Source organism: Ammospiza nelsoni, chromosome Z (assembly GCF_027579445.1).
Source record: "Ammospiza nelsoni isolate bAmmNel1 chromosome Z, bAmmNel1.pri, whole genome shotgun sequence".
Taxonomy (NCBI): domain Eukaryota; kingdom Metazoa; phylum Chordata; class Aves; order Passeriformes; family Passerellidae; genus Ammospiza; species Ammospiza nelsoni.
This window is the reverse complement of record NC_080669.1, coordinates 17,303,166-17,375,254: the sequence shown is the minus strand read 5'-3', so window position 1 is coordinate 17,375,254 and position 72,089 is coordinate 17,303,166. Positions and strand designations below refer to the sequence as shown.

At 40.8% G+C, this 72,089-nt stretch overlaps 1 protein-coding gene across 1 annotated transcript; it reads left to right on the top strand.

Annotated features, from left to right (window-relative positions):
* The first annotated feature begins 19,175 nt into the window (after positions 1-19,175).
* Positions 19,176-55,326, top strand: UGCG (UDP-glucose ceramide glucosyltransferase). The gene is made up of 9 exons (XM_059493125.1): positions 19,176-19,397; positions 43,663-43,804; positions 47,295-47,397; positions 48,311-48,412; positions 48,797-48,909; positions 50,791-50,969; positions 51,420-51,506; positions 51,928-52,117; positions 52,880-55,326. Exons 1-9 carry the CDS (start codon positions 19,300-19,302, stop codon positions 53,048-53,050), a joined length of 1,185 nt encoding a protein of 394 aa, XP_059349108.1. The 5' UTR covers positions 19,176-19,299; the 3' UTR covers positions 53,051-55,326.
* The last annotated feature ends 16,763 nt before the right edge of the window (positions 55,327-72,089 follow it).

Genomic DNA, 72,089 nt, shown 5'->3' with positions numbered 1-72,089 from the left:
GGCTAATATTTGTAATAGGGAAAAGCTTCTGTAAGATGTCAGCAAGTGTGATCTTGGTGATGGAAAACCACTGCCCTGACAACATGAATAGAAACAAAGCTTTACTCGTCTCTGTACTGGCTGCAAATAAGTACAGCATTTTAGTCCTGTCTGTTGTGTGAAAAGGTGGTTTTTCTAGATCTCATGTACTTAAAAATACAGAATAAAAAAATTAAGAAGTCATGTAAGTGGATATAAGTTGGAAGAAAAAGTTGGAAAAACATGTTGAACCTTGGGAAAGGAGGAAGAGGTTTATTTTCTGTCCTGTGTATTGCTGATGGCATGGTTGGCACTGTGTGCATTGTAATCAGAGCCATTAGAGATACACAGGTGTTGCTGTAGATACTCTAAGTAAAGTTCTTAGCTAGTAAAGACTTCTACTAGTGTTTCCCTTTATTACATGTCAGCAGAAAGATATTATTCTGTGGACCAAACATTCCTGTGCATTCCTGTGCCAGCTGGCCACTAATTCATTTCAGTGAGAAATCCAACTTGCAAAACATGATCAGGGTGTCTCTCTTCAGTAAGCTGCACACACAGTGCTTATTGCAAGCTAGACACCCACATGGGCTTTGACAGAGTGCCACAAAACCACACAGCAGATAGGTGTGTTTCCAAACACTCTTGACACCTATTTTTCTGTATTGCATTCTTAGAACATATTCTGGTAACTGTCAAGGTTTATGAAGGCCTGAATGTCTCTGACTTTATCCCCTTTTTCTGTTGCTGACCCAGGCTGAATTATTTCTTTTTTTTTCATTTGGTTGGTCTGGGTTTTTTTCAAATAATAACCTCAGCTTTTTGTTTTACTTTACCACAATACCATTTCATCCTCTTTTTTGTTATGGGGTCCCTCTTCTCAGATATGTGAGATCTCTTCTCCTTTACAACAGATTTAAAGCAAAAGTGATAATAAAAGGAAAACTGCTATATCTATCCAGGAGAGAATTTTTTTTCCATGGAGGCACCTCAGAAGACAGTGTTCTCTGAGCCATAGACCTCCTCAGAAACCTACTTTGTGGGAAACAAAGCTTGGGATGTTGAAGAAGCTGGAACAAACTGCATGTGCTGAGAAGGGTCTAAGCAGATGTGTAACCTGCAGAAACATGCCAGAAGGCTTTCTGGAGTTCTGCTAGTCCTCCAGGACTAAGTATCTGGAGAGCTTACAGCTGCCATGATCTTCTTTTTGCCTGGCCTACATATATGGTAGACAATCTCAAACCTGCATTTTAAGTATGACTTACCATGTACTTCATTTTACTGTCATTTGTATCACTAAGGCTTGAGTGCCATAATAGCTCTTTTTAGAAGTCAAGGGTCTGAATAGACATCTCAAATAGGTAGTAAGAGAGATGAAGTTGGACTGAAATGAAAAAATTACACATAAAACAAAGTTTAGGCAATGTAGGCTCCTAACTATTGAACACACAGAGAGCACAAAGCAAGTGGATGGCTGGAAATTTTAGCATCAACTTACAGTGAGCAGTGAGAGCACAAGAATCTATGTGCTGTGTCAGTAAATGCACATAAAAGGTTCTAAAAGTGAGCATTGGAACAAGGGCAGTGCTCAGGCAGCAGGGTTGCTGAAAAGACATAGGTCTTGAGGTTCTCCAGCCTATGTAGATCAAGATAGCTCTTTGAGTATCTGGCTCTTCATTCCTTTATCACTGTTCCAGGCATTTACATCAAACACAGCAAATGAATTATGCCAAGTCTCTTACAGACTTTTAGAGTACTCATTCTCATATTTTAAAGTATGCCTTACCTTCCCTCTTACTTCAAGCCCATTTCAGCCCATTTCTCCAGGAACAGATCTTCTTCAGCTGTATAATGGGAGTGATCTTCTGAAGGGAGAGAAAGAGGGGCAAATTCAGAGCAGAGTGTCCACTACAGATGTGGGGCAGCACAGCCAGGGTGCAGGACAGAGGAAGGCCCTTTGAATTCAGATGGGCATTCTCCTCTTTCACTCATGTGTGAAAGGATGAGGTTCATAAAAAAGAGAATTACAGGTTCACAGATTCAATTAGAAGAAGTGCAGAGCACACAAAAATGCAGAAAGTATTCAGGAAGCATTTACTTTGCTCAGGGACATCCAGATATTAAGTGTATTGAAGGCAAAATTGAATCCACAGGCAGTAATCTATATATGGCACAGCAAAAAATGTGTGGCATTTGCAGTATCAATGTCACCTCTCATATTACCTTTCTGCTTTGGAGGTGTTCTTATGGAGCCCTTTGCCACCAAATATGAGCCCAGAACTTGGGTGGAAAGGGTTTTTAACATGTTATTTCCTTTGTGGTTCCAAAGAGGATACAACATGTCTCTGAATCTCTGTACAATAGACTGATCTGGTGCTTTACACTGGGAAAATGGATGTTAGAACAGATTCCCATTCAGGAAAAAATGGGTGGATTACAAAAATAAGAGAAGTGCAGCAAGCTTTGGGACTAAACGGGGAAAGTGTTTGAGATATGAATACCAGAAAATAACAGGAGTATTTAGATACTAAATAAAGAAACTAAATAAACTTACTAAATAAAGAAATATACCAGAACAAAATTATTCTTCATAATTTATTTATTCTTCATATTTATTCTTCTTTAATGTCTTGAAAAACAAGCCTTAATTCATTTGAGCTGGCAGATAGGAACCACTCTAATGTTACCAACTCTCTTAGAAAGTATAACAAAGAAAGAAAGATTGTCTTTCAATGAGAACATTTCGCAAAACACTTTGGTAACCTTCAGAATCAGAAAGCCACTCAAGACTGTTGTAACAAGTATTTAGTATTCTTTATGTCCTGAAGCCATTTTTTGCTGTTTACAAAGCTCTGTAAAGTTGCTGAGGATAATTTCACTGTTCTACCAACACATCCACAGAAACTGCCTTTATTTATAAATTGATAACAAATAGAACATCTTGGTAATGTGCCCAATGAAGAGGGACACAGAGGTTACTTTCTTAAGGAGAGCATGGTTTAAAATTAAGCCCTAATTTAGGGGCATCTTACAAAGTGATTTTGTACCTTACATAGAAAAATAATTTGGTAATTTTTGAATCATTTTTATTTCTGGGTACGTGGCAACTACTTGCATTCTTATATGCGAAAATTATCACAGCAAAATTGATTCAGCTACTGCGCTTAAATATGTGCTTTATGCTCTAGTATTTTATATTTGTTCCATTGCTCTAGAGGGACTATGAATTGGATTTCTATATATGAATGAATGTCTTTATACTCCACGGTATTACAATTAATTACAATTAATACAGCTAAATGTTTTAGCTGTAATCTTAATTTCCCTTATTTATTGCTCCATCTTTGTTTATTGCCTTTGTCATGACTAAAATCTGACAAGAAGCTGTCTGAGGAACTCTCTGGTCTCTTTGTAGTACTACAGTACTATGCAACATACTTAGAGGAGAAGTGAAATGATACTAAAAAATCTAGAAGATTTTGCATGTAAGTACCCATGATTTTATCACAGTAAACATTTTTAAATTGCATTAATTGGAAATTGTAGCATTGAGAATGATTTTCCTAGCTCTCAGAAATATGGGTAAAAATTACAAACATATACATAAGAATGTTGGTATTCACTGTGTCAAAGGAAATAATCTGTTAGCAAAAATTCAATTTCATAAGTATAGATAAAGTATGAAAATATAAATATAAATTAATTTGGCATGATCAGATGTGAAACACCATATATTTCAGATACCACAGTGCGATTCAGGAGAGCAAAAATTGGATTTGTTCTGTTTCAATCTTTGCAAAAGTATGGGCACTGAGGTTTCTTTAAAATTTCAGAACATTTCTAGGACAAATAATGAAAATTTCAATAATTTCTTGGACATGCAGCATGGACTTACTTTAATAACTAGAAGTGGGTCTTTTTAATGTTGGGTCAGGCTTTAGGCTGGTATAGGTGAATATAGTTCCCTTGCAGTCAGGGTTAAATACTAGGATACCCAAAAAAGCATTCTGGGCTGCATCATGAAGAGCAGTGCCAGCAGTTGAAGGAGGTGACCCTGCCCCTCTGCTCAGCCCTGGCGAGGCTTCACCTGGAATGCTGTGTCCGGCTCTGGGCTCCTCAGAAAAAGAGAGGCATGGAGCTCTTGGACTGGGTCCGCCAGAGGATATGAAGGTGATTAAGGGACTGGAGCATCTCTCTTATGAGGAACGGCTAAGAGAGTTGGCTGTGTTCAGCTTCAAAAAGAAGTGACTGAGAGGGGCCCCATCAAGTATTTTAAGGGAAGTATTTTAAGCTGGATCCTGGTCCTTCTTAGTGGTGCCACGCAATAGGACAAGGGGCAGTGGGAATAAATGAGGAATATGAAGAAGGACTTCTTTACTGTGTGGGTGATCTTGCACTGCAACATGTTGCCCAGAGAGATTGTGGAGTCTCCCCCACTGGACATTTTCAAGAACCATCTGGATATAATCATACGCCATGTGCTTCATATGACCCAGCTCGAGCAGGGAGCTTGGAACAAATGACCCACTGTGGTCCCTTCCAACCTGACACATTCTGTGATTGTGTGAACTGTCAGTGCCTTGCATCAGTGTGGAGTCAGCTTTGGGACACCAATTAGGACAGTTGCTGACATGTTGCTTACTCTTTTGCTTTAGCAATACTTTGTCATGGGCTACATATTTAATGCATAATAGAATGTATGAACATACATTACCAACCTATCCACCCCTTAACCCAAGTGCTGATATCTGCCCTTTAAATAAGAGGGTATTTACTAATGTGGTAAAACATAGTGAAGTAATTTATTTTGCATTTCCCAGAATAAGACAAATGCTATGGAAGTAGTCACAATCATAATTTAACATTCCTTAATTAATTGGCTTTGTCTGTCACATCATTGTCACATTTCCTTGATATTTAACTGTCTCCATACAACGTAGAATACATATGGGTGAAGGTACAGAAGAATATTTGGGAGTACTTTTGCTGGAGCCTTAACTCTAATGCAGCTACAACCTTTAAGTACCTAAGTGTAGACTTGTACCACTGTGCCAAACTCTGCCATAGGACTCCAGTGGTCTGTGCTCTCACCCCTTTAAGTTTCCATAAAGTTTCCTAAAGAGGTTGCGTTCAGACCCCGTGTGATATGCTTGCTCCCCATGAAAGGTCTGACACCTGCTCCTTATTCCTTAGGGATGAAGAGAAGGACTGCAGTCAATAAATCCCAATTTCTTTGGGCACACAGCCCTCTAACCAAAGAGTAATTTGCCATGTAAATGTCTGGATCAGCCAGAGGAATTTTTTCCTAGCATTTGGAAAAGCTGATTACTTCATGCCAAGCATAGCTGTATTGCCCAATGAGAGTTTGTTTATCAGCCCCACTCTCACAAGTAGCTAACTGTGAAAAGACTCAGTGGTGAATAAGTTCCTGCTGGAAATAGTCTGGAGTTTCTTTCAAAGCCACACCTGTTCATGTGATACAAGCCTCTTCGCTGAGCTGCTTGCTCTCTCATGGCATTGAGAAACAGAATGTCACAGCCCAATGAAAAGCAAATGCATATTGAGCATACAAACACATATGCAAGCAAGGAAATGGCTTTAGCCTGCAGAGAAATATTGCCTATTTAACCATATCTAATGTTTGCACTCTCTCTCACACACAAAACGTTTGGTGCCTGAGTATTATTTCTACTTGCTTGAGAGGGAAAGAATGAAAGGACAGAGGACAGGTTACTAGGAGGGGGTGCATAAAATATTTCTGATTCAACTGTGATGAAGTCAGCTGAAAACAAAACGCCTACTGGTTTTCACAATTGACCAGGACCTTACAGTTGTGACACACAGAAACAGAATATAGACTTTCCATATTCAAACTTACAAAAATTACACGCCTGAAAAGAACCTTTAACTGTAATAAAAACCAGAACAAGTCACAAAGAAATGGATGAGAATATATATTCTTGTAATAGTCCCTTGGAGTCCATGGAGGATGCAGTAATTTGTAGACTCTTTCTTCCTACTTAACAAAATCAACTGTCACACCCTGCACTGACACCATGGGTTTGGAATACACGATGCAATGCAACAATGGCTCATGATGACGAGCATGCAGAATTAACCTGTTCCCTGTATTACAGCTGATCCACCCAGTTATGACTCACTGGTAAAGGACTGAACTTTTTGTCCTGAGGCAAAAGGGCACAGCAGCTGTGTCTCCCAGACACAGTGCCAATGCTTTCATGACTTCGTCAAGTGCACTCAAGATAAGACTGATCCAAGAGCAGGTTTTTTGTACCACAGGGATTTTTGGCACAACAGACAAGTAGAAGGCTTGCAGACAAACAAGACAGATCAAAAACCCCATGGCTTTTGCTTTCGCTCTCTGGGCTGAGGTCTCAAACTTAAATGAAACTGGGGCAAATTACCCAATCACTTGTTTGTTCACGTTTGTCAGTATCTGAAACAGATCATGCTCCTGAACAAGGTTGTCCTGGTATAGGGCAAAATTGGGAGGAAATTTGGGGTGAAATTTTGATGCAGCTGTTCCCACTGTTTCATCCTTGATGTCCAGATTGATATCACTAACCTTAACACAAAAACAACCAACTGCTTATACTTCTGTTCCTGGCAAGACTCTACTCTTACAAATATACGCAAGGCTGAAGACAGACACCAGTGGTTACAAAGACCACTTGATTCCAGAAGTCGGCGAGTCGATATTCGATTTCAGGGGCATCCTTTTGGAGAGCATTCTACCATTTATCCGCACCAAATCACATTAATTCCAATCCCTACATCTTTATATAACAGTCACTCTCTGGGTCAACATGAAAACCAAACTGAAGAGAACTGCTGAGTAAAACAGAAGTCACTCCCTGAAAAGACCATGATGCTAAGAGCTCTAGTAAGCCTCTGACTCTTCTACTGCTGAGCAGTCCCCAGCATGAAACTAGTTCACACAACACCTAGCAACTCAGTATTTGCAAAAAACTAAATGGGTTCTGCTTAGAGAAAGGAAAATGTACATAGAATTTGTTAATTCACTATTTAAAAAATAGAGTTCTGTTTTCAGAGCTGACTCCATTGTAAAAAATCAAAATTCAGCCTTCTCTCTCACCTGTTTTTCACCTGATTATAAGAATATTCTTTGCAAAGAAATTTAGAAGAACATTAAACTGTAGTGCTTTTGTAATGGGCTTAAATAGTAAATGAAACTTGAAAATTTCCTCAGCAGTTTTCCTCACATTTTCAAGGTTTAGATTTTCTGTTTAGGAACAGAAATTCAGATAGCATCGTTTATATTGGTTATCTAGAGAGAAGCTGAAAACTCAGGTTTCAAACTGTGCCTGTGTAGACTCAATGTATATTAGTCTTCTGAGCCACTTAACAGCTGCTTCACTGTGAAAGTGGTAATTAAATAACCACAGCAAAAATACAAATGACCGACAACAGAGGAAACTTGGCAGATCAGACATCTCAGGTCACCCTGATTGCTTCTAACTGGATGCAAATCCCTGTGCAAGAGTCTGTAACTGCTGTGGAAAATGGGCAAAGGTCAGAATAGATGATCCCTGTGAGCTGGGTAAGGAACATCCAAAGCACCAATTGCAAACACTCTGCATGAAGGACTGCACTGTTTCAGCTAGTCTCGGCTCACCACACCCTGTGCACTTCCCAGACATGCAGGTGTACCCACTGAAGTTGCGACCTCTCAGCCCAGTTCAGCACACAACTGGGAAAACGGCTCTGTTACTGCAAGTCCTGAGCAAAACAGTTCTTTTATTCTGGAAAAAAGCACTTCTCTGTTTGAAATAGCAGGTCTGGGTTATGCTATAAACACATAACACAATTTGGAGCAGTGGAGCTTCTCAGGTCCAGGGGTCTGTTACTTGCAACTCTTTTAAAGAAATGCAAGTACAGCTTTTGCAGGATGTATACCTGTATTAGACATGGTAAATGAGAGATGTTCCCAAAAAAGAGTTGGGAAAACTTGCTTTTACAAGTGGCTTTTATCATGTTCCTCTGGCCTCTATTATTGAGCTTAGTTTCACAAAATAAAGGAACTGGAATATCAGAAAGCATTGTGGTAAGATGGAGGAGCAGCAATAAGAGCTAAATGAGCAACTCTGAAATCATTCATATCTGATTAAAATATTGTGTTAACAACTATTTAGAAACAACTGTTTATAAATCACTTCAGGAATAGCATTTAAAATAGCTTTATAAAACAATGTTTTTAAAGTGCCAGATAAACTTTCCTCTTAACAATTTTAACTGTGTATTTTTGTCTTTAGTCCTCAAGTTTTTTTCAGCAGCCGCCAGGCAGAAATTGAAGAAGATGTCCCTTTCAAACAGTGCTATGAAACTGTGAGTCTTTGTGATGAGAACCAAGTACATGGCTAGAACAGATGTCTCAGTGCACTCTGTCTCCTTACACATAACCTTTCTGTCCATCTTCAGTCTGTACCTCCACTCATATTGTGGGAAACTGCATGCAAATACTCACAGATATCAGAAAGCAGATCCCAGCACTCCATAAATGAGTGCAGAGTGATTCCTGGATGCTTGACAATTCTGTAGTGGTTGGGAAAGATTCAAATACAAATCATATCTTCGCAGCCATTTGGGAAAGAGGCATTCCTTAGGGATGCCTCTGACGAAGCTAATGGTGTATGCTGTAATTCCAGCCCTTGAGACATGAGTAGGAAACCGTGTGAGATATCTTGGACTGTATTCAATCACAAGTTATCTTGTCGTCAGTGTGTTAATCTCGACTTGAGAAATTGCCGGGCGCTCAGCTTCAAGGCAGGGCTGATCCTGATTTCTAAGACAAATATATTTCTAAACCAGTTACTACCTCCACCCTCTAAGCTTTGATAAGTAATGACCAAAACATCTTTACAATTTTGCTCACCTGTCTCGTCAAGGCAGTTTTGCTTCCAGGCTGTCATGGCTGTAGTAGTGAGAAAGGACTATGAGCTTTTCAGCTGCTCCTGGATCTGCTTTGACTGAGCTCAGGAACCAGCTCAGTCATTAGCCACCATTTTTGTACCGTGGTGCTAGTGTTGGGGCCCAGGAGTTTCTAAGGACTAATCTCAGTGTCAGTATCCATAGCTACATTTAAATGTATTATTTGTGCCTATATGTATTCTTGGAGTATCAAATATTTGTTCTTGGAAGCAACAAACATTACATTTAGATACAGGGTCCCATTTAGTCATGAAACATCACTATTTAGCTCACTTCTGTGCTAGATTCTGTTCCCTGGATTTCACCCTTTTTGGCTTTTACTCTTGGCCTACAAAAACACTCATGTTTTTGATCCCCCAGGGGGCTCTCTGATCACAATTTCTGTTGTCTTGCTCCCTGACCAAATTCTTTCCCCCAGTTCAGGCCCTGATGCATGTCTTTGGTTCTTAAGCCCTGAAACAACCTGCCCTTCCTTGAATCCACTAAAACTTGGGAGTAGCTCTGGGTTATCCTTGCTTGGGTTAACAAGAATGCAACATTTTTGCAGTAAAAAGAGTTGAGAGATGCAAAGAACCCTGAGTGTCTGCTTGGGTCTAGCAGGTGGAAAAAGAAACTTGATTACTTGTTCCTAATAGTAGTAGTAGTATACCTTTAACTTGAACTCAGCATTTTTAATTTCCAAGAAGGTTTACACTGATGAAACTCAGAAACTCTTCTGTAGAATGAATGCTTACTCTTCTGAAAATCATGAAATATGTAGCTAGCTAATAAATTTGTAATTTTGCTTGATTTTTTCCCTTATCTTTATGAAACTGAGATATCCATAGAAGATATTGGCCATTATGAGGAGATGTCAATGGCCAGTTGAGTTCCATGAATAAAACCATGAATTACTTATAGTCCGAGTGAAAAGTCCATGCATAGTGGGTATCCAACTGGACAATTAACAGTAAGAAATTTTTTAAGATACTTGTGAAAAAACCCAATTTTATTCTCAAAACTATTAATGAAAAATGTAAATTTAAAATATTACCCAAATAGATAATTACCTTCTTAATTACAGTAAATTACCTTCTCTCTCTGTGCTTGTACTCAGTATTTCTCTAACATGTTTCTTGGTTAAAAACAACAATTATATTTTGATATATATTCTGCTCAGCATGTGAAATTCCATGTACATACTGTTTCAGATGAAGAATTATTTGCTCAGCTGGTGGGAAAATACAACGGTTATGCTGCAAAACCAGCAGCCAATGGAACCAATAAGCCAATGCATATTCTTCAGGATCATGTTAAATGCTAACCAAGAAGCGCTGCAAAATAATGAAGTTACTTCCATGTTTGGGTAGTAACACCAGTTGATACAGCAGTCAGCTGTAACTTAAAGGTTTATGACCACCAGAGGAAACCGCGGGACATAAAAACACATGTGCCAAGGGGAGGGAACATTTAATAATAATAATTTCAGGGAAATAATTGTCACATCTATGTTTATTCCAGGAAAATCAATTCATATTATGTAAAATTCAGTATAAAAGCAAGAGCTTTTCTATACTCAGCTCAACTGGTGGAGATATCCCATGTGCATCCAGTGCCACAATAAAGAATGCCTGCTTCTTAATGCCACATTGGTAATAAGGAGCTTTATTTTACTGATTTTTTTGGTAATAATATCTGCAACAAATTTTGTTCTTAAAAGAAACCTGTTTGCTTAACATTCCTTAGAGATATGACTTTTAAAACACTGGAGCTGGTGGAGTCACTGTGTCATGGTTTGACGCTGGCACAATGCCAGTGCCCCCCTGAGAATACCCTCTCCCTGGGGTCTGCTGTGAGATGTGACCAGGAATAAGCAAAGCAGGCCCCCACTTAGAAATAAAGAAAATAAAACTTTATTTACTAAACTACAACTCTAAGTAAAAAGAAACAGGGAAAATGAAAACCTTCCAAAAACATTTCCTCCTCCCCCCACCAAATTTCCAATACATCCATCCCCCAAGTCACCAACTCTCGGTCCATCACCACCCTTTAGATAATCAACTCTCAGTTCATCAAGAGGAGAGGAGTCCCTCTTGTGCCATAGGCTTCCCCAGCAAACACCGTTGAAACCTCGTGTGTTTCCATGTCGCTCGTGGCACTGCCCAGAGAACATCTGCCATCATGACCTCTTCCTTCCATGCCCAGTGCTCTCACCACTGCACATGGACCAGAGCTGCTTCTAGGGTCCTTTTAAGGGTGCTTTGTCCAGTTCCAAAAAGAGCACAGTCTCACCTTTGGGACACCTGTCCCCCCCAGATTTCACCCCCTGGGGCCGAGGGGTGAACCCTGAACACTGAACCCTCTTGGCTCTGAGCCATTGCCTCCCCCTGGATGCAGTCTCTGTGTCCTAGGAAAAATGGTTCTGTCCATGGCTATACAAGAAAAGTCCAGCTAAGGCCACTCCATCATCTCTTCCTACCTAAATTCTTCTCTACTCTTCTGCATCTTTCACTTGCCCAGACCTTCACACTTGCACATTTCCTTCTTCTATTTCATCTCTGTCTCTCTTCTAGGAAGGTTAATGTTCTCCAAAGTTTTCATTGTCCAAAAAAACTGTTAAAAGCTCGGGCTCTGCCTGCCCAAAGCTCCCACAGCGGCCGGACACCTTCTCACTGCACCCCCCGTCGCCCCTTCTCCGCCGGCCGGGCTGTGCTGCCAGCCCATGATATCAAATTTCAAGGTGGCACAGGCTCTCTCTCTCTCTCTCTGTCTCCTGGGGGGGCTGCCCGATGCCTCTCGCTGCTCTTCCACTCTTTCCCCCTTCCATCCTCGGGCCCGGCCTACCTCCCCTCTCGGTCCAAGGCCCGGCCTGCCTCACCCGGCCGCATGGCTGCCCCTCCCCTGCCCGGCCAGCAGCTGGGACAGGGCAGGTCTGACCTGGTTCCCGCCCGAACCCAAGAGGGCTTCCCGTGGGAATGCTCTGCTTTTAACCCCTGTTTTCTCAGAGGCGTATCCAATGTCCCCAGTGGCCACACCAGGTGCCAATATTCAAATCTGAACACCTATTGGTGACCACAGCATATCACAGAAAATTTACTTCCTCTCAAACCACGACACACTGTCCCTGGAAGTGTTTAATGAAACACTGGATGTGGCACTCAGTGCCATGGTCTAATTGACAAGATGGTGTTAGGTCAGAGGTTGGACTCGATAACGTCAAAGATCTTTTCCAACCAAGCTAATTCTGTGATTCTGTGGAATATACAGAGATATAGATAGATTTACTATTTCATTTTGTACTTCAGATATGAAAAATATCATAACTATCACACTTTTTCAATCAGATGCTCTCATCCCTGGTCACCACCCTCTTTTTCTCATACATCCTCACAGGGAAAGATTCCTGGCCATCCTCCTTCAAAATACTGTGGCCAGATGGTTTTGTTTTCCAGGAGGTAAGGATAGTATAATATGCCTAACAAGGAGCATGTAATTTGTTTATAAGACTTAAAAAAAAAAATACACTGGTGTGTAGATATGACAATTTTGTGACAATCTGTATATTGAAAATAATGTCTTTTCATCTCAGAGGGATAATGCTTGCTCTGAAAATTTCAAAATAAAAATGGAGAAAAGACGAGGTAAAGGAATAAAAAGGGAGCAGATAAAAAATGAAAAAATTACCTGTTAACACTTACTTATAATAAAGCCCCATTGTTCTTGTTCATTGATAATTGTAAATTAAAAGGAGAGACTCTGGAGCATGTAACACAGGACAAGCCAGAGCAAACATTTGGAGGTGGGTCTTGAAGAACAAACCCTTACAAAATGTGGCTGCTGAAGTGAAGAATAAGAACTCTGAAGAAAAGACGGGAAAGAGCAGTAAAGAAATGGAAGATATTCAGAGCATATTAAAAAAAAAGGTTGAAATTATCTGTATGAATAAGCAAGGTCTCCTCATCAAAATCAAGTATAAAATGGAATCTTAGAAGCAGTGGGACCAGTAGCTCTGGAGGAATACTGACACCCTTTCTGAGCACAGACGGAAATCCACAGTCCATCTGATAAGAATGTGAAGGACAGTGAAGTACCCTGTAGCAAAAGAAAGATCATAGAAAATTTATGACCACTGCTTAAGCAGGGAGGATACATGGTGACAAAGGACGTGGATATCACTGAACTGCTCAGTGCCTACCTTCAGTGGAGGAAGATCAGGAGACCATTCCACCTCACAGATGCACATGAGTGCTGAAGCAGCATGCCTCTTCTGATTGTCTTTGACACATCAGCAGAACATGGGAGGTTGCTGAGCACTAGGAGAAAGCAAATGTCCCTCCTGTTTTCCAGCAGGGCCACAAGCTACAGCCATGAAACTACAGTCTGATTGGCCTCACCTCAATTGCTGGGAAAGTGATGGATCGACTATCCTGGAAACCATTTCTAAACAAACAAAGAACAACAAAGCGATTTGGAGTAGTTGGCATGGACTTATGCAGTGGGAATCAACCTTCTATGTAGCTTTCTCTGACCAGATTACTAGTTTTGTGAATAAGGGGTTGTTACTGGAAGTTGTGAATCTGAACTTCAGGAAGGCTTTTACCACTTTCTCCCACAATATATTCCTAGACAAAATGACAAGGAATAAACCAGATAAGGGAAGTAAACTGAAAGCTGCCTTGGGCAGCCAGGCTCCAAGCCTTGTGATCAGTGGCAAGAACTCCAGCTGGTGGCTAGTCCCTATTGGAATGCACCAAGGGTCAGTAGGGGGGCCAGTGCTGTTTGAACCCTCAGAAAGTTTGTAAATGATACAAAACTGGGAGATGTGGCTGATAACATACATGGGTAGATTGAAATTCAGAGGGATTTTGACAGTCTGGATGGATGGGATGACAAGAATGACATGGAATTCATGTAGAACTCAAGGAAGAACATTACAAATGCTGCATCTGGGGAGGAAAAACACAAGGCAGGAGTACACACTGAGGGATAACTGTCTGGAAGGCAGCTTTGCAGAGAAGGACCTGGGGTGCTGGTGGACACAAAGTTGACCATAAGCAGCAATGCACCTTTTGGAAAAGAAGGCCAACATCGTTGTGGCTTTCATTGTTTTGTGCATTGCCACTGCATGTAGCAGCATGGAAATAGAGCAGCTGAGGGTCACAAAGATGACAGATACTGAAGCATCTGACATATGAGCAGTGACAGAAGAGTCAGGATTGTTCAACTTGCAGAAGGCCCTGGGGGAATGTTACCAATGCACACAAATACCTGGTTGGGTGGAGTAATGAAGATGGAGATTGACTCCAAACTCAGCAAATTACTCTCAATGACCCTGCTCAAGCAGTAAGCTGGAACAGATGATCTCCAGAGGTCTATTCCAAATCCAACTATTCTATAATTTTGCAGGTGACTCTGGAAAATTATTTACCTTGGTTATCTAAATGTAACTATTCTCCAGGTATTCCACAATTTAATGCTGAGTGCATAAGCCTAGTTATTTCCAACAGCAATACATGGGAGGTTTATACGCTAATCAGCTTGGATCAACTTGTCAAGAAAAATACATATACCTGAAACATTGTTTGATATTTTTTTTTAAAAACTGCTTTCATGTTCTATTACAAAATTATTTCTGAAGATCAAAAGTACTGAGGCTTTATTCCTTTCAGACTTCTACTTTGAGGTTTCACTGCAACCTGTAGCTTTAACTTTTTCAACCCTTGGGCATAAGAGCTCTGGTCTCTGTTTTTTCTGGTGTTTAATTTTTTGCGACAGTAACAAACAAGACAAAGACTGTATTATGGGCGCGCCTAGAACTACATTTGTTAAACCTCACAAGCCACTTCACATATGCAGATCAGATTGCTTGTTACTGCCAAACAAAGAGGATGCTGGCAAAACTGTCTCTTTTTGGTCTCTCTTTCTTGCCCCTACTAGACAGGCTTTTATATACACAAGTGCTCTAGGACTTGAAAATAAGTTCTAAACTCACTTAGGCATGGAGGCTAACAAGCAGGAAGCAATTGCATAGATTTCTGTTTCAAATCCAACTAATAACTGCAAACTTCATTCTTAATCTAAACATGTAAGAGGAAGATGCAAGGCAGAGTATTCATATAGTAAAAAACATGCAGAGCTGTAAAACGCACATTTCTTTGATTTAATTAAAAGGAACAAAAGTGGATTTTTAATAAAAGAAGACAGACCTCTCAGAGTTTAAATTACTAGAACCAAGTTTCAAAGACACACAATCCTTACCAATGCATGTTCCCTTTACAATAAGGTATTTTACAAAGCAGTTTCAGAGTGCAGATGCATAAATGGATCAAATCATTAAGCAAAGAGAAAACTTCCACTGTCTGTCCCCTTATTTTATATTTTCATAAGGAGATGACACATAAGCAAGAGAAAGCTAATTTATTCTTGCCTTCTATTACCCAGAACCTCAGTGTACCATTCTAAATGGAAACAGTAATAGTAAAGTGAACAGGAGAAAGTGTACTTGAAACACTAATAAAAATTCTGAAATAGCATTTCAGCAGATTTTAAATACAATTTTAACTGAAATCCAGATGACAAGCTGTCTTGCCATCTGAGGATGGAGACTCAGATCAATTTTCTTTCTCCAAAGCTTATGGTTTTTTTTGCATGTAAGCAATGGTTTTCAACAGAAACTGATGGTTGAGAAGACAATTGGGAGGTCTGTATAGGGTTAAAATCTTTCATAGGTATACCAGTAAGAAAAACTTTAGTGGTTTTGGTTTCCACAGCCTTCTCAGCATTAATACCAGTATCACTACAGGTTAATCCACTATTGTTCCTTTGTTAACTAATTATATTTATCCCTTTTTATCAGTTCAAGATTACATGTTTCTATTGCATCATTTTTGTTGTGGGAACAAGTCTCATATCTAGGCCATCTAAGATTTTTATTATGAAGATTTGTATTAAATTAATCTCAATCTGCAAAAAACTACACTCAAATGCTGTTAAAATCAATCAATATGTTGGCAAAATGATGAATGAACCAAGAACAGCAGCTTTATAGGATATGGGAGGGCTAATTTTTGTTTTTATTTTAAACATAGTACACATTTGCATTAAGTCCCAAGCACTTGATTAAGCACCAGGGTGTATCATGCCCCAAGGAATAATGAGGCACCTCTGAGTAGGCAGATTTGTCCTGCTTGAAGAACACTGCTCTCTGTGAATTGCTGCCTTCCATGCTTACAGCGGGGAGACCAAGTACATGTCCCTTACTACTGAACCGTCACAACTCCAGGTGGCCCCATGCTTCAGGAAATCTTTACTCTTTGCTCCCCCACTAATCTTAATTTACCTGCCGAAAGAATCCATGTGGCAGCAAATTTTACTAGAGAAATTGCTCAGGTTGAAGGCTTTACTATAACTGATTTTCCTCCATTACAATTCTGAAAGTATGCTGAAGATTCTGCTTTTAAACCTTACATCAACTTGAACATTGCGTGCTGCAGCTTTTTACCTTAAACACCTCATGAGAGAGTTCTTTCTCCCCATACAACCAGAGGGCAGAATGACATCCCAGAAAGGATGACAGAAAGGTGGATCCTTGTCTAGACAAAATTATTTGTACTACCTTGGTGTTTCCTCATGGAACACTGCTTGAGGACTGCTCATTCATCAGTATGGCCAGCTGAAGTACAGGAGTCAGTACCTCTACTCATTTTATTTATGAAGAATCCTCAGCAAAGTTTGTTTGCATGGAGTCATTGATCCTACCTGTTGCACAATAAGCAGCCACTCAATCTAATCTCCCAGGCAAACACTTTCTAGGACAAAAAAAAAATAAGCTTTACTGCTTCAGTTTAGTAAACTCTGGTTATTTGCTTTACTGATTACTGGAGACAGGCCCTCAATCTTCTTCAATTCCCTGTACTGTCATATTTTAAGCCAAGAGAACCTTGTGCACAGGCTGTTTCTGCCTTAGAAGAGAGATGCAAGCCAACCAGGTAAGGGTTATATGAGCTATATTCCAACAATTATCTGACTCAGCTAGTTTTGTGACTGTGCCAACATTGAGCATGGTAATTCAAATCATGGCTAAAAATTGCCTATAAAGCTCATTGAGGCAATCTTAAATTAATATAAATGTGATCATTAGACTCTAAATGAAGGAACAAATAGGAAAAAACCTGCCACTTGCAGTTACAAATGACACACAAACACAATAGGGGAATTTGAAAATTAAGGTAATTTGTTTTATTTGAAAAGCTATTTTTAAGGAAGTTACAATAAGAAATCACTGAAGCCAGTGAAAAGGCATGTTGCTGGCCCCATGATTTATTTATGTGGAAACTAGCATTAACCAGGAACTACAGACTATACAGGCAGTGTTCACACTAGAATGGACTGATACCTCACCTGTTCTTACCAGTTACTAGTAGCTTTTCACTTTTAGTTTTAAATTATAATTTGGTCAATTCCACACCAGATGAGATGCCTTTTTAAGTTGCCTTTAAATTACTATATCTTAACTTCTCTCATACAACTAGAGCTAACTTGAAACCAAATTCTTTCTACAGTTATTGTGGTGGCTATAATACTTTTCAAAACCACAAGTGAGTTCTTAGCAGAGTTTATGAACACTCCTGAACCTACATTAATAAGAGAGAGCTGTGGAGGAAAAAAAAAATAGAGAACATACATACATTGCAATGTTCAGCTTGTGTTAGTGGTGAAGACTCCTGAGAAAAAGTATACTTTCTCATGCACAGGTAAACATAGTGTCTTATGTAAGGCTATGCTTATTCTGGCAAGCTCAGTATAGTCAAGGAACAGCCAGTCAAGTCATTTTATCTTCCCACAGCATACCCCAGATTAATGGAGTTAAATTTAAAACAGTTAATGCAATGCATGTTTGCCTATTACACAATAAGCAAAAAAAGGAAAAAAAAAGAAAAAAAAGGATAATTTTATATTTCTGACCCCAGATCAAAAATGCTGAACTGTAAAAGTAAGCAGAAGTGTTGGGAGGTTTCTGCATATGAACCCCCTCAGAAATGGAGCCACATCATAGTAATAGTAATTGCCACTAACACAGTAATGAAATAAAGGCAAGAATAGCTGGCTCAGAGGATTAGGAGTGAGCAACTGACTCTTTCATTAACTGGATGCTAACTCAAACGTAGCCAAGGCTGGTAGTCACCAGGTTGTATTAGCACTGCTTGGGCTCCACAGATGGCAGTATGACTGATGAATTGCCCCAGTCCTTGGAGCAGCTGCTCTGACTCACAGAGCTCAGCGCTGCCAGCCACTCACAGGTGCACACCTATGCTAGAAATAGCAATCCCGTCCTGCAGCATTCAACATCACCAAAGTGTTTGGACTCAAAAGCAATAAAGAAAAACAACAAAGGCCATGCAGCCCTGTATCAGCCCCGCTGTACTAGATCTCAGAATCAGAGAACAGTTTGTGTTGGAAAACACCTCTGGAGATCATCCCATCCAACACTTCTGCCAAGTCACCAAGGGTCACCTAGAACAGGTGAACCAGGAACAAGTGGAGGTGGGTTTAGAATGTCTTGGGACAAGGAGACTCCATGACCTCCTTGCATAGCCTGTTCCAGTGCTCTACCTGTGTAAAGAAGTTCTTTCTCACGTTGAGATGAATTTCTTGGTGAAACTTCTGATTTAGTTTATGGCCACTGTTCCCTGTCCTGTCACTGGGCCTCGCTGAAAAGACTCTGGCACCTTGGTGTCGGCACTCCCTTTTAAGATACTTATATCCATTAATGAGATTCCCTCTCAGTCTTGTCTTTTCCAGACTGAACAGCTCCAGCTCCCACAGCCTCTGCTCAGAGACGCTCGGCAACACCGACAATATCCGTCTGCCCCCGATCCCCGGCTCTGTGCACAAAGGGCTACCGTCTCCTCAGCGGCCAACACCAAAGTTGGACGATACGGAACCAGCGCCTCCGCCGCGCCCGCACCCCTCCCCGGCGGCCGGAGCGGGCGGGGCGAGGCACCGCCGCCCTTCGCCTGCGGCCGCGGCCCCGCACCTCCCTCGGCGGCCCGAGGGGGACGGACCCAAGGTCAGGCGGCGGCGGCGGGCGGGGGCCGGGCCGGTAACGGATGTGCCCGCCCGCCCCGCCTCCTGCGCTGACAGAAAGGCGGCGGCGGCGGCTCTCGGTGCGCTAGTGGCTGCCGCGCGCAGGCCGGTGCGGAGCAGCAGCGGCGCCCCCGGAGCCGCCCCAGAGCCCGCCCGCAGCAACCGCCGCCCCCAGGCCGCCCGCGCCCCCGCCTCGTTCCGCTCCGCCGCCGGCTCCTGCCTGGGCCGCCGCCGCGCCCCCCGGGGATGGCGGTGCTGGCCCTAGCCTCGGAGGGACTCGCCATCTTCGGGCTCATCCTCTTCGTCGTGCTCTGGCTCATGCACTTCATGTCCATCATCTACACGTAAGCGCTGGGGTGCGGGGGATGGCGCTGGCGTTGTTCCGTCACCCACCGGCCATCGCGCCCGGGGAGCGGGCCCCGTCCGCCGCGCCGCCTCCGCCCCGGGCTGGCGGCTCCCCTGCCCCGGGTGTCAGCCGGGCACCCGCCTGCCTGCCTGCGGTGTGGTCCCCGCAGACCTCGCCGAGACACCCAGGGCTCAGGCTGGCCGTGCTTAGGGCACGGCTGTGTCCCGGCCGTCGGTCTTCGGCTAGAAACCGTCCTCTGATTTTCTGCCTCTTGGTCTGTGCGGTGATCTTTGCTCCGTAGCCCTCAGTGCTGCTGGGGAAGGCTTAGTGTTTGTTGTGTTCTGGTATACACTTGTAAAGTGTCCTTTCCCTGTGGTAGTGGGTGACCAGGGTACACAGGACTTACAAAATGTATGATGTTTGACTGCAAAGGCTGTACGGTGGAACAACTGAAAGAGCACAGTACTCTGTGCCAGCCATAAGCACACTTCTTTTTTGTATTGAGAAATAACGATAGTGCTAGTAAAACAAGTATATGTAGTGAGTCAGATCCTTCTTGGATAATCCAACTGAAAATGCCTTTAGAGTTTGTGAGCAGTGTTTGCATTTTAGGGACTGACAAAGCAGATAGAACCTGGCAGAGGAATTTTCTATAGGTATGTAGGGAAAGGATTAAGAATGCATCTCTTTGTAGATAGTTGTTTTGCTCTCTTAAGTAAAAGGCCATTCTTGCATCACTACTAGGATTAGAAAATACCTGAATTTCTGTTTGCTTTCTTTGTGCTTATCTGTTCTCCTTTCTTGATGCTCTACTGCATCTGATAGGTACCTGTGATAAGCTTCAGCCCGTACTGAAAGCAAAGCTCACAGAATGGGTCAGGTTGGAAAAGACCACAGTGGATAATCTGTTAATCCTAAAGCACATAGGACAGGACTCTGTCCAGATGATTCTTGAATATCTCCAGTGGGGGAGAATCCACAAACTCTCTGGGCAGCCTGTTCCAGTGCTCAGTCACCTGCACAATAAAGAAGCCCTTTCTAATAGGTGGAACTTCCTGTGCACGATTTCTGCCTCTTGTCCTATTGCTTGGTACCACTGAGAAGGGCCTGGCTCCATCCTCTTGGCACGCTCTCTTCAGATACTCATAGACACTGATTGGGTCCCCTTTCAGTCATCTATTTTCAACATTGAACAGCCCCAGCTCCCTCAGCCTTTCCTTATATGAGGGATGCTCCAGTCCCTTAATCATCTTCAGCGTTCTCTGCTGGACACTCTCTGTTGTCTCTTGTACTGAGGAGCCCAGCATTCCAGGTGAGGCTGCACCAGGGCTGAGTAGAGGGGCAGGGTCACCTGCCTCAGCCTGCTGGCACTGCTCTTCATGATGCAGCCCAGGATGTCACCGGCCTTCCTGGCCACCAGGGCACTGCTGCCTCATGGAGAGCTTGCTGTCCACCAGGACCCCCAGCTCCTTCTCCACAGAGCTGCTTCCCAGCAGGTCACCCCCAGGCTGTGCTGGTGCCTGGGGTTGTTCCTCCCCAGCTGCAGGACCCTGCACTTGCCTTGGCTGAATTTCAGACGGTTCCTCTGTGCCCATCTCTCCAGGCTGCTGAGGTCCCTCTGAAGGGCTGCACAGCCCTCTGGGCTATCGGCCACTGCTCCCAGCTCTGTGTTGTCAGTGAAATTGCTGAGGAGGCCTCTGCCCTTCATCCAAGTCATTGATGGATAAATTAAGCAAGACTGGGCCCACTATTGGACCTTGGGGGTCATCATGTCTCCAACAGAGACACAAGTCTCCAACCAGAGCCTGTGCCACTGATTGTGACTCTGGGATTTGCTGTTCAGCCAGTTCTCAATCCACTTCACTCTTTACTCATGCAATCCACACTTTCTGAATTGAACTTATGGATACCAAAGATTTGCTTCTGCTTCTTTTTTTTTTTTTCCTTTTGTGGTTTTGTTGTTGGTTTTTTGTTAGGTTTTTTTTGGGGGGGGGTGTTTGTTTTTTTAAATGTGAAGTCACTAATAAGCTCTAATTAGTTTTATTTTCTTCTACTGATGTTCAGTTATCCTTAGATCTTATATTCACTTGGATAATTAATTTCTTTCTTGAAAAATACCTGTATGGTGTATATATATGGTATATAACCAAATGGCAGGGTTTCACTGGGGAGCAGAAAGGGTGCTTAGTGGGCGAAGAGACTGCTTTGGGCATGGCTGATTGCTCTGCTTTAAAGATGATAAAACGGTCCATTACATGCTTAAATCTCAACTGTCAAGTGGGCATGTGTGGTGCTACTGCTCAGAACTCTTTTACAAATAAGTGACAACTGAAATGGGCAGGAGACATAAATGGGGAAGATGTGCAAGAGGATGAACAAGAGGCAGAAGGATGAGACATGCTAAGAGATGTGAGAAGAAAGAATAGGGAAGAGCTAGAGGGAAGAGTACACTTTTGGGCAGACAAAAATGTACATAGCCACAGGAGCTATGCCCTCAATGGGACTGCCTCCTGTGGAGGCAGTACTGGAGCAGGGACACTTCTGAGTGCACTGTGGGCTGCAGGTAAGGCAGTCATGAAGGGACTGTAACCTGTGGGGGCAACCCATGCTGCTGTAGAGATGCCTTGAGGGGCTGCAGCCCCATGGTTGACTCTCCCCTGCGGAGATTGGAGCCTGTGGCAGGCCCAGATTGGGGCACAGACTCCGCCAAAGGGATTGCAACCTGTACTGCAGTCACTCGTGAGCAGTCACACCTGCTAGAGCAGAGTAACAGTTTAAGAAAAACCTGCAGTGGAAGAAAATGAGTAAGAAGTAAGGCATGGAAGAAAAACCATTATGTGCTGACCCTTGCCTGCTATGTCATCTTGCTGAAGGTCTGGGGAGGGACTGAGAGTAAGGAACCATGCAAATGAGCAGTTCAGATAGAAGAGTGAGGGGGAAGTGTTTCTTACTGAAGCAGAGCCTGGGGAAGGAGGACAAAAGGTACTTCCCTAAAAGTTAGGTTGTCTTTTTTTCCTCAATACCCAAATTGATAATTAGTTGCCTGATGATTGCCAGTAGTTTAAATTGAATTGTCTGAGTTGAGGCAGTTTTGCCTGTGGCAGTAATTGGTGGGGAATGCAAGCAGCAGCTGGACCTGGTATGGCCTGCATCTAGAGTATTTGCAGTGGTGTGAAATCTGAAAGGAGTTGTGTTTTTTGCTAATGGGAATTACAAGTGCATGTATAAATTGTATGTTAACAGGTGGAAAACTTGTCAGTTGTGGATGGAGTGGGTAAGAACTGGGGTGATCCAGTCTCAGCCTCTGAGGCCTCTGGTCTGCTTCCCACAGGGCTCTGGAATTGCCATCTCAGTAGGGCCAGAGTCAGGAGCTGTCTTTGACAGAGTAATGGGCTGATGGCAGTGGGGATATTTAGAGTTCAGTTCAGCAAAACAGTGTCCCGTGTTTGGAAGTGAGCAGCTGGTAGCACTGAGGTGACCAAATTGCAGACTGTTCTGGGTTCACAGGCAGTTGTGGAGGAGCTGCCCTGGTTACAGTGATTTGGCAGGTGTGAGGAAAAAGGACCACAGCTTCCCATAGTGTGACCACACAGCTGCCCTCTGAAGTGAAAACAAAGAAGTGGGGGACACCATCCCAAGCAGTTGTCCTTGCAGCATCTCTGGTGGTGCTGGGAAACAGTAGGTGATGGGATGTAGCCGATGGCTGGAGAGGGCACTGTGCTTTTGGAGCCTGTGCCACTTGTTAGCATTGCCCTGTGTGAGGGAGGATGGCTGGGAGGTTGTCTGACGGAGCTGCACATGGAGGAATGGCCTGCTCCTGCAAGCAAGGTAGTCCTGTGAAGGGAAGGTGAAAGAGGTGATCAGTGGTATTTGCTTTGAATGCTGGAGAGTGTTTAGGGGGAAAGGGCTCCAGATAAATGATGATTGCTGGTGTTATGGCTGAAAATGCTGGTGGCTGGGCACTGTTACTGGTGCCCTCCGTCTTATAGAAAGGATCTTCACTTATGGACAGAAACTGCTTTTTATGTTGGAAGATGCAGTATTAAAATAGAATTAGATTATATTTGACATAGTGGATAACACATTTTTCCTATTACAGGCAGTAAAGAAGAAGAATGAAAGTAATTAGTCTTCCTGTTTTCTCCTTACAGACAGGATTGTTGATTTAATTTTTTGAAGTCATTGAGGTACTGCTTGTACTCAGTCTGCACTGTGTGTAGCCATGCTCTATTGGTGAGTTGGAAGGTCCCATATGTGCTACTGGAGTATTAAGATAATGTTGTAACATGTCAGTAAAGCTGTTATGGACTAGACAGTCATCCTTCTGTGGTTTCCCATTGGTATTTAGGAAGTTTGATTTAGTAAAGCATTTAGAATGTGTTACTTAAGCAGGTAAATGGAGTTATTCAAGAAAGTAATTTTTTGTATTGAAATGCTTTCAGCAGTTGTTGAGATTAAAATCAAGACAATATTTATTCTGCATTGGTTTATACTGTACTTGCATTCAAAGCTGTAGGCTCTGAATATCTAAGGAATATTCTTCCATTCTGTATTTGCGAAATCTGGTTCTTGCCACCTCTTTCCTCTACTTTGAATGGGTTTGAAACGCAGAAACATCTGGGTTAGAAAAGACCTTCAAGATCATTGATTCCAATTTTTGACTGATCACCATCTCATCAATTAAGTCTTCACATCAAGTGCTATGTCCATTTCTTGAATATCCCTGGGAAAGGTGACTCTGCAACCTCCCTGGGCAGTCCATTCCAATGCTTGACAGCCCTTTCTGTGAAGAAATTCTTCCTGATATCCAACCTGAACTCCCTCTGACAAAGCCTAAGGCCATGTCCACCTGTCCTGTCAGTAGTTGCCTAGAAGACATCAACCCCCACCTGGCTACACCCTCCTTTCAGAGTTGTAGAGAGCAATAAGATGTCCCTGAGCCTCCTCTTCTCCAGTCTGAACAACCCCTGCTCCCTCAGCTGCTTCTCACAGGACTTACTCTCTAGACCCTTCTTTGGCTTTGTTGCCTGTCTCTAGACAAGCTCCAGCGCCTCAGTGTCTTCCGTGTGGGAGGCCCCAAACTGAACACAGGGTACAAGGTGTGGCCTCACCGGTGCCAAGAGGGACAGTCACTGCCCTGGTCCTGCTGACCACACTATTTCTGATATAAGCCAGGATTCCATGGGCTTTCTTGGCCTCCTGGACACGTGTCTGGCTCATGTGCAGGCAGGTGTTGATCAGGACCTCCCAGACCCTTTCTGCTGGTTAGCTTTCCAGCTACTCTGCCCTCAGCATGTAGCCCTGCATGGGGTTGTCTGACTCCTGAGCACCACCCAGCAGTTCACCTTACTGAATCACTGCTGTGCCTTAAGCCCAGTAGAAATTAAGCACCCACAGCAGCTCACTCACACCCCCCACTATTTCCACCTTGGTGGAACACCACCTCACAATTGATCCTGGCCTATTGATCCAGATCCCTCTCCAGAGTCTTCCTGCCCTCCAGCAAATCAACACTCTGGCCTCTTTAGTGTCATTGTGAACATACTGTGCACTTGATCCCATTGTCTGGGTCCTCACTAATGATATTAAAGATGTTACATGTTTGTCAACTCTCTAAAGCTATTTATCTTTTTGTCTTTACTTATCTGGTAAAAAAACCTGAACTAATGTGAAGTCATGCTCTGGCTTTGAGTCTTCATTGTTCTTGTCCCACTTGTCAGTGGCAATTCTAATTACAGCACTTAATGGAAATCACTTTTAGGCAGCCACAGTCAGTTGATATTGAGGTTGCTCATTTTCTTGGTTCGTAGGTGTAAGCGGGAAGGGTAGTGCATGACGCTTAATTGATAAACATACTGCTGGTTTTAGACAAATTATTTTAAAAAGCTTTTAGTTACAGTAGTCAATGGAGAAATAATGAATTCTGCATTTATGTGGCATTTTGGGTGTAACCGGGCCTTGTCTGCTGAGTAAAAATCAAGACTTTTCAGAAACATATACAGATAATAAAAAACCCAGACGTAACTAAAAGTAATCAATAGCCTTATTGTGTGTATGGACACTAGGAGGATATTCAGTTTGCACAGATGCATAAAGCTCGAGTTTCCTGAGGTACTTCTGCAACATTGAAAGGCTTAAACATGGCTTCCAAACCTAAGCAAGAACCTCCACGTAGCTGATGTTTAACTGCTGTTTTTTTTTTAAATGTGAAGTTAAAATACTTTGGTTAATAATTCCTCATTGCATAGTAATTGTGATACTTAATTCTTAAGAAAAAAATAATTTGTTTCTCTTGGCCCTGTTTGTCTTGTCAACCTTTCTTTTTACTCTTTGACCATCTCTTGCTGCTCAGTCTGTAATTTGTGTCAAGGTTTATCCTCTAATCTCTCTGCTTCTCATTGTCATCTCACTTTCAACTTTTTGTGTGTTGGTGGGACTGTCTCCTCTTTTAAACTTTCTTGTATTTTCCATTGTCTGGCAATAGACTGGGTGAGATAGCTGTTAAGAGCAGCACTAGTTACACAATTAGCCATGATCGAGTTGCATTTTCTTTGATTTGTGGAACTGCTGCAGACACATCTTGTTGCAGATAAGAACTAGGTAAGTTGTAGTGTAAATCTAATTTAAAAGGCAGTGTTTAGAGAACTCTCCTGTTACTATCAAGTAACATAAGTGAACGAACACTTTGATAGACTCTGATGGAGGTAATGCAGCTACTCCTGGTATCTGGTGAGAGGTACCCTTGCCTCCTGATGATAACCAAACTTGGAAAACTGCAAAGTGTGATTGTACTGGAGCTTATCCAGGAAGTGGCTGGAATATGTCTAGCACATGCAGAATGCCGTTTCTGTTTTTGGGTATGTGGCTTAAATGAAATTTTATTCAACTTGAGCAACTTGTGCTTAAATGTCTTATGCAGGTTATCTTCCTCAAGGTACATAGTTTTTCCAGTTATGTAGCTGATGACAAGGATGATGCAGTGTGTTGGTGACTCTAACAACAAACAGATTGTTGTCTGTGATCTTGTATGGATGGAACAGGGAATGAAGCAAATTCATTATCTGATTAGCAGTGTCTTTTTGCAAAAATTATTTGAGGGTTAAAAGCAAGCAAAAGACATACTTAAGTGTTTGACCATAAACTGGGACATTGGAGAGGCAGGAAAAGTTGGAAAGTTATCTGAGGCTTATGTTTGATATCAGGTGACATTTCATCTTCCTGATTTTTCTTTGAGTAACCCTTATCTCCCATAATCTGTGCATTGATGATGAGCCCTACTTTATACAGAAATCCCAAGGTGTTTGTGGCAAGTGTTACATCCATAAAACTTCATGTTGTATGGGTTTTCAACAAGTGGATAACAACATTGTAGCAAGCCAAATCTGAGAGATAGCAATGCAAAGATTGGAAGTCAAGTACAGTTACTGGCAGGAACACAAGAAATTCATAGGGTATGGAAACACAGAAGTCAGAATAAACAGAATATCCTGAGTTGGAAGAGACCCACAAGGATCATAGAAATTTAGCTCTTCTTGTGCAGGACCAGCTTTGAGAGTCACAGCTACATGCCTGAGAGTGTTGTGCAAGCTCTTCTTTAGCTCCGGCAGACTCAATGCTTTGACCATGTCCTTGCAGAGGAGCCTTTTTCTAATATCCAGCCTGAGCCTTCCTTGACCTTCATGCCATTTCCTCAGGTCCTGTCACTGTCACCACTGAAGAGAGATCAGTGTCTGCCCCTCATCTTCCCCTCACAAGGAAGCTGTAACTGCAGTGAGGTCTGCCCTCAGTCTCCTCCAGGCTGAACAGACCAAGTCACCTCAGCCACTCCCCACACAGCTTCCCCTCCAGACCCTTCATCTTCTTTGTTGCCCTCCTTTGGATGATCTCTAATAGCTTTATATGGGTTTTTTTTGTATTGTTGTGCCCAAAACTGCACACAGGACTTGAGGGGAAGCTGTACCAGTGCAGGGCAGAGTGGGACAATCTCTAACAACTTAGAGGTGAAAGCCATTTTTTTCAACACTGAAGGAAAGTGGAGTGCTTTAGGTGGGAAATACCAGTTTTAGGTTAAGTTCCACCTCTTGCTTGAAGTGGAAACAAATTTTCATAGTTTGCTGTATACATGTTGCATTGATATGATAATAATAGCTTGTGATAGAAGATGGAAACTATTGAAGGAATGTTAAGTTCGAGATGCACAAAATGATCAGGTGTCAATGATTGGTGGGGCCATTTGTCATCATTACTGACGTGGACTATGTGACATGATCATCAAGTTTGCTGATGGTACAGAACTGGAGAGAGTGGCTAATACACCAGATGAGTTCAGAGAGACCCAGACTGGCTGGAGAAATGCTCTGACAGGAAGCTTATGAAGCTCAAGCCGGGAAAATGCCATGTCCTGCACCTGGCAGAAATAACTCCATGCATCAGCACAGGCTAGGCACTGAGAGGCTTGAAAACAGCTTGGCAGAGAAGGACATGGGATTGCTGATTTGTGCCAATCAGCCTACCAAACAGCAGTTTGATTGTGAGCAGTGACATTCTTTTGGTGGAGAAAGCCATTACTGCACTGTTAGCAGGTTGAGGAAAGTGATCCTTCTGTTCTACACAGCACCAGAAAGGCTGCCTGGAGTGCAGAGCACAGTTTTGGTCTCTCTCACAGTATGAGTCATGGGTATGCTGGAGCATGGCTTAGTGCTACAGGGATGATGGTGGGACTGCAGCATCCTTCACTCAGGGAGGCACTGAGAGCTGGAAATCTGCCTGGAGAAGGCTTGGAGGGATCCCGTTAATGTGTGAGAGTACCTGATTATTTGGGGGAGTGAAGGGTGTGAGGTCCAGGACTCATCTCAGTGGTGCTGTGTGACAAGATGAAAAGCAACGAGGACAAATTCAAGTGAAAGACTGTAATTTTAAAGCAAAGAGGACACTCACGGCTGAATGTTGAAACAGGCATTCTGGAGAGTTTGTGGAAGCTCTGTCCTTGGAGACAGGAAAAACTGGCTGATCCTTATCAACCTAATCTAGTTACCCCACTTTGAGCCAGGCATTTGGATAGCTGACCTCCAGAGGTGCCTACCAACCTCTGCTAAATGGTGATATTTTTTTTTGTGTGTGTGAAAGATGACACTGAGGCAGCTGTTTGGACCATTACAGAGCAATAAACTAAGAAAGGTTGTGTGGAGCTGTAAGTTTTGTGTGTTCTTGTTTTTAACAAGCTGAAATTTACCTGATACCATGTAATCATAAGGCTTAAATTTAGATAATCCTTAGGGGAAGTAATATTTAAAAAAAACAGAAGGTGTTTTTTTTATATACTAAGATTGTGGTTGGATGAGCTTCTGTATTACAGGCTTGATAAACGGGGAAAGCAAAACAGTGCAGGACCAGAAATCTGAGAGTGGTAACAGTGTGGGAGAAAACCAATAATGTGGAAGGCAATTAAGGCAGGCCAGTTCTTTAATAGGGGAGTCAGGAGGATGAGACAGACTATTTGGGGTAAACATTAAGGTATTAGTGGCCCTGAATGATTTACTAGAATGCAAGAAACGTAAGCCTAAAGACTGTCTAGTGTTCATTTAAAGGAAAGGAATCATGGCAGTGGTGGATGGTGTACTTACATTGAGAAGAGGGTAGATAGTACAATAGATGCATTTTGATTTTAAAGCCCACTTGTCACATCTCTTGGAGTGGTTTGTGTGGAAGGGGAAGATAGAAAGCTCTAAGATTTGGAGGATGTAATACGGAAATTAAATGGGTTGGGTTAGTGGAGCTCTTATAGGGCAAAAAAAATCCCGCTTTTTATGTGAGCTGGAGTGGAAGAAGCTGAATAGTGGCACGGGGAAAAGTGTCTTTTGGTCAGCTTTTATCAGGATACAAAGATTTTAAAGAAGTTGATATTTTACATGAACTGTTTCCATAAAAGAACAAATGTTGATTAAGGTGGATGAGTAGAATGATAGATGATAAATTACTCTAAAAATTGGAATCTAAAAATTCTGTTCTAGCTGCTCTATGACATGTTGAGCATATAACTAGTTTTACTGGTTTACTAGAGCACCCTTCAGTATTTCTGTCCATCACCCCCTGAGAATGGTGTAATGGTAAATAGTGGTGTCACAATTCATTAGGATTTTAAAATTGCTTTTTAACTGAAATAAAATACCATAATTTTGACACATTTAATATTGGTTTTACATTTTACTGAATACTACTGTTTAAAATAAATTATTGATTACTTTATTGTGAGAGATGTTTTCCTATAGACCAAAAAGAATTTCATTTTGCTAATTGCAAGGTGACTTGTTTTGCATTTTCTTGTATACTTTACTTTTAATAGTAGGTGGTGAGGTACATGTTGAAGACTATATCTTTTCATAAGTAGTCTGGGTGAATTCATACCCTGAATTGAATTATTTCAGTTACAGCATGTATAAAGAAAGTCTTATACTATCCTTTGGACAACTAAGGTAAAAAACATTCTTACAAGTATAAACTTGTAAGTTAGAAAGCTGATGGGATGCATTGTGCTAAGTGAAAGATTAGGACTTTCTTGCCAGTGCTACTTTCCTGAGGAATTGTTTTGTTTCTCATGAGAGTTTTTTGAACTTCGGGTGCTTCTAGTGACCAGCCTTTTTTCATTAAAGGATCAGGATAACTAACAACCTATCTTTGCTCATTTGTGCTGGTAGCTGATCTGGTCAGGTTTTGACCACTTGCGTTCCAGTCTTAGAAGTACCACTTTGTAAACTAAAGATTGTTTTGTTTTCTTTCCCCTCTGTTGATAGGGCTCATCTTGGATTTAGTCCACGACGAGGTATCTGTAAATGAAGCTAACCATTCACTTTTCTGTTTGCAGCTGTCCTATTCTTGTTAAGCACTTGCCTGGATCTTGATTCAATTTGCCCATGTTGTAGTGATTTCCCAGATGACTGCTGCTTTGGTTTAATAATGGGTAGTATGCTGCACCTTATTTTATGAAGCAGAAGTGTCACTTGTCTGGTCATATGCATACATTGTTAAAATATTCAAGCTGATGAAAACCAGGTATTGGTTCATGTACTGGGCTGTTACAGAGCAAATATCCCATGTTTTATATTGAAATGCTTGGAGTTAAAAATTGGATAAAAATTGAGTTCAAAATTGTTACTTCACACTTCCTTTTAAACATTTTTAAGAGATAATACATATGTTTTGTGCCTACATTTCTGAGAAGATGCTTTTGTGCAGATTCTGTAGTGGTGAGGGCAGTAAATTTTTTGGCAGTACAAACCAAGTATTGTGGGTTTTTTGTAGACATAAGACATAAAATTTGTGAAGTTAATTTTTCTGGTTTGTACTGTCAGAAATGTAAAAAAAAAATTACCCTTCTGAAATGCAGTCAAACATCATGTTGAGTGTAGAAGTGTTATTTTAGCTTAACATTTTCTTTCAAAGCATTTTTGTTTTTATGTAATTGCTTCCTTTAGTTTCTGATATTTCATACGGGAGACTTATTCAATCTTTCCAAGGTATTTGCAGCACGAGGGCAGTCACCCTCTCACTGACAATTGTGTAGTGCAGACAAGATGTACAGCTTTTTTATTATCCCAGCTGTGGGTAATGTGGTCCCAGACTGTGTGTTCAAACTTGTGTGAATTGGTGTTTTAGTGTCTTTTTCCAGCAGTATGCTGTTTTGTACTCTGGAAACATTTGTTGCTGAGTTAATGAAATAAAAATCAGACTGTCATACGCTGGAAATAAAGAAAAAATGTTGGCCTGGTACCCTGCAGTATGGTTGTTAATATAGTTTCTGATGAGCTCTTAACATAATTCTGCTGCTGGCAGTTAATTATTTTGGAAGTTTTGAGGGAGAAAAAACTGGAAAAAGCTGCACAAAAGGAGCAGCCTGGGGTCTGTAGGATGCACATTATGTAATGTTTAGCAAATCATGTTGTCATTTAAACTTGTGCCTTATGAAATAATTGAGGCTGAGCTAGTTTAATCTTAACAGATTTTCAAAATAAAAGTCAGAAAACCAAATTGAGTAGTCTCAAAATAAATTTTTTCTAAAGCCTTGTGTTTTAGAAGCTCCCAAACATTGATGGGTTGATCCTGTACTAAAAGCTGTCTTCTGTGGTTGGTTTTTCTGGCCCAGAGTTATGGCCATCCCCTGGAGATACTTTCATAAACAAAACATGAATTGTGTTGGATGCAGCAGTTCTCTAAACTTGCACAGTACTTGTTGCAAGGGTTTCCAAAAACATTTCTGTTTCTATGCCTTAGTAAATCTTTATTTGATGCACCAGGGGATAATCCAAATCCCTTCCTTCTGTTGTGCCTTTCTAAACATTTCTGCCATTCTAATCTGCTTTTAGTGAGTGTGCGGCTATGTGGTGACTCAGATCAGCAAGCGAGTTTTTTCTGTGGGGTAGTTCCCTGTTTGATCAGCAGGCTGGTCCAATTTGTCTTGTGGTGCTGCCTGTTTTATAGCCGCAAGTGGGCTGAGGGTGTGGGAAAACAAAATCAGGGAATAAACTGCTATTTTGATGGCAGACTGTAGATAGACTACAAGGAAAAACAGTGTGTTTATTTTAATGTTTAGCATGATGCAGTAATGGATGTGTTGTAGGCATCTTGCTATGTCTTTGTTAACTCCATTCAACTTGCTGAATTGTGAACTATCAAAGATTTGGTCAGTAAAAGGGTTCCTATTGCTTTAGGTTCAGGCACAGCCTATTGTATGGCTGTTTGTTTCTACCTTTATCCAGAGGGAGTGGGAGGGGAGCTGGAGAGGAAGTGTGTTTGCTGGCTTTAAGCTGAGGTCTCTAGTGTTTGCTCTTTCTTACTCCTAAAAGATAATGTCAGGGTTTTTTCTGCTTGAAACTGTTAAACAGGTTCGAAAGCATTTTCAGTTCCCCCCGGTTTTAGAAAAGACTGTATCAAGTTGTGGGTTCCAGGTACTGAATGCGACTTAATGGTAATACTTGGAAAATCCTGGTTAAAGAATTTCAGTAGTGCATGGAGTTTTTAAATTTGAAATGGCAAATAGCACTAGATAGGACTTCAACTGTTCTATATTTCATTATTTTTGTCCTTATTCTTAGCCACTGATTGAATGACTCCAAAATTGAAAAAGCAAATTGGTACTTGGTTTTTGAGAACACTCACCTTCTGAAAAATAACAGTGGTCACAATCTGGTTTGTTCTTGATCAATTCCACTTCAAGGCCTATAATTTGACCCTTTATTTATTTTTTTTTTAAGTTTGGAGTTTCTTTTAGCTTAACTTTTATTTTTCTAATTTCTCTTCCTCTCCACTACCTATTGTGATTTCAGTGCATTACCTTGTAAGATCCCTTTCTTTTTGTCTGTGGAGGTTATGTGTAGGACAGGAGAAAATATGCATTGGAATTGAGTGAAGTGTTTTATTTGCCTTGCACGCTCAACTGGCATGTGATGAAGCTCAACTGTAACATGCTTTTCAACATAAACCCCTAGCATGCAAAAGGCAGGTTTGCTTTTTTTTTGTTTTCAGTGGTTTTGCAGGCATGCACAAACCTATGAATGTTTTTCTGCTGGCACAAGAAGTCTCTGCTACAAAGTGCATACCTGAATCATACCTGCCATGTTTTTCTTTCAGACTCCTGTACTTCCCCCTGTCTCTGAACATTTTATCCAGGCCAACTGACTTGTTAAATGTTTTTAATTACATTAGGGTTTCCCCTTAAGTCCTTTTCTTGTTGTCCACATCTGCCTGTTTCTGCTCTTCCCTCTTGTTGGATCTGAAGGTTGTGTAGCTATGAGGCTGGTGAGTGGGTGGATTGACTTGCCATGTGTCCGTGTGGCTGTTGAATTGGATGTGAGCAGTGACAAAAGTGGAGGATGGGAAAGAATGCCCCTCTGAGAGCAGTGACTGTCGGGTGCAATGGTTTGACCCAGGCCAGCAGCTGAGCAAGGGTGCCTGGCACTAGCATATTTCTATAAGCTGATGTCTTCCTTTCAGTCAAGAAAGGTCGAAGAGGGATATGCCTGAAGTATTACTGCAAGAGCCACTTTTGAACACTGGCATTGTTTTCTGTTACTGATTAACTGAAGTTAGCTTTTTCTGGCAGATAAGGAGCAACCTCTAAGGGAGTGAGTGCTGTGAGGGAAAACTGTGATGTGGAGTTGGTTGTGAACAGTTTTTAGGGGCCTGACCCAAATCTATGGTCAGCTCAGCCCTTCTGGAATCCTGCTGAAGCATGAGGTGGAGGGAGACCCTATTCCTGCTCTTCTCCTGTGATCTTGGCAGCACATTCAGAGCCTTCTTGAACATACTCTGGAGCTTTGTGCAGCCTTCCATAGGATGCCTGAATTCTAATTTGGCAGAAGACAATCTGAAGTGGAAAAAAACAAAATCCAGATTTAGCTTTCAGTTGGGTGAGTGATTTGAAGCAGGATTGCGTGTGCATCAATACTGGCATGATGTCTTGTTTGGCTGGTATTGATGGCAGCACAGCAGAAGGATTACTGGGGGACCTTTGCTGCCTGTGAAGCAGCATGATTATCTTGCTGCATCCTTTCTGGCTTGCTAGGTTGAACTGATGAAATTCTATAATTACCTGTTGAGTAATAGTTATGTGGTGGTTTATGAATCTCAGGTAGTTCACTGTGGGATCAGACAGTTGTCAGCACAGGACATCCCAGAAAAAGAGGAGAAAGGGGGAAAGAAGGAGTGCTTCTGAGCAGTAGCCTGCACTTAAACTGGTTCAGCTACATTATAAAGCTCCTCTCAAGGGAAAGAAAGGTTTAAAACAAGACCAAGGTGTTTAATTCTTGCTTTAACAAGAATTCTTTCAGTTTATTAAGAGGTTAGTGGCCACAGGTGATTCTGGCTTTTCTGTTTGTTCTGTCTTTCAGTTTTTAAAGCTCTCTGACGTCTGAGGCTCATAAAAAGAGTAATAGTGTAGTAGGTCTGCACAGCAATGCAGCAATAGTATTTCTGTGGGCTTAACTCTGGACAGAGAAGTATAAGAATTAGATACTTGATAATTGTATGTTATTCAGCCTTAATTGTATCATTGCAGAGTCCTCTTGTGTTTCTCTGCCTCCATGTATTGCTTCCTGATGGGATCTACTAGAGCCAATCCCTCCCACCTTCACATGCCGCCAAAACCTGCACATATATATTTATTATACAAAATGTAATTATAGTCATAGATATTTATTACATAATACTATATATAGAAAAATATTATTCACATAGGAAACATGGCAACATATGGAGTCAAAGAATAGTTTAGGTTGGAAAAGCTCTCCAAGATCATTAAGTCCAACTCTTAACACTGCCATGTCCACCACTAAACTGTGTCCATAAGTCCCATATCTACACACCTTTTAACTATCTCCAAGTTTGGTAACTCCGCCACTTCCTTGGACAGCCCATTCCAATGCTTGCTAAGCCTTTTGATGAAGAAATTTTCCTAATATTTGATGTAAAGTTAGCCCAGTGCTGCAACTTGAGGCCCTTCCTCTTGTCTTGTCACTTGTTGCTGGGACCAGAGACTGACCCCCATGTTACTACAGTCTCCTTTCAGGGAGTTGTAGAGAATGATAAAGTCACCTCTGAGTTTCCTTTTCTCCAGGATGAACACCCCCACCTCCCTCAGTCTGTTCTCATCAGACTTGTGTTCCAAACCCTTCTCCAGCTCCTTTGCCCTTCTCTGGACGCACTCTAGCACCTCAGTGTACTTCTTGTAGTGAGGGACCCAGAACTGAGCACAGCACTCATGACACAGCCTCACCACTGTACAGGGGGACAGTCACTGCCCTGGTCCTGCTGGCCACGCTATTGCTGGTACAGGCCAGGGCACCACTGGCCTTCTTGGCACACTGCTGGCTCCTGTTCAGCCATTGTTGACCAACACTCCCAGGTGCTTCACCTCTGGGCTGATTTCCAGCCCCTCCCTCCCCAGCCTGCAGCTCTGCAGGGGTTGTTGTGACCCAGGTGTAGGACCTCATACAATTGGCCTTGGCCAAACAATCCAGGCTGTCCAGATCCCTCCCGCAGATCAGCTTGGTGTCATCTGCAAACTTACTGACAGTGCACTCAATCCCCTCATCCTCATCACTGATAGAGATGTTAAACAGGACTGGACCCAATACTGACCCCTGGGGAACACCACTGCTGACTGGACGCTAATTGGATTTAACTGCGTTCCCCACCATTCTCTGGCCTGGCCATCCAACCAGTTGTTAACCCAGCAAAGAGTGCATCTGTCCAAGACATGGGGAGCCAGTTTCTTCCAGGAGAATGCTGTGGGAAATGGTTTCAGTGGCCTTACTGAGCCAAGATATACAGCATCCATGGCCCTTCCCTCATGTACCAAGTGGGTTACCTTGTCACAGAAGGTGATGAGGTTGGTCAAATAGGACCTGCCTTTCCTAAACCTATGCTGATCCCCAGGTTGTCCTGTACATGCTATATGATGGCACTCAATATAATCTGCATCAGAACCTTCCCCGGCACTGAGGTCAGGCTGACAAGCCTGAAGTTAGTTCCCCAGATCCTCCTTCCAACCTTTCTTGCAGATGGCTGTCATGTTGGGTAGCCTCCAGTAAACTGGAGCTTCCCTCATGAGCCAGGACTGCTAGTAAGTGATCGAAACAGGCTTGGTGTGCACTTTGGTGAGCTCCCTCAGTAGCCTTGCATGGATCCTATCCAGCCTCAGACACTTGTATGTCTAAGGTTTGTCCCAGGTTATGAGGCCTTCATTCTGCTCCCTATTCCCTTCTTTTCACTCAGACACCTTGTTACCTGGAGAAGAACTGGTCTCACTAGTAGAAACTGAAATGAAGAAGACAATATCTGAGCCTTTCCATATAATTTCCCAGTATGTTTCCTCTGCATCCAGTAAAGGATGGAGGTTCTCCTCAGCTCTCCTCTTTTTGCTAATGTGTTTATGTATACATTTTGTTGTCTTCTATGGCAGTAGCAAGATCAAGTTCTAGTTGTGTTTTGGCCCATCTAGTTTTCTCTGTCCATAACTTAATGACACCAGAGGTGCCTGCATTGTCTTTCAAAAGTCATAAACTCTCCTTTTCATCCTGAATTCCAGCCAAAGCTCCTTCTTTAGCCAGGTCACTCATCTTCTCTGCCTTGTCTTTTGGCACATGGGGATAGCCTGCTGGCTGTGTCTTTAGGATTTCCTTCTTGGATGTGAGGCTAGCCTCCCAAGGTACTGCGTTGAACGATCTCCTAAACAGGCCAAAATCTGCCCTCTGGAATTGGCAGCTCTGCTGACTCTTCTTACTTTTCCAAGAATTAGAAACTCCATTTTGTGATTCCTGAGCTGCAGCCAGCCTCCAATCACCCCAGCATCCACCAGTCCTCATATCACAAACAGAAAATCCAGTGGGGGCCCCCCAATGGGCTCATTCAGCTTCCTGACACCATCGGTATCTTCTGCACAATCCAGGAACTTCCTAGACTGTTTCTTCTTTGCTGTACTGTATTCCCAGCAGACATCTGTGAAATTGAAGTCCCCATGAGAAAAATGGCTAATGATTATGAGACTTCTCCCAGCTGCTTGTAGAATAATTAATCTGTCTGTTTTTCCTGTTTGGGTGGTCTATAGCTAACTGCCACCTGGGTTTCTGCCTTTTTTGGCCTATTACCTTGATTACTGCCCCATAAACATTTAACCCCATCATCACCATCATTAAACTCTAGACAACTGAAACAGTCCCTAACATACTGGCTACCCCACCATCTCTCTATCCCTGCTTATCCCTTGTGAAGGGTTTATAGACAGCCATTGTAGCACTTGAGCTGTTGCACCGTCCTTCCATGGTGATAGCTATGTCATAGTTTTCCAGCTGCACAATGGTATCCAGCTCCTCCTGTTTGTGGCCTATGCTGCCTGCATTGGTGCAGATGCACTTCAGCTAGACAATTAGTTCTGCCACCTTTTTTTTTGGAGGTTTGTGACAGTTTTCAAACACTTCTGTTGTTTCTAGGACATCAGTAACTCTTGTGTCTTTGCTGCAACATAGATCTCAATCCCCTACCTCCACTGAGAGGGCCAGCTGACAGACCTCACAGCACACTGTCCCTTAAATACTGACAGTGTCCCCAAGCTTATTTCTACCATGCCTGATATTTATCCCTTTCCCCTTTAAATTACTTTAAAGCTCCTACAATGAGCTGTGATAATACCATGCAGAAATCCTTTAACCTCTTTGAGACGGGTATACCCCATCTGTTGCCAGCAGCCCATGGTGTCACATAAACCAATCATGTATCAAGAAACCCAAAATTCTGCTGATGACACCAGTTATAGAGCCAGGTATTATATTCTGCTTGATCTTCCTATGATTTCTTCTCTCATCCTTCTTTGCAATGAAAGGATATAGGAGAAACTGTTTGTGTTCTGATCCCATAACTAGTTGTCCCAAGGACATTATTCTGTGCACATTATTTTCTGTATAGAAGTCCTCTTCCTGTATAAAAAAGATTCTTGGTTACCTAATTTTAAAAGGATCAGATGACTGTATAAAAAGTTACTGCTGTGAGATACTTTTTTATTAGCTGTCTATGGCTTCTTACATGAATTGTTTTTATAATATTACATTAAGGGTGGGATTTTATGTCTGCTAATATTAGTCTTGGTGAAGCAATGATGCTGTTAACACTTTCCTGAATTTAGGGGTTGTCTGTAATACTTTTTGAAATCCTCCAGTCTTTTTCAGTTGTATTTAATGTACTGACCAGTGTGGTATACCAGTAGCAAATGTCATTGTTTTTTCTTTGGTGGCTAAAGGTACCAACTTTTGGGAGTATTTTAATTATATATACATGGTTAAATGTATAGTTATATAGATATGTGTATTTCATTATATACATATAATATGTGACGTGAAGAAGATATAAGGAGCTCATCCTTTTTACCTTTCTGTTACCAAAAGGAGAATAATCTCACATTTTCTTATTCCTGTTTAGGATGAGACCTTATGCCCTATATTCCATAGCAGACCAACACTCCGCAAAGACCTGTTTGAGGTGTTTCAGATCACTAAAAATTCAGAGTTGAAGCAGGAGAACCAGTCCCTTTCAGAAGTAGTAATCTGCTACTTTATCTTGATGGTCTGTGAAACCACAGTCTTCAAGGAATGTCATAAGGGCTTTCTGCATCTTGTTTTGCTGTCTGGCAATATTTAAGTATGTGTTACAAATTTCTCATCAAGGTTTACTTATCTCTCTCCAGCAGAATACTTCTTTAGTTAAATTAGCTGCTGAGGGAAGGTTGACATGAGGGAATAAAGACTGTTGAGCTTTTTTCAGCTGTGTTTAAAATGTGTATATCTGAGAGACCCAGCAGCTTGTCTACTGTAGCAATGTTTTTGGTTGTGCTAGAAGAGATGGGGAGGGACTTTTTACAAGGTCATGTAGTGATAAGAGAACGGGGAGTAGCTTCAAACTGATGGAGTAGGTTAGATTATATATTGAGAAGAAATTCTTTACTGTGAGAGAAGTGGGGCACTGGAACAGGTTGCCCAGAGAAGCTGTGGATGCCACATCCCTGGAATGTTTAAGGCCAGGTTGAGCAGAGTTGTTGGCCACCTAATTTAGTGGAAGGTGTCCCTGCCCATGACAGAGCATTGGAACTAGATGGCCCTAAGGTCACTTACAGCCCAAGTCAAGTCATTCTGTGATAATACTCTTCTGCCCTTTACGAGCTGGGGAGAGGAAGTGTTGTCCTGGCCTTTTTTTTGGTTGCATAATTTGGTACAGATTAACAAGAATTTCATTCTGAACAGTGATAACTTGTCAGGATTTTGTCTTTGGAGACTTTTTTCCCAGAGGAAATCTGGGGTACAGGCTTCTGTGTGTTAATTATTATTGTGATAAGCAACCAAGTTAGAGAAGATTTTGCAGGTGCTTTTTCCATGTTAGTGAAACTACAGCTCTTGGCATGATTCCCATATGCCTGCTTTTTCTTTTTTCTTTCCTCATCTATGTATGCCAGTACCAGACTGTATAAAAAAATTTCAATTTCACTACCTAGGGATTTCAGGCTGATTAATTTAATAAATGTGGTGCCAAAGTACTTAAATACAACCTGGCTACATTTGCACGTGTTATCTGAAAGTGCTTACGAACACTGCTCTGCCAGCAGCTGTTTCAGAGTTCAGAGGTCATTGGAGGTTTTGACTGCTTGGAACTAATATCAATGCAAAATAACATATATTGAGAAACGATTGCTTGGCTTTATAATTTTGAACTGTATGTGTTATACATGCAGAGTAATGTAGACATTAAGACCTTTGCAATCACAATGTAAGCCTAAGAGAACTGAACCCGCATAAGCACAAGTTAGGGCTCAAAACCACCATCTTCATCTTACTTCTCTTGGAGACTTTGGTACATGTACTGTAGCAGATTTGCTTAAAATGTATCTTGCATCAACAGTGTTAATGATCCTTAAATTTAGTCTATTATTTTGACTTTCATGTTACATGTTAGCCTGAATTTCAATACTGTAACTTTTTAAATGGTTGACCTCTTTCTCTGGTAGGTTTTCAATTTAATTCTTTCTCAGAATGTGCTGCTTCACAAGAAGTCCCCAGTGTAAAATGATCTGGTTTACTGTTAATTTGCTGTTTGGTACATGGACTCTAGCAGAGCACCATGGTTACTTTAGTGTCACAATACCTCGGTGCTTTCAAAAGGGCAGGCTGCCCCTTTTGTGCAGTGTTATGAATAGCACATGAACTGAAGTCTTACTTAAGATAGAATGTTAGGGACATGCTTGCCACTTGCTGTCAAAACTGTATGGTGCTTCAGAACAGAATGGATTGTGATAATGCTGCATGTCTTATTTGTGTGTTTTGCAAGGTTTCTCTCTCTTTTTCTGTCTCTTACTGTAATTCAGTCACCCTCATAATACTGTGTCAGCATGGTTTGTAATAGGTTGCCTTGCAAGAGTCTGCAGTTTTTTCACTTCATGCTTATTCACCACAGTCCTGCCTCAGAGCTGTCTTTGCAACTTAGTACAATGACACTTCCTTATAGTTTTTCCTGTTTGTCATGGCTTTTGTTGCTGTACAAAGCTCTGTGTATCAATACTTTTTTTTTTCTCCCTTGCGTTACCTCCTTTTTGACCCTCCTGGTCAAAGATGTATTCTTGACACTCTTCCTTTTTATTGGCACAAAAGGCTTATTTCCTGTTTTGTTTTTGAACACTGCAAGGAAAATTTCTGCCTGGGGTAGCTATCTGAATTACTGCTTTTTTTTACCCCTTTGGTCTGACCATCCCTTGTCAGTTAAACAGTCAGCAAGACTATTTCCATTTACCTCCGCAGAGCCTAGGCCTGAACTCAAAAACAGCACTAGGACATTATCTGCTTTGTTCTGTCTTCGTGGTCAACCCATTGTTTATTTTCTGTAACGTTATGCTCATGATGTCTATTCACTCACCTACCTAAAGGCAAACATGCTGACTGGGGCTGATTAGGTATCAAATGCCACTGTCCCACATCAAGGAAAAAAAATAATCTAGAGATCTACTGGAATCTCGTCTCTTACTGGATCTTCTTCATAGTTCAGTAATTTTACTTGGTGAAGATGAAAATTGATAACATTAGATACATATTGCAAGAAAATAGTCTTTCAGTCTGACTGCTCTTCATGGTAGAGAATTGCAGTATGTGGTACATATGTTAATTTGAAAATTTTGTTTCTGCAGATACTTGTTCTTCAGTTATTTATGTATATGTATTTTCTTGATGCAAATTCCATTGTATACTGTCCCATTGCTACAATGTTGTTTACCACAGAAAACCAAAGGAAATGAAGCTTCTGTGAATAAAAGAGATTGGACCCAGAAAGATTTGAAATAAACCCAAAAAATGTAATTAAAACCAAAGGAGGTTAGATGTTGGTACCAAAAAAAGATGTATTTTATGTAATAGTAAAAGAGGCAAAGAGAAAGGAAGAGGAAAGAAAGAAAGAAAGAAAAAGAAAGTGTGCATGTGGGATGGGGGGACAGGGAGAGAGTGACAGGGGTTAGGTGGAAGCGTGTCACCCATCTGGGGGTCCCAAAGACGTCCCATTGCTCCCCTCTGTCTGATCTTCTCGGTGTGAGGGTGCCCCGTTCCGCCGCCACGCCCCCCAGAGTTCAGAGTTCCGTGGGTTCTCCACGCTGTGGGCAGGTGGGAGCGCCCGGTGCCCCCCTGGCAGGGGCCACTTTGACACCGCCCCTTGCAGCACTGAGGGTCTGTGGCATCGCCTGCAGCGCTCTGGTGCCGGCTCTGGGACCCCTCTGTGGGGGCCTTTGGTGGCCGTGACGCCCCCTCTGCTGGGGACAAGCTTTTCCCGGGGTGAAGGGGCCCCTCAGGCCTCTCCTCTGCCCAGCCGAGGGTGGGCGGGCACTGCCTCTCACAGAGGGTTCCAACGGGCACCCAGATCCTCTCCTGCCCCACCCTTTGGGGCCAGGGTCTGTGGGGGCTTGGGGCTGCCATATCCTCCCTGAAGGTGCTAGGCTTGATTCCTGTGTGAATGTATTCTTCTCTCCGAAGACCTGAGCTTACTGTGTTTTATCTCCATCAGCGAGCAGTTCACTGCCTTAGTCAGAAGCTCTGTTCCAGGTGTGGCGGTCTTATCTGCAGTTTTTGTAAAACAGTATCACTATATAATTGAAAGGCTTTCATGAAGATATTTACTCCATAAATTAAAACATTCAGTCTCCAATATCCATCAATCTTTTGAAATTAAATTTTGTGTTCATTTACCCAGGAGTGTAAGATTAAACATTCATTTTAGTGAGTTTGTGATGTTATTGCCAACACATTTGATATATTCATTGTGGCAGTTAGGGACATGGTTTATCTGTGGACCTGGTAGTGCTGGGTTAACAGTGTGACTTGATGATCTTAAATGTCTTTTTAAAAACTTAAATGATTCTGATTCGTTGCTGAAATACCGGAAACTATTTGAAATTGTGTGTAAAAGTTTATCTATGGTTCTGACCTAGCCTGGTGTCAGGATTTTTATGCTACAGTGAATTGATCCTAAATCTTTTCTTGAAGTTGTTAACAAACTGATCAGTAGGATCAGCTGTTACTGCTGTTTCAGTTTGCTCTGAATTTTGCATAACTTGATGCAGGAAAAAGCACCTGAGCCTTTAACTTGTTTTTCATTATTATTTTGTTATAATACTATGTTATAAATGACAATATTATATTGGCTTTTGCATTGATGTATTAGCTTTTGCATGTTGTTATTAATCAGAACTATTTTGATACGGTATATATATACTTACTTTTAACTGCTTTTGGCATAGTATAATCTCTCAGTTTGTGTAGGCACCATATAGCTTCTTTAAATAGTAGTGTAATGTGTGTATATATATTTATATATATATATATATATATATATATATATATATATATATAAAATTTCTTAAACCATAGCCTGCTAGAGGCTGTGGGATGTTGAAGTGCTTTTTCATGTAACTAACTCAGCAAATGGTGTAAAATAATGAATTTCCCACATTCAGGGCCTATCTTATCTGAAAGACAACGTAACTCAGGCAAAAGCCAGAACGCTGAGAAAAGAGAATTTATTGACCCTTGTTATCAGGCAATAAAAGCACAAGAAGAAATAACATATATTGATCTAGTCAACAGGATGGTACACAGACAAGTCAGAGGTTAAAAACTGAGCAGGAAAATCCCTGAAACATCTATAATCACAAGAATGTTTGAATAATGAATGAAACTCATGAATATGTATGCAATGTAACAGTATATAGAGAACATTGTTTTACCCTAACTGGTGTGTTTTCTGGCCCATCACCAAATGGTTATTTGTACTCTTTTTTTTTATCCTGTATTAAACTTTTAAAAATTCTCAAGTGTGAACTTTGTTTTTCACATACTGTGAGTTTTAGTGCTGTGAAGGAAGGCATAAAAATCTCATCTCTGCTGCAGTTTGAAAAAAGGTTGTATTCCTTTTGCTCAAAATGCATTGTGTAAAATGCATTAATCTGAAATACCTGTTAAGTTAAATAAAGCTGAATGTAAACTACATGTCATGCTAAGATTTTTTTAGGTGTTGGCTTTTGACATCAGCTGTTGACATCAACTATTAGATAGAAAAACAGCTGTTTTTTCAACAGCTAGATTTAATTCTTTTTGCAGCAATTTTAACTCCATAGCTTTCTTAGTTCTGACTGTATTTTGAATGGCATTCTCTAGCATATTTTCTTAAATGGTGTAATGTGCTGTTTCTCATTACAGACGCCTCCACCTCAATAAGAAGGCCACGGACAAACAGCCATATAGCAAGCTTCCTGGTGTTTCACTTCTAAAGCCGTTAAAAGGCGTAGATCCTAACCTGATCAACAACCTAGAAACCTTCTTTGAGCTGGATTATCCTAAAGTATGTATATTATTTAGTGTAATTTTTTTTCTTCCTATGTCTCAAAAAGTCACATGACGAACTTGGATGGTATGCTGCTTGGTTGTCTTGGATTGTTCTTCCTTCTGTAGGAAATGTATCATTACATATTTTACGTGTTGCAAACAAAACTTACTCCTTTTTAAAAAGCTGTCTATTGAGGACCATGTCCAAGGCTTAAGGGTGAAACATACTCTACACTCCACTAGGATTTGCCTAATCGATATTGCTGTATTGTGGTGTTCATAGATTTAAGTGCTTCATACTGCTGCAGGAGCTTACTTGAGAGGCAGGAAATTCTCCTCAGTTGACTACTTCTCTGTAAGAGATCCTCCAATAGAGAGCACTTTAACTGATAACATGAAACTTTTTGGTGGTTCTTACTGATGGCTCATCTAATGAAGAGTTGCTCAGTGATGAGATAGTGTACCTCACCAGTTGCTGGTAGGTAGGGTAGTCTCTAAGCCATGTGTTAGTGTTGAGAAGCAGATAGTTCAGAAAAGCTCACATTTGCTGTTGAACACAGTTTGAATGTGTAATACAAGCAATAAGCAATGTAATTGATAAGATGCTCTCCTTGCTCTAAAGAGCTTAAAAGAAGTAAATGTTTGCTGTATCATTCAATATTTGAAATATGGTCCTGTGGACAGGCAAAAGTACATTTTTTACTGAATTTGTGTCTGCTGAATTCTGAAATTTGAAATTTAGCTTTAATGTAAAAACTGCTCTTTTCTCAGTTCTTCTCAAAATGTTCAGTCTGCATCTGACACTGCTTCTCCAATTGTAGAAGGTCAAACGTTTGTGTGAGCTGTACAGTCAGTGTTTGTGTATTCTGAGAGCATTAAACTGGCACCTAAGTAGGCAGGGTAAAACGAATAAAAATCTCTAGCACTTGGAACTAATCAGAAATTGGAAATTTTTTCTGTAATGAAGCTTTGAGCCTTTTGAAAAGCTTCAGACATGAACATACAAATTCTTTCAGCTCAACAAAGTGCAATAAAGTGTAGCACATTTGAAAGCCATACTTAAGGCAAGCTGCATATGCCAATATCGCAAACAGTGCAAAGAATCCTCAGCGATATCATAAGCTGTTATATGACCTATAATGAGCATCCAAACATTATGCAGGTGAAACATTTGTTTACAAATAAAACTTGTTTAATAATTAAAAAAAATAATGTTGAATTTTACTTTACAAAAGGTAGTCTTGGTCCTTAGTTCTGATAGCATATGAATAATTACTTGAAAATGTTGCTACTCCACACAAATCGGAGTTTCAGATAACGGTAGATAATCATGTTTTTTCCAAGGAGAGTGAAAATGCAAGTGTGAATGCTTCAGTTTGCTGCAGCACGGATTGGACAGTATGAGCAAGGTCCCCAAACTGTCTGAAAAAACTTTTTGTAGTTACTGTCCAGAACTACTTTAAGAACTACTTTAAGAGATGACCACAGAAATTAGAGCAACAGTATTGCCTGGTATTCAAAGTTCAGCTGTGCAGTGAAAAATCATTATGGAAGATTAATCTGAAACTTTTTACGGTGAAGCTGAATTCAACCTGCGGTGATAATTATTCTCTTGTGATACTCTGTGTGAAATACTCTTCTCTTGAATGGAATCCAGTTATGCTGTCTCAAAACTGCAGGACTTAAACATAATATTTTTATAAGTGAAGAGTTCTCACCTACTGTGTGTATTGTAATTGTGCAAAAGTTTCTCTATTCATCTTAAATTCAAATGAACCTGATGGTAATGCTTGTGTCAATAAGCCTTTTTTTTTTTTTTTTTTACTTTGCTACTGCATACAAAGGCGATTTGTTTTGAATTTTTCTTTTCTCAAGTATTGGAGTCTGAAATATCTGGCTTACTTCTGGTTGAATTTCTTGGAGAATATGGACATAGAAGTGTCATGGCTGCCATGGATTGAAGATTGATTATATAATGACTTGGAAAACAAATTTTATTGTACACATTAATCTTAATGTGCAGTAAAAAGATAATTTCTTCAGTTATTTATTTCTATGGTGTTCATGCTGTCAAGATTCTGTTGTGATGAGAGGACCTGTCTGCTTAATGAGACAACTCTTAAAATCCATTCTCCATGCTGTAAGATGGTAGAAGTCAAACTCTGCATGCTCCTTAGACAAATTGACTTTAAGTTTGCATTCTGAGAGGTACAGATGTTTACCTGATAGTTTGTAGTGCTAGAACAAATTTTAACTCCCATTTAAATGATTTTAAATTTCCTCAGTATTCTGAATGGATTTAGAGTAGATCAGGCTTTTGTGTAAAACAATACCATTTATTAATTTGAAGTCTATATATTTAACTTAATATCGTCCGTTGTATTTAATACTCCCTAATACCTCTTACTGAACAAGAACACCAAAAATTTTCATCATAGAGCCAATAGGAAGCTTTCAAAATTCATTTTTTGCTTAAGTAGTTTAGTGAAAAGAAAGTTTCATGAAATGATAAAATAGTCTAAGGGAGAATAAGAACTGCTTTGATTGCTAGTTGGGATCCGTTTTTACAGCAACTGTTGCAAATGTCCAAGAAAATTGATTCTTGTTGGATTGAATTTTTCAGTCTTTGTCAAAATGGCTTTTGGGTATCTTGATCAGAAATTTGCATTTTTTGTATTTTATTCTATTTATTGGAGCTTTAATAGCTCTAATTTTAACAAGGTAAAAAAAAAAGTTGTATCAGGTAAGAATTTCCTTCATTGCCAAGGCAGAAGTACCTTTATCAAAGCTGCCTCAATGTTTATTTCTTTGCCCACTATCACTAGCTTGTATATGCATGTAGCATCTACAGCTTTCCCTTAACACTTGTTTTTTCAACTATTACTCTATTAATAAGAAAATACACATATGTTACATATACATATATATTCCTGAGCTTTGTTGTACAACTAAGTGTACATATACTGGTCTCTGTGGGTTGTCTTCCAACTCTGTTCTGCATATGTATCCATAAAGTAAAGGAATGGAAGATGTAGTTCAGAGGTATACAGTCACAGTGTGTCATAACCTCATTTTTAATATTTCAGGTGCTGTCATTTCATTGAAAAAAATATTTAATTTTGAGCAAAATATTTAATTTTGAGCTCAAAATATTTAAGATTTTGTATGTGAGCAAAAATGGAAGTGGAAACAAAAATTTTACCTTGTATAGCAGAACATCTTGTTTCATGACTAATAGAAACTCTTCAATAACAGAAGAAGTAATGTTCATCAGTAAAAGAGCTCATTGAGACACACCCATAGTTGTTTTTTCAGAAGTACTTGGCTGTGCATTAAAAATCTAGACTCATTTAGCTGTAAAACAACGCCTTTGTTTTTAATTCTGTAACAGCACTCTTTATTTTTTTAGCTTACTACACTCTTAAGCTTTATTTCATAGACCGTATGGATATTAGCTGTATGTATGTAAATATATATGTGAGTGTATACATTTTTGTTTTTACTAGTATGAAGTACTACTCTGTGTACAAGATCATGATGATCCAGCTATTGATGTGTGCAAAAAGCTCCTTGGCAAATACCCAAATGTTGATGCTAGACTGTTTATAGGTAAGCAGTGCAACTTGAAGGTGGGACTCTGACTTGTAACATGATAGGTCTTCAGCTCCATATGGAGTACTCTGCATGGAGTTGTAGACTCCATACGTATATGGAGTTAAATAAATAGTTGTCTTGTTCAGCCCATGTTGCTTCTGTAGCTTAATCACCATTTTGCAGTAAAAAATAAGTTTGTAGTCAGTCTGTGACAAAAGTCCAAGAAAACTTAAGAAGGAATGGTTTGGGTAACCCCCTGCCATTTTATCTTCTAATTCCAAAACAACAGTTTAAATCCTGTCTTTGCACTGAACTAAATGTGCAGGAAGTGACTCAGAGTTGTGGCTGTATTTGAGCTTGAGGTCCTGCAGCAATCCTTTTTAATCTGCTTAGGCTGTGTGGCTCTTTCTTCACTTTGTATTTGAATTAGCGGAGAAAAGGGGTATTAGAACAAGGTAGTAAAATGTAATTATTTTTTTTAATCTGATGTGAAAAAAACTTTACCATATCTGTCAGCTGGATGTAAAGGAGTGTGTCTCACTTTATTCTGCTCCTTTTTAATTTTTCTGCTGAAGTTACTATAGAATACAATCTTCATAATCATAGTCTCAAAGAATAAGAAATGAATAATGTTTACCTTACAAGAATGTAGTAATAAGCTTTATAGTTCTACTGCTCTTTTAATTACATTAATCTTGCTACACTGCCATTTTAAGGAAGCATTTGAATATTTTTTCTTTTTATTCTTCCAAGTAAAAAATATAGAAGTGAAGGTATACATAAAATATAGACATTTTGTATAAAAGTGGACTTTAAGAATTGGTGGGTAAATATTTATTTCAGTTTTTATATTTAAATATTTTGGATATGGAGTCTCAATTCTAAAAACTCCCCATACATTAATTTTTATGATGTTTGTATTTTTTAGGTGGCAAGAAGGTTGGCATCAACCCCAAGATTAATAACTTAATGCCTGGCTATGAAGTTGCCAAATATGATCTCATATGGATTTGTGATAGTGGAATCAGAGGTAGGTGTGTATATGCTAACTGTTAAACTGTGCTTATTCACCATAAGCAAGCAGATTTTGGAGACTAATTTAACTGAGACTATAAGCAGAAATTAAAGTTAAAAGTCTGGAAAGAAATGTTTTTGTGAAATAAAAGATTAGCCTCTAATTAGAGGAGAAAATACCTTTAAAAATACAATTCAGACTGTTTCCATTTTATTTGTTGTTGATCATAATAATTGTTAATTACTAATTATTTTTGTGAAACCACTTTTATAATATAGGATGCATCAAAGCACATGTACTCTTGATGCTGGTAATAAAATGAGAATCAGTGTCTTGTTGCAGTAGTCTGCTAATGACAGAGTTGCTCCATCAAGTGTCATTTTTTCATTTGTTGCTTAGTAACACCAGACACGCTGACAGATATGGCCAATCAAATGACTGAAAAAGTGGGCTTGGTCCATGGGCTCCCCTATGTTGCAGACAGACAGGGGTTTGCTGCTACCCTTGAACAGGTGAGTGCAGTGTTGGGGAGGGGATCTTGTTTTATTCTTTTTTGCTTACAAAACCTTGCTGAGTGAAAGCTGTATTGTGCCTCTTGTACTTTGTGAGTGACGAAATGGTTATTTTCTAGCTGCAGTCACACTTCCAACTCAGGGTAACTAGGGCAATTTCTAAGTGCTTCAGAATTCCTCTGTGGTGCTCTGTCTGATTCAATATTTAGGTTTACAATATGAGCAGTAAAGATTACAAGATACACGTTTTGGAGTTTATGTTTAAAATTATTAAAAAACTGAAAAATTGAACTGGTGAATGCTTTCTAGTGCTTAGTAAGAAAGGACTAATTAATTTTATTTGGATATCTGAAAAAGCACACAAAAATGTCCATGACAAGTCTAAGCGAAGTTTAGCTCACACAGTATCTTACTTCCAGCAGGATTTACAAGCAGAGTCTTTATGGAAAGTAGAATAAAAGCAAGGCTTATATCCGATTTTCCTGTAATACTGCCTCAGTGTTCTGTAATTTTCAGCTGAGAGACTACCTGAGCAGGAGCCAGACTTGTATATTTACTAATCCTTAATATAAAAGCATTTTAGTAAGAAGAGATTTCTTAAATGAACTTTTCCATTATTTTTTTGAGTCCATATACGTTTTTAACATGTGTAATTTTCTATACCAGGAAGTTGCATAGATCTATTTGTTACAGGATCTATATCTGTTTACTCTGACCCTTGTTCTGTAGTGCTATTTCAGGTCTCATAATAATTGTATTGTGAAAAAGAAAGTGAAAGTTTGATTCCTGTCCACCATCTTCATATTACTCATTCTGTTCTATTCTTCCCTGTCCTCTTTCTCAGTAAGTTCTCTTTGGTAAAATGAAGAGGTTGAGTTTGCTTTTTGGTTCCTTATGTCTCAAGGCATGTAATCCAATAAATTTTTATTTGGAGCTGGCCTGTATAAGGCATTTTGGCCCAAGGCTAACTGATAGGGGGGGTGAAAGAGAAATGTGAAAGTGTGGTGAAATTCAGTACTCCATCATTGCTCTAAGTGATGGTTTTTGCTGATTTTTTTCTTCCTTTTTTTCCTTTTTCTTAAATGATACAAAGTCTGAATTTTTTCTTACAAGAGAAAAGCAGAGGTCTGTAGCACAAATTTCCTAGTACTGCTACTTGTTAAAGCAAGAATTACAACTCCTGCTCCTGTATTCCTGGAAGAGCTTTTTGCCTGCTGATCCAGGGTACTGCAAGATGAGCACACCTTTTCTTGAATGAGTTACTGTACCAGTGTGAAGGCAGTCTACACTAAGTAATAATGAGAGGCACTAGCACTCATTCCCTCTGTTTTGTAGGTCATTCCTAGTCTTCAGGTACTGAATCTTATAAGAAGTTTTTCTCACAATCTGAATTTTTTCTTCATTGTTTTTGTTTGCAAGCGTGCTAAATAAACAAATTTCCCATGCTTCCATAGAATCATAGAGTAATTTTCTAAGAACATGTATGCAGGAATGCAGTTAATTTTCACATGTCTGTCAGTTACCACCACATAATACATTAATCTTAGTGATTAGTCAGTTACTTAATGGATTTTTAATACATATATTCCCTGAGAAAAACTTCAGTAAGTTAGAAATTAAATACAAAATGAAGTGCAGTAGTTCGTCATGAGAATTTAAAACCTGCTTATAGATTTGCAAAAATACAGCCAATATCACCAATAGATTTCTCAGATCTGGTGATACACTAGGTTTTTTAAAATGGTACTAAAGGTCTTTCCAAATACACCATTGTATTTGGCCACACCTAGTGTATTTTACCCTCCTTATGTTTCCAGAGGAAAAAGCTGTCATTGTAGTACTTAAATATAAAGTTTGAAATGCCTTTTGTTCTTTTCACAGGTCTATTTTGGTACTTCACATCCAAGGTCATATATTTCAGCCAACTTAACTGGCTTTAAGTGTGTAACAGGAATGTCATGCTTGATGAGGAAGGATGTCTTGGACCAGGCTGGAGGGCTGATAGCTTTTGCACAGTATATTGCTGAAGATTACTTCATGGCCAAAGCGATAGCTGACCGGTAAGATGACTCTGAAATAAGCTTATTGCTTTAGGTGTAGTTTAAATCTTTCTTTTTGTTTGCTTTTTGGGTTTTTTTTAAACACACAGCACATACTGTAAGTATTGGTGTTCATATCAGCTTCACATATGTATAGCAAGCATATTAATGACATGTGCATTGTCCTGTCAGTGTAAGGCTTTTAGGAATAATTAAGCCATATCATTGTCAATTCCTTTAGAGAAAAGTTTCAGAACTTGGTTTAAGTTCTGAGTTTGAGTTCTTGGTTTAAGTTGTTTTTGTTTTTTTTTTCCAAAGAAGAGTATATGGTTTCGGGGTTTTTTTGCCTACACCCTAATAGGACACACACGCCAAAGAAACTTCTCAAGCCTAATAAAATTGCGATTTTTATGTAGTTGGTTTTTGCATCTCTTATTTACACATTTTTATTATAACAAATTCCTTTTTCAGGGGCTGGAAATTTGCAATGGCCACACAAGTTGCAATGCAAAACTCTGGTTCATATTCTATTTCTCAGTTTCAGTCCAGAATGATCAGGTAAGATTTTGATCTTTTTATTTCCTCTCCCACCCATCCCTGCTCCCTTCTTTTGGTGGGGACAGCCTGATGAGAGGGAATACATTTTCCAAGGGAATTTGATCTAATGCCCAGTGTGCTAAGGTTCAGTGCACAGCTTGATGCATGCTTCTTCATAAGTGTTGGGAGAGAGGTGCTGACTTTCCACAGAGGAATGACTGTTACAAGTATTAAAAAAATTAACACACCCCTGTCCTTAGTACCTTTTCAATGCTATCCCTAGCATCTTTTAAAAGGAGTTTTTTTGCAGTATTTTATTCGGAGGTGTTAATTAAATTAGACTAGTATTTTAGAAAATACCATGATGGCTTATTTGGTGAGGCAGGGGAGGAGGAGTTAATGAATAATGCAGAGTCAAAACTGATTTGTTTTTCTTTTCTAGGTGGGCCAAACTACGAATTAATATGTTGCCTGCCACAATAATTTGTGAGCCAATCTCAGAGTGCTTCGTTGCCAGTTTAGTTATTGGATGGGCAGCTCATCATGTGTTTAGATGGGATATAATGGTATTTTTCATGTGTCACTGCTTGGCATGGTTTATATTTGACTACATTCAACTAAAAGGTGTTCAGGTATGTAATTTTATTTGCCAGGAGGTTACTAAAATTACTTATTCCCATTAATTACAGCAAAAAGCTAAACTTAATTGCAACCATAAATAAGTCTATTGACAAGCAGGAAATAGCAGATCTAATCCTGTTACTTCTCGGTCTTCCAGCTTCAGTTACAGTATCATAAAAAGGAAGAAGTAGTTTTAATTTTTGTATTTTACAAAATACAATGTTGTAGTTTTGTATTCTACAAAATTCTGCTCTTGCCTCTGACTAGGCTCTGAAAGTTTGTGTCCCCCCTTAATTAATATTCATGTTCCAAATCTGCTCCACAAGGGCATGTGCAGAAATTTTAAGCTCATTTGACAGTACAAGACCAGAAGCTTTGTGGGGTTTCATTTTTTGGGGGGAGAGGAGGTATTATTTTGCTTTATTTTAGTTGTCGCATTGTCTTATATTTGTTGAGGTGTATGTGTACTCATACATACATTTTTCAATTCATTTTGTTAATAATGGGAAAGGAGAAAGGCCTTATAAAACTTTTAACATAGAAAGATGCCACAAATGTGAACAACATTTGTTATTCTCATGCTATAGAAAATATTTAATATGGGTAATTGCATCTTGAACAAGAAAGTATTCTTGGATTTTAATGAAGGATGCAATTGATACATAAATCTGCCTAGTAAGCTTTATAAAACATTATTAAAAGGTTTTAAGTTACTTTAAAATTTCTCGTGAATTATCAGTATGATTAAATACCTTGCTTTTTATTGTTTCTAGGGTGGTGCTCTGTGTTTTTCAAAACTTGATTATGCAGTAGCTTGGTTCATCAGAGAATCCATGACAATTTATATTTTCCTATCTGCTTTGTGGGACCCCACCATTAGCTGGAGGACAGGGCGCTACAGGTTACGTTGTGGAGGCACTGCAGAAGAAATTATTGATGTATAGCCACACATTTGTAGCTGTGAATGTCAAAAAGTGAAGGGGGAAAGAAAAGTATTATAAGTTGTTTATATACTTCCAAGAAGATCTACCTTCAGTAGTTTTATTACTTGTATGTTTGGTATCTGTTCTTCAATTTATTTTTGCATGGCACTTGCATCTGTGAAAGTACATCTGTAGTCTTGGCCAAATGGTACCTTCATTCTGTGTAGAAATAAAAATAGGGAGAATTGGTCCTGACATCTGCTTTCTATTTAAATGCTCTGCAGTAGACTTTTTTTTTAAAAAAATATCCTCTGGGATATGAACAGCTTCTTACTCCTTGGTGTGCTAGGCTAGCAAAACTAGGGTTCACATAGCTATTTTCCAGCTGGATTGCACAAGACTGTACCTAGTGAAATCACAGAGGTACAGCTGATTTTTATTTTATCCCACTAAATTGAGCTAGCAACGGGACCTTGGGAAAGAAGCTCTGAAATGTTTTATGCCTACCTCTTATAGTTGCTGCAGAACAATATGAATAGAAAGACTAAACTGCTTTGCAAAAACAAACTAAAGCAAATCTGTAGTCTTGTGTTTATATATATATAGATAGATGTATATAGTGAATATTTTAATCATTGCAGTAACCAAAAGTGGTCTGAGTTGGATAAGAATGAGTGGAAGGATTTACTGGTCAAGCATGTATTATGAGCATCTTTTGGCCAAGTCTGATCTGGTTCTGTCTCTTGAACCTTGTTAAGCACTGTGCTGTAACTAGCCAAGGTGATCCCCTCAGTACTTCCATCCTTTTTTAAGGGGTGTTTGTTTTTCTCTGTGAGTGAATGCTTTCACGGTGGGGGGAGGGTGTTGGGGGTGTGTGTGGTACATAGTAGGGAGCAGAAATACATTTCAGAAACATTTCACACATGAGCTATTTTCTTACACAATGTCTTAAGAATGTAATTTCATGATGCAGGTATTTAATATCTTTGTAAAGTGAACATACATACCTATACTAGTCATAATTAAGTATTCAATTGCAGTAGATATTGTGAATATATTAAAGGGCCAGGTGAGTTTGCTGTTACTGATTAAAACTGTAGTCTTAATTTAGATATCAAACTAAGTTTACTCTTGGCTGTTTGCCTGTTAGTCTAGCCTTTAAATTGGACTTCTGTATTCCAGTGGTATGACTAAAAGGACTAGATTATAATGCATGCCATAGTTTTCCTCTCTCTGTTCCCTGTAACTTGGTTTTCAACCTCATTGTGATATTTCCTAATTTGTGGTGAACTGGACTTGTTTTCTTTAAACATTTTTAATTAAAAAAAAAAAAAAAACATAGCAAAGCTAGAGAAGACTGTTGCATAAGCCTTTTGTTTTCATAATTGTATTTATGCTGCTTTACTTTCCTTCATATGGAATAGCATATTGTCACCATGAAAGTGAACTGCTAATTACAAGGTGATGTCAACAAAGCAGCTTTAAAAGTTGGATTATTATTAGTTGGATGATGTGTAGCATATTAGCAATAATCACATGTATTTATAAAAAATGGACTTTTTACCTTACTGAGCCAATCCCTTACCCATCATATGCTACACAAGTGTAATGTGTAGGTATTTGTTGTAAAACATACTCTGGGCCAAGATGCTTCATCCACATTAATAACTCTTTGCCTTATGGTAACATGGAACTTTTTTAATGGGCATTTCTGTATGAACAAAGGCTTGTGATGCATGCTTCATTCTTTTCATGTGAATCAGGAAGAAGCACTTTTCCTGAGGAAAGATTTACACTGAAACCTAGTCTAGTTGTGACCCACAAAAACATTTTTTTTAATATTGTTTTTGACATAGTTGAATTTTACTGACAATGTTTGTATCTTCCTTTGTTTCATGAAGTTTGATGCCATTCATTGCACTGCTGAAGTGAAGCTTAGCTTGCTACTTGCTTTATGCTGATTTCTATGCAGGCAATGGAACAGAACCAAAAAAAAAAGGCTGAACAGACTTCCGTTTAAAAAACTAGGTGGGGATAATTGTTTAACAGGTGCTTTGGTATTCGTAGAGCCATTTTTGGCTGTGAAAAATAAAGCTTCACTTAAGCAAATGGTTTCATTTGTGTGTTGTTTGGTTGATGATGAAATGGAAACCAACAGTGTCAAATGTAGACAATGCTGCAACAGAACTTTTAGAAGTTATAAACAGCTTATGTAAAAGTTATGTTGATTTACAGCTGTGTAGAATACACCTTCTTTATTTAAAATAATTGTATTGTTTTTCCTTTATTTAAAAATAAATTTTGAATACAATCTATTTATGGAGTACTTTTTTTCCTTTCTTCCATGCTGTAATGTGACAGATTTAAGTATTTATGGCAGTTTTGTTAGATTATATTTCTAATTAATCTTCACAGCAGTAAAGGGGTGTGCCTTTAAAGTTTTTTTACAACTACACCATCTCTTTTGGATTTTATATTGGACTGAAATTAACTTAAATGTGCTAAACTGATTTTGAGTTGTTCTTAATTTTTTAGAGTAGCTTCAGTGTACAAAAATTTTGCAAGTGAGCAGCATAGTTCCATATCTATTCTAATTAGCTTAGATTCAGATTTTAGAGGTGATAGCTGTTGCCACAGAACATGTTGGCATTGAGAAATAATGTTGATCCTTTGTTTTCAGGTACACTAACTCGGAAGCACTCTGAACTTGCTCTGCCATCTAACTTGGCTTTTTTTGTCTCTTCCCTACCATTTATGAACATCATGTGAAACTTAGTAAGAGACTGTGTTTGTGGAAGGGTTGTTGGAATCCTGCATGCCTGGTGTAAACAAACACTGCTGGAATCATTTGAAAACTATTTATAGAAACTTAAATGTTCCCGAGTGTATTTTGTGCTCAGTACATTTGCAGCCACAAAGCACAATACTTAAATCCTCTTCCCTCCGTGATTTCATTACTCTCATGCCTACTGTTAAAATAGTGTTGTTGTTTTCTGTACTTTCAGTTGAAGTCTTTCTCCCTTGAATTCCTTTTGCCACTCTCCTGTTTCCTGCTGAATGCTGGCTACCTACATTTCCTCTCAAGTCTGTTTTGACAGCTGGAAAAGCTTGTCTCTAACCACCTGTTTTCACAAATCACTTCTGGAAGCTGTTTCATTCATCATAAAAGCTTTTAAGCCTCACACCTAATTTCTGATCATCTAAATTTAGGGTGGGTTTGAGCTCCAGCTTTTCTTGGATTCAACTGCTTTCCCAACAGCACTGATACTGATGATAGCTGTTGAGGCTGAGGAAGGCTAAAATTTAATATAGCAATAGATATACTTTTAATAGTGTTTTAATAGTTATACAAAAATATTTCTGCTTTTATAGTGTCTATGCTTGCATAAATAACACTTAGAAGAGAGAATGGCACTGTATAGAATAGCAATAATTTCAAATTTAGTCCATCTTTTGGGTCTGAGAATGTTAGTTTTGAACTAATGATCAGATTATTCTGAATAGTTTACTACTTGGATATTCAGAGTGAATGCACAGGTTTACATAAGGGTTTTTCTTACCTCCTGAACTAAAATCTGTGTCAAAGGCAGTACTTAGTGTTATAATGCAGTTATCTGGGCAGATGAGAATTTCCCTCCACAAAGTAATCTCTGCTTTTATGTTGGTTTTGGAGACTATATGAAAGATTCTTATGTTAGTGTTGTAAAATGCACTGTAATTGAAATTGGGGTCCTGGGATGTGCTTTAACAACAAAAAAAAAAAAACATAAAAACAAGCCAACTAAAAACACAACAGACAAACAAGAAGCTTCCACAAACAAAACCAAACCAAAACCCACCACAAACAAGGAAACCACCAACCACAGAGCCAAACCCTGCTGCATCCTGTTGATTCTGAGCCTTTAGTTGGACTGCTTAAAGGATTGTTAGCTGTTCTGCACTGCACAAATCAATTTCAATTGCCAGCTATCACACAATTGAGAATAAATAATAATTCTTATGGGTAAATGCACCACATTCTGCTTTTGTTTATTTGGCAGGTCCCTAAATGTTTCTTTGTAGCAGTTTCTAAGGACAGGAGCCTGTGTTTTCAATTTTAAGTCTTACCTGTCATCAGTGTCCAGTTTTCCTTACAAATCCAACATTAAGTGTAGCATACCAACCAGTCCTGTGGATCCTAAGGCTTTGCTGGTGTTAGCTATAACCTTGCAAGGTTGTGACCAGTGGGCTTCCTTTTCAGTGGCAGTTCTAGGTTAGTGTCCTGTAAAAGTTCTAACTATGCTGAAGCCCTGCAGGGTCCACCTGAAAGGATAAGTGTCTAACGACCCTTTTAACTGGAAGATGTTTGTGCTGCCCATCTTTACGCTTAGCTGAGGTTAAAATAACTAGCCAACTTAATCCTGTAACCTAAGAGACTGCAAAAAGTTAAGTATTTTCAGTGCTTTCCAACACAGTATTTACAATGCTTTATTTCTTGAATTCTCATCAGATCAAGAGTGAACTTCTGCTTATGTGTGGTTTGTGCTTCTGGGGAGAATATGTTTTTTTTTTATGAGCTGAATCAGATCTAATGATTTTTCCCTAATTGTTGGTGTGACTGCAGAGGCTCAATTAAGAAATGCAGACCAGGGAGCCCTGCACTAGAAGTTTATGGATTGCTGTTGCTTTCTGTCTCATCCCTCCACACATTCCCCCAACAGTTTTTTTCCCAGTTTCAGACAGGAAGGAAGGGCCTCAGCCAAAAGCCCAAGTCCCAGCTGGAATTAACAGCCATATTATATGTAGCCAGTTTGTGGGTGAATGGGAGAGGTCAGGCTCATATCCCTGTGCAGGAAGCCAGTAAATTCACAGGGAGCACAAAGCAGGAGCTGTCAAAAGAAATCTCTTCACTGGGCTTTGACATGAAGTGAATTATTATTCTTGACTTTGCCTTTGCATCCTCTGGGCCTGTATTAAACTTAGATCTGCTCACAGGGTGAAAGTGAGCTCAAGCCAATTTAAAGCTCTGTTAGCTCTCCCCCTGCCTTTACTGTATGATGAATTACTTTTCTTCTTTCAAGCCTTGCCTGATGCCTGGAAGAGTGTATTTCTATATGGTGAACGGTAACTTATTTTTGGTTGCAATAACTTCACCTTTTCTGTGATACAAAATGCTGGAAGAGGTGATAAGACAAACACAGGCCTGTAAATTACATATGTAAAATGCAGTAAGACATTCAAAAGTGACTCCCTAACCCTATAGAAATGAGAAAATAGAAACTATGAAGCCTTTGGGGGAATCTGTACATACAATTTTTGTTTTTCTATTGCATGTATACACACTACATACATAAAGGTATAGGTGCATGTATTTTTATGTATGAACTTTATATATAGATATATATGTACTAATGCCAAAATAAAACCTTGTAAGAAGTCTTGAATTTGACAAAAATATTCTTTCTGTAAGTGGACCGTGCAGGTAAATTAATGATTTGCTAGTATAAAAGGCCAGCAGCACAAAGTTAAATAAATCATGAGCCACTGGGTCTAATATCCAGTTCCATTTCACGTCTCAGTAAGCAGACAGATGAAAGCTCAAAACCTGTAATTTTCTTCCTGGACTTTTTACTTATAAGCCTGAACAATGTTTTATCCATCTAGACTTTGACAACTTCCACTAAGAATTCAGAAACTCTGCTTCCTTAGCTGGCAGCCCCCCAAATCTGAGCAAGGCAAGACCCATCTTTTTGTCACTTGCCTCCTTTCTGTTCAGTTTTATTGGCTTCTGTTCCTTCCTTTTGAGGCAAGTGTTGTTCCTGAGGGTCTTTATAAAAGAGTTTTCCCAAGGAGGGAAACATGTGGGAAGGAGAAATAACAGCAATGAGAGGTGGAACTGGTGAATGCAGTGTTAAATTTGCTTGTGACTAATGCTCCAGAATGAAGTATGGGCGAATCTGGCCACCTTTAGAACATACTAGGTAACAAGGAAGAATAAAAGAGGTGAAACTTTAGAAAGATTCTTTAAATTTTAAGAGTTCTTGCTCAGAGAGAGGCTGGAAACCTCTGAAACATTCCTGAAGGCTAGATATCTAGAATAAGCCTCTTTCCATGAATTTTATGGGGCTTTCAGTGTGATCTGTTTAAGGGTTATGTTGTATGGCTGGAAAAGGAGGAAAGCATTTCAGCAGGGATTGCAATTCACTCTGCAAGACAGGGCAACTTACACCTGTTGTCTCTGGATTACAAACCTCTCAAAGGCTGCTTTATTTTGGCTTCCCATGTCTTGAGGCATTCAGCTTGCCCTCCTGCAGATGATTTGCAGGGAGGATAGGAACAACTTGTCACTGTTGGGCCATTGGCTGAGCAGGGAGGGAGCTCCAGCTGGAGCAGGCAGGTTTGGACTTTCCCCATGTTTGGGAATGTCTGCAGCCACTGACTTTATTTGAGATGAAAATGTTAACTCCATGGTATGGTGGTGACTGTGCCATGAAGGGTCTCTGCTGATGCTGTGGGACTGGGGTGTCTAAAAGCAGACTGCCTGTCTAGTAGGGAGAAGGCAGATGTTGGAAGGAGTGTAGCTTTGTGAGTACTACCCTGGTGGTGGTATGAACTAGGAACCCTCTTACTAGAGCTTAAAATCTCAGGCTTAAAATGTTGTTGTGGTTCAGGCATCCTCCTGCAGTGATAAATGCCCTGATGAAGGTGAAGCGTGTCTTGTCTGTGTGCAGACTGACACAAACAATGATCTCATCAGTGCGTCAGCAGCACGCTAGCTCTGCTGGGACACAACAGTCACATTTGGCATTCATATTTTTGTGTGTGTACATAAAAACAGTCTTTCTGCAGCCAGAATATAACTACATAATATTTTCGTGCTTTGCCTGTCAAACAGATTGCTTTTGTATGCAACAGGTGATGACTAAAGAGATTATTTCATTTAGTTTAAAAACATAGCTGAAATGAACATCAGAAGTAAAATTTGGCATTTCCAGCTCTCTGTCCAGTGATTAAAAGAGAATCTGGTGCAGTTTTGCCTCAGGCAGAATGTTACTGTCAGTGAACAGTGGAGTCATTCTTTATGAACATATAAAGTCATAAACCAAGTCTGTGCAGCAGGAAGGACTGCACTTGTCTGTACAGTCTGTCTCAAGGCTGGTTTTCGTGGTGTCACAGCAAAGTAGCCAGCTTTACTTTCCTTGACTTAGGCCAGGAAGCCATGTACTCCATTGGGTTTTCAATGTCAAAATGCTACAAGTATCCAGAGGAAATTGCCCTTCAAGTCCTTCAAATGGGTGGTGATAGCTGATTTGCAGGATCACAGAAGCCAGGATTCTAGTCACAAAATTATGCTGTTTTGCATTGCATGAGTAAGGTAGCACTTCCTGCTGTTGTTTCAAGCCTAAACACAGATTATATCCTAAAGGAAAGTATCTTTGGGAATAAAGGAGTCCTTTTTACTAAAGATTGTTTCCTCCTCCAAAATCCAGTAGAATTCCCTCTAAAAAAACTCCATGGACTTTGTCTGATTTATAACTCCCAACATCATGGGGTCTTTTTCCCCTTGTAAGCTGTGAAATATTTTGAGTTTCTCAGTCCCCAGGAAGCTGATATTGTCATAAATAGGCCAGACACAGTTTTCTTCAGTTTGCTCAGTGGGAGATGGCAAGTGTCTGAAGGGACGGAAGCTCTACCATTTCAGTGCTCTGCTGCCTTCATCTGTTTTGCACTGCAGCCACTTCTGATCTCCGCTGCAATACTGCAATCAGTGGATAAATCTGTTTCCTCCTGTCCAGGGAATTTTACCATCTCCTTCCTGCTGCTAGCAAAGTGTGAAAACCAGAGAGCACTAAAGGGCATACTGAGCTCCAGGCTGGAGAGCCTTATCTCCATTTATGACAGCATGCAGATGCTGTAAGTCTGATACACTGATGCTTGGAAGATGGTTTTTGAGAACTGGTTCCTGCCAAGGTGGTAATAAAAGGAGGGGGGAAATGGTATTTGCTTAGCATTTATTTAGAGAAAAAGACATTGTTTGAAAAGTCTTGCTGTAGTATTCCCATAAAATAAACCAGTCCTTGCTACGCATCTCCTAAGTCTTGTTTCCAGTTTCTGGGCTGTTCTCCATACTTAGCTGAAACCTGATGTTTTGCAGGGAGAAAGGTGCATCACTACCCACTTGAGTTTGATCAGATCAACACAAATGTCCATTTTCCTTTATGTGCCCAGCTGATAGATCCTTAAGGATTTTTTTTCCTGTATGATATGTTTAAGTCCTTTTGTGATAAGCTCACTTTGTTTAGTTACTATCTCTGTGTCCTCTAGAAGTACTCTACAGATATCCACAAGTGCGCAGGCAACAAATCAGAAAACACTACTCTAAGAAAACTTAGTGTGACAAAGAAATTTCTGCCTCCAGCCAGAGGGTGTCTGTGTTACCACAAGGATCTCCTCAGTAAAAATGGGTATTGGATTTTCAGTAGAAGATTGGTAATCACTGCTGCTTCAAACAGCACCAAACAGCCCACCAAAAACCTTCTTGCAGCACAGGAACTTCTTGCCTCCTGATCCATTCAAGACTGGATGTGTGAGCTGGTGGCTTAGGTCTGGGTCCAGGTGGATTTTGAGCATGCAGACAAAAACTCTCTGGCCATACTGTGCATTCACTCTCAAAGCAAAAGTGTTTCAGAAAGTCCAAAAGCAATGTCCTGTATTTCAGTTTGAGCCCACTGTCTCTAATCCTGGCACTGAAAAAAGTCTGTCTCCTTCTCCTTCACCTTCATCAGGTATTTGTACATCCAGATAAGATGCTCTTGAGCTTTCTCTTCTCCACACTGAGCAGTCCTAGCCTGCTCTGTGGAAAGGGCACACTGCTGGCTAGAGTTCAGCTTGGTGTCCAGCAGACCTTCATTTCCTTTTCTGCCAAGCTGCTTTCCAGACTGTCAGCCCAGGCTCTGGCTGCTCCCTTCTGGGTTCAGGATTTTAAACTCCTCCTTGCTGAATTTCATGATGTTCCTGTTGGGCCATTTCTCCAGCCAGACCAGGTCCATCTAGATGACAGCATGACCTCCTGGCTGTCACATGTACATCAGCATGATGTGAAAAGGGAGCATGAATCTGAAGTTATTTTACTTCAGTATAAATATGGAAAAAAAAATCTATTAGTCTAAACCAAAAGCAAAATATATCCTTCTTGGTCTGAAATAGAAACAATGCAAATGGATTACTGATGGTAATCACTGGCTGTAACTACTGGCTGCATCACTAATTCCTGAAATAACTGGGTGAAAAAGAGAATAAATGGGTTTTGTTAATCCTTGATATATCCAAGCAGAGACTGAGTTATGAGTCATCTTGTCTGGGTGAGGGAATCAACATCTTGTCCTTCACAATAACAATTCCTCTTTGCCTCCAGTCTCTCTGCTAGGTTTCCCCTTCACCTGGCCAATGTTTCCAGGGCCAGCATCTTACTTCCAGGTTTCCTATTGCTGTTTTCTCTGTCTCTAGGTTTGCTCTCTCTGCTCTTCCTTCCTATTTCTTCTCTCCCAGCCAAGTACAGGCACAGGTTGCCGCTCCCTCTCCAACCACATATCCATGGGATTGAGGTGCATTTCCTCATCTCTGGGCCTCTCTCATGCTTATGTGCCGAAGATCAGGTATAGGATCACTTTGAAAAAGTGATGAAGCCAAGTTGGAGGACAAAACAAAGGATTGTCTTCTGTGTTGTGTTTTTGCCTGGCTATCCTGGAGCCTAGAGAGATGGTGCAAGGAGACGCAGTGTGTCCAACATCTGTGTCCCTAAGTGCAACTCTCCTGGCTTAGACAAACAAGCTGCCTGTCCTGTGGCCACGGGCTCTTGGGCTTGACAAGTCACTGCAAATTGTAAGCCTTGAAGCACATCCTCCACGGCAGAAATATGAGCCTCTGCCACCATCCAGGCACAGGTACATTGGGCACATGTACATTTGGGGACAGGTAGATTGGTACACTGGTACATTGTACACAGGTGCATTGGGCACAGGTACATTTGGGCACAGGTATATTTGGGCACAGGTACAGTGGGCGCAGGTACATTGGGCACAGGTACACTGGGCACAGGTACATTGGGCACAGGTGCATTTGGGCACAGGTACATTGGGCACAGGTACATTGGGCACAGGCTGAAGAGGTCAGATGTTACTGAATGCCACTCCATTGTGCTGGCTGCAGGGATTAATAAACCCTTGGCAAGTCCATTTCATCAAACTAAATCCAGTTGCAAATGAAGGGAAGGAGTCAGGTTTGGGAATTTTGGGGTTGATTTTTCTGTTTGAGTATTTGTTTGTTGCTTTAAGGTTGGAAGGCCTCAGTGGAGGGTCTGGTGGCTGGCAGAGGGAAGCAACTGCAGTGATCAACACCAGCATAAGCTGCAGCAGGCTCACAGCCTCAGACAGCAATGCCTTTAATGGCTTAGCACAGATTTCAGCACACATGCTGGGCTTTGCATGTTGGGTTAAATGATTTAGATTTTATGACTGGCCATTAAAGCAGCAGCTTAGTCATAAAATGTATTAAGCTGTGGGAATTCGAGTTGTGTATTGGATTAGTTTTAGCTTTAAGCTAGCTAAACAACATTAACCCTGTGCATATTTTGTTTATACACAATATATACAATTTCAAACTAAATATATTTACCTTCATATTAATAATTAGTTTTTATTCTTTAGCAGGGTGTATTTTAAATGAATTTAAATAAACATTAGATGTGATTGCTATACCATAGGTTTTGCTTGTAAATAGAAAAAAAAAAAGAAAATGTGGTCTTAATTTCTTCCCTTTAATTTTATATTATAATATAACATTTTTATGTTAGTAAATGAAAAAATTGTAGATTTCCATGCTTTCCATGAGTGCTGTCTGGGTGTGTTTGTATTCTTTCTTGCTAAAAAGACCTTTTGTTAAAACACAGTAATCTTTCAACTGGGTACCAGTTTTTAGCTTTGATTTTTTCCACCAGGTGATACATCCTATTTCGGAGAAACTTCAGTATTTATCTGGCAGCTACAGGTTTGGATTCCTCATTGTCTTAATTTGTTACAGTGTGAAAGAGAAGGAAAGAGTATTAAATGCTGCCTCTTAAAATCTAGTAGCTTCCATCCTCTTTTTTCTGGTTTGCCTGGCATAATGGTGCATAAGGCAGTGGATGTGTTCTCTTTGTGTCTTGTTTGAATGGCTGTAGTGGTATTTGCAGCAGTGTTACTTGGAATTAGTCTTTTTGGTCTATTACTGCTTTTTCCAAACTGATATCTTATTGAAACTTGCCTTTCTAGGGTGTCTTCTTTTGCAAATGTGTCCTCTAGACTTACATCACCCTTGCTCTCTCAGGTTATGTTCCCTGCCCAGGAAAGAGCACATTTTGTGTCTGTTTGACAAAGTAATGCATATAAAATAACACATGCTGATGAAGTCAGACAAAGCCTCTGGACATTGCCACAGGAGGAGATGAACATTTTTTTCTCGGAAACACATCTGTTAAAATCCTACACACCTCCCACGGCACTGTGTTCCTGCCCGGGACAAAGGGCAGTGGGAAACCTTGCTGTGGTATTTGCTGTGTGCCTGAGGAGGTGGCAGCGCCCTGCAAGGGCAGGGACAGGCTCGGCACCTTGAGGCTTCAGTGATGTCTGAGTAAACGCTGAGAAGACCCAGAGCCCCTGCTGTGCATGATCACAACCCATGAACTTCCTCCTCATCTCCACTCTCAGAACCGTAACCTGAGCCAATGCAGACTGAAGGTGAGTGCTTTTAACCCATGCCATGTACTAAGCTGTTTTTCTTCTAGGCTGTTTCTAATATTATTTTTATTCTCAGTATTTAGTCATGATCACCCATGAATCGATATTTAATTGGCTTTTGGACTTAGATGTACTTTGCAAATAGCACTGTTCTCTTGCCTATTTCTTGCATTGTTTCTCTGGTGGCTGAACAACTCTTGTGATGTAAGCTTTTTGGAAAGCCTGCTCCAGTATCACTGCATGCTGTTGTTTTTCTCATTAGCAGCCCTTTCCCCTTTCCCCAGCCAAGAGCACAGCCCTGATGCTGTGTATGTGCTTTTGCTCTGCTTTTGGGAAGTGGAGCCTGTGGGACATACGGTGCCATGGCCACTGTGGTTCTGGGGGCAAGGGAGTTGCTGAGCAGGTGATAGCATATTTTGGGCAGCCCAGGACAAACAGCCATGCCTCTGGTGTCCTGCTTCCACATTAACTAACTACATGTAAACCGTGAGCAATCTAAAAATGAAAACTCATGGCTACAGATTGTGCAAACCTGTAATCAGTGCCAATTATATTGGGCCAGAGGCAGGTCTGAGGATGCCTTCAGCTGGTTTTATGTTACTCATCCTTCCCAACTTCCTTTGCTAGGAGATGGCTGTCCCAGAGGGTGGTTCCTTCTGCTGCCAACAGACAGCCTTGACTTGGCACCAGGATCAGGTCTCAGCTGGGTAAATAACTCTTTCACTTAGAGGGAATGCAGCTATCTGGACCACTTCTGACTGAGCCGGGATGGATGGAACAACATTATGCACACAGGTAGCTGTGAGCTTCCAGCCAGGAGGCTTCTGTGGGCAGAAGTTGGGGGAAAAAGCTTTAGGCAAATTCAGAGAAAGACAAGGAGGGTGGATGGAGATGTGAAGGCCCTCTTTTAACTCCTTAAATCGTGTGCTCCTCTTCTCCTTCCTGGGGCTGGGAGGAAGTAATTTGGAATTATATTCTTATGAGTCCTCCTTCAACCCTCCTGGAGTTACCACTGCATGGGGAAGCAGAATAAAGAGCCATCCCTCTCCATCAGCAATGCCACTGAAATCAGGTATAATCCATTTTCCCTCACGGCGCTGCATGGGGTGAGCCCCTGCAGTGGTCCATGAGCAGATTTTGCTGCTCTGCTCTCACGCTGGAGGAGGGAGTACAAAGAGGCAGAAGTGGCAGAGTTGGCATAATCACCATGTGCAGCGGGTGCTGCCAGTGCAAGAGGTGCTGCCAGCCCTGTTGGGCCCTTGGGAACCACTGTCAATGTTGTATAATTAGGTTTCCATTTCTCCAAGGAGCTGACCCTGCTGAAGTCTCTTTGCTGCCCAAGAAGTGCCAAGTACCAAGTCCCCCCCAGCCCATGCAGCACCAGCACTCTGAGATGCATCACAGGGTGCTGTGTGTCCCTGCAGGGTCCAAGCATCACCTTCAGGATATGTAGGGCAGCCTGCAGGAGGTGTGGGCAACACTTGTGAGATGAGTTGTTGTCTAAAAATTTTGCTGAAATCTGGAGTTCAGATGTAGCCAACTGTCTTGTATTCACACAGAGGGCAGGACTCTGGTGGGTAAAGGTTGGGAGCAACTAGAATCCTTTAATCAGAGAGTACCCTGTTCCTTATTCTGCCCTATGGCCAACTCTGATCTTCTGGGGACATGAAACAGGGACCTCTGCAGCCTTCATAGCTGCCAGTGGTGCTGCACTGCCCATTTGTGTTGCAGCACACTCCCAAAAACAGGTACGCATTCTCTGGACACCTTGGTGAATGGGCCTCTCCTACCAAGGGGAGTAAATCTGTTCGTGACTCTCACGAAAGTTCCCTTTCCTTTTTCATGCTCTTGGAGGTCAGGTGGGAAAAACCAGCAATCTATCTCTCCTCCCAGCAAAAGGTGCTGTGGCACTGCACAGCAGTGCTGGTTTTTCAATTGGCACATGCTGAATACCACAGAGGTTCATTTTTCTCGTTCTTTTTTTTTTCTTTCCACAAAGGATGAAGGTAATGCAGTTTCAAGAATGTAGGGCTTTCTGAAGCATACTGAAGAGTTGTGCTTGTAGCAGTAATCCAAGATTTGTCAGTGCTGCCACTTAGGAGAAGCACATGAAAAACATCCTCTGCCCAGCTGCTCTTGTTGTGTACACATTACTCATCCCCTTGCCGTCTGGATAGGAAATAGCAATACTTAGCAGCTTGATCCAACCACTGCCAGATAACACTGCATCTGTTTTGTGCAAGTCCAGTTCCTCTAAAGCTTAGTATGTCTCCAGAGAAATGGCAAGAACTTGTAATCTCTGATGCTGGAGAGAAGGTTCACACCTCTCTGGAGCTGCTGACCAGCTTGCAGGCTTTCTCAGACATTTTAGACTTGCTTTTTGGAGTATGAAAACTGTTCACAAGTGCCAGAAGAAACAGCAAATTATCAGCACCAGGAGAGACAGTGTTCAATCACAGACTGGATCTCAGGTGTAGCTGTCAAAGCAAATATTTCCCATGTGTGTTATCCCAAGATATCAATGGGACTGGCACCTGGAGGGCAACACCTCTCATCACAGGAAATTGCTGATTATCAGAAGAGGGTTAAAGACCAGTAAACTCACATGCACATGAGCAATGTCCCAGAGCCATCTGCACTCACAGATAGCAATGCTGTGAGATAGACCTTCTGTTAGTGGGCAAACGTGTTGCTGGCCCATCCCTGATTTACCTTCCGAACACTAGCCAAAGGTTCTAGCAATAAGTTTTACAACCCCCTCAACAGTCAGCCAGGACGAACAGGCTAATATTTGCTCAATATCAGAGATTTCTACTGTCGCTGTTTTAGCTGCAAAGCAAGGCAAATGGCTAAGCTCAGGTCCCCTCCATTGTAAGGCCTGATAAAGGAGAGGGAGGTGAGATTTGAGACTCCAGTATGAAGTAAAATAACTCTCTGACTGGTGTAAATTGGTGCAAGTCTTTCGTTGGTCATCACTGTTGCCAGTTGGGTTTTTGTTCCACCAGCTACACTGATTGTCTTCACCCTGCTGAAAAGAACAGAAAGGAAAATAAGAGAGAAGAGCAACAATATAGTCTTTCTGAGAAAGGAAGCAGCCTGAACATGTGTACCTTTGGTGCTATTTGTCCTGAAACAGTCCTTGGCCTCTTTTTACCACAGCTTTACTGTGTGATGAGTCATAAATTAAAGCTTTATGCAAGGAATAAAAGTAATGAGTGTGTGGAATATGTAGGCATAGAAGCTACCGCAGCATGATTCCTGAAGCTGAGATAATTTTAGAAGGAAATTGTTTCAAAGAAATATTTCTACTTATGCACTGAAAAAACAAAAAAGGCAGAAAGTAAAGAGAAAAAAATCCCCAGACTTCTAAATTCTGGAAACTTCTGCATGAAATCAGTCAAAAAACTTTGGACTGCGGCCCAAAAGGAAACTCTTATAATGCATAGCAATGGCCTGGGACAGACCTGTGGAACAAGGCTTAACAATTCTGCCTGGTAGAGGGGCCTCTCATTAAAAAAACTTCTTGAGAAAAGTCACGTGCCAAGACAAAATATCCCTGACTGTGGCTGTACTGTGGGTTTTGTTCAGCATTTACTATCAGAAAAACCTGGGCACGTTGCAAGCAGACCTTGGGACATCTTGTCCTATCTCTTCCACACTCTATTGCAATAGTGACACTGTTGACAGTTTTAGCTGTCACCATGAGAAAACTGGCCCTGGAGTTTGTGCTGCAACTGGTGACAGATGGGTTGCTGTCTCTTGATGACCACTTCAGGCAGACACAGCTAGGCTCCATCAAACAGCCTGGTTTTTGTTTGCAGAAGGGCCTGTGTGGCACCTAATGGGTTGTGTGGGGACAAGCCTGCCTTGATGCATCAGCACATCTTTGCAAACTGCTCTCATATATTCATATGCCACAGCTTGCTTGCAGGAAAAGGCTACGGAAAAAAACTGTAGGTGGTACAGTTTTCTAATGGTGCAACCATCATAACACTGGAGGCCTGAGAGGCCTTAGTATAGAAATGGAATGCTAGTATTTTTATCCTGCATGTCATTTCATGGTTGTGTTTTTGCTGGTTTGTAGGAGAGGAAATGCTTTTGCTTCCTTGCAGTTTTTCTTCCCGAGATTTCTTCCTGTGAAGTAATGAGCATGCATAAAAATCAATGCAGCAAGTAATTTAGCAAATGTTTTCACTTTAAAAGAGAAACAAAAGCATGTCTATTTTGGAGAGGAATTGGTAAAGCTGCTATTTTCTAGAAGTTCTGAAATTTTCTATTTTCCTCACCTCCCTCCAAAAGTCCAAATAAAGACAAAACACGAAAGCAAAACTTTCTGGCCCTGAGGAGTTACAAAAGTGTATCTGGAAATGTCTAGATAGAATTTTGACTTAGTGCAGAAAATAAAGTGCAGAAAATTGTATTTTAGAGATCTTGGAGACAGATCCTGAATCGGCTGGCCAGTGGCTGAGGCTGACCAGTGTGAGGGGTAGGAGTAATATGGGGAGGGTGGATCTTGCAGAATAGGCAAAACCAGTGGGAGAAAGCACTGGCATGGCAAGCACTTCCCGCAGTGCAGCTGGCACTGTGCTTTCCCAAGAAGAGGAAGAAGGGCTCCAGCCCTCAAACCCAAGTTGCAAACACCATTGATCCCTTTGACTACCAGCTTCCAGATCTCCTGTCTAGGAGTAATTGTGCTCTTCTGGTAAATGCTGAAAAAAGGGCTTCGTTTTTGTTTTGTTTTGTTTTTTTCTCTACGAGGTTTTCTGAGGCTGTTCAGAGGCCTCTGTGCTGCAGGGCCAGGATGGCTGGAAGTCACTACTCAGTGGGGCCAGGGCCCAGTGCATGCCCCAAGGCATTAGGGGCACCATGCACAGCAGGTACTGACCCTCCTACACAGAGAGAGTAAGGGCTGTCAGCTTTGGCACCTTTGGCTCATGGCCAGCCTCATACAGAGGTCCAGAGTGTATGACGCTACATCTTGGCACATGTTGTCTTGTGGTATGTGCTAGAGGAAGGTAACTAGAACATGCACATTTGTCTTCTTGAACTCCATAATAGTGTGGATATACTGGGAGTTTATGGTGGTTTCACAGTTTAAATTGAATAAGAATACTAGGACAAATTACAAATTATGTGGTGTTTGGTAATTGCAAATGGGACAAGCTAGCTGTCCCTGGTCTTGGCCTTCAGAGGGTGGTCCTTGCCTATGTCCAGCATGTTCTCAAAGTTACTGATTGTGCTGCAGAGAAGTGCCAGGAAATACAGCTCCAGGCCCTTTGTCATCTTTCTGGATTTAGTCTAGTATATCCATGTCTCTCACACAGGAAGCCCAGAAAGAAAAGCTAAAGAATCCATCGAAAGCATGAACCAACTGAGAGAGCAGCTGGGATTGGATGTGGCCCTCCGTGCCATGGTTTAGTTGAGGTGCTAGGGCTGATCTTAAAGGTCTCTTCCAACCTAATGATTCTGAGGTTTTTCTCCTTTCAATTCAGTGAGAGGGATTCAGCTGTGTGAGTTTTTCATTTTTGTTTTAATCTGACTCTCTGCTGAACTCAGCTGAACATTGCATATTTGGAGAGTTTCATTTTCAGTGCACCTCAACGATTTTGTTTGCAAGTAAATGTCAGGTTGTGGTTTCTGTGCTACTCTGCACTGAACTGGTGGTTTTCTGCCGACCAGGCCAGCAGAAAATAAATCAGTGGAAGAAACCTATTGTTCATGGGCTTCACTTGCCAGATATAGGTCTCTGTCTCTATTAGAAAACCTGGAAGCTTTGTATACAAAAGCAAATTGAAAACCACTACTGTAATGTCAGTCCTTTAATTCCAAACCATGCTGCCAGATCCAAACACCAGCACTCATCCTCAAAATGCAAAACAAAATATCCCTTTGCTTGTCCTCCTCCTGAGCAGAACAGCATTTGGGGGGTGAGGGGACAGGGGCAGGCACCAGACGCATTCCACAGCTGAGACAGGGTCTGTGCCTTGGTCTTTCTTCACTAGCAACGGGAATAAGACTGAAGAAAAGATGTAGGTACATGTTTGGTTGGTTGTGTGATGTACTGAAACAAACCTGAAATACAGAAGTTTTTTGGGCTGGAGGAAATAGCTTAGTATGTGAAAGGAGTAATTTGACTTTTGGTTTGTTGCATTATCTCACTCACAGTGGAGAGTACTATTCATGGATCAGGCCTTCCAAGTGGCTGGCACAGAGCAAACCCAGAGCAAGACAGTGTCTGAGTCGAACCCAGGTGTTTTCCTTCCCCTGCACACTCTGCTCAGACACAGGCTCTCAGTTTTGCAGAGCACTTGTAACACGCGCAGGTGAAATCGAATGCTACTTTTGCAATGAGCTGTTGCAGCTGCATTGACACAGCTAACAGCCTGGCTGCAGGTGTGAGCCTCTTGTGAAGTCTATGGTAGCACACCCACAGGGGACACACCTGAGCAGCTGCAGCCAATTTTATACTTCAAGGGATGAGTTGCAAGTCACTTTATTGAAACAACTTATTCCCTTTTTAAGTGTCACCTGTCTGGCAGAACAGGGCTGCCCAGAGCAACAAGGCTGCCTATCACTACAGCAGCTGCCTTACTGAGATGCACACTAAATGTACTCCTGTGGAAAGCCAAATCCCACACTTTCAGGCTTGGACCTGGCCTGCTTGGGCTAATTCTAATGTATTTGACAGTGTTTGAGAACTGGAATGTTCTGAATTCAGTGTAAACTGAAGTTTCAACTAATTTTGATTTTGTGGTGTTAAGGAAGTTTTATGTCTGTTTCATAATTTGTCAGTGTGTGAGTTCTGTACTGATATGCTTACATGATTTTTTTAAATCACATCTGGTTTTTTTATGTGCAGCAACTTGGAATAGAAGGTGGTCTTATGTCTTCTGAGATGGGAAGACAAATGGGAAGTTGAAAATGCAATATCTGATCTCTGAAAGCATGGAACTCACAGGGCTGTAGACATAATCTCCTTGGGGGGGAAAAAACCTGAGGAAAAAAATTATTTTTTGCAGCTGATGTCTCAATTTGAAATTCTGTCTCTGGGTATAACATCTAACATGTTCCTCACAAAATTGATTGAGTGGTAGCTAATTTGCAAATTTTGTGACCATAGATGTCATCTGTTTCCTTTCAGGAAAGTGTTTGCCCTCAGTGCTGCACATTTTGACTTTACATGGTCAGGAATGCATTTGAAGGCAGCTGTAACAATGGTTTAAATGACTGCCCTTTGTCTAATTCAAGAACAACTGGTTTTGTCTAAGCAGAATTTACACAAATTCATTATGTTCCTTTAGAAAATG

What these genes read in the sequence shown, in the direction of transcription:
- UGCG (XM_059493125.1), top strand. Translation starts at nt 19,300, where the DNA reads ATGGCGGTGCTGGCCCTAGCCTCGGAGGGACTCGCCATCTTCGGGCTC. An exon ending in GCCAAAGCGATAGCTGACCG is followed by an intron (nt 50,970 to 51,419) that starts GTAAGATGACTC and finishes TTCCTTTTTCAG; the next exon opens with GGGCTGGAAATTTGCAATGG. An exon ending in TTCAACTAAAAGGTGTTCAG is followed by an intron (nt 52,118 to 52,879) that starts GTATGTAATTTT and finishes TATTGTTTCTAG; the next exon opens with GGTGGTGCTCTGTGTTTTTC.